The sequence below is a fragment of the Grampus griseus genome, assembly GCF_964374135.1.
Source record: "Grampus griseus genome assembly, chromosome: 11".
In the NCBI taxonomy this organism is placed as follows: Eukaryota; Metazoa; Chordata; class Mammalia; order Artiodactyla; family Delphinidae; genus Grampus; species Grampus griseus.
Window position 1 is genome coordinate 25135738 of NC_139005.1, and position 55255 is coordinate 25190992.

The 55255-nt window shown below is 37.8% G+C and overlaps 1 protein-coding gene across 12 annotated transcripts; it reads right to left on the minus strand.

The window, feature by feature from the left end:
• Nucleotides 1–1517: 1517 nt before the first annotated feature.
• CAPRIN2 (caprin family member 2) lies at nucleotides 1518–43466 on the minus strand. 12 transcript variants are annotated; one of them, XM_082665154.1, is made up of 19 exons: nucleotides 43281–43466; nucleotides 41899–42164; nucleotides 39852–39914; nucleotides 32524–32610; nucleotides 27345–27583; nucleotides 25999–26081; nucleotides 23794–23961; nucleotides 22734–22777; nucleotides 21154–21831; nucleotides 18537–18659; nucleotides 17033–17114; nucleotides 15938–15993; nucleotides 12834–12938; nucleotides 11392–11538; nucleotides 7783–7951; nucleotides 6237–6416; nucleotides 5429–5529; nucleotides 3548–3611; nucleotides 1518–2415 (listed from the first exon to the last, which is right to left on the minus strand). In XM_082665154.1, the coding sequence occupies exons 2-19, from the start codon at nucleotides 42148–42150 to the stop codon at nucleotides 1847–1849; spliced, it is 3210 nt and encodes a 1069-aa protein (XP_082521280.1). In that variant the 5' UTR covers nucleotides 42151–42164; nucleotides 43281–43466; the 3' UTR covers nucleotides 1518–1846. The 12 variants fall into 12 exon arrangements, with proteins under 12 accessions (XP_082521280.1, XP_082521279.1, XP_082521272.1 ...); XM_082665153.1 differs by having other exon boundaries at nucleotides 43220–43466; XM_082665146.1 differs by having other exon boundaries at nucleotides 1518–2412; nucleotides 43281–43405.
• Nucleotides 43467–55255: the final 11789 nt, after the last annotated feature.

The following is a 55255-nucleotide window of genomic DNA, read 5'->3' on the forward strand; positions in this document are numbered from 1 at the left end:
GGGATACCCTAGTTAATCAATCTCTTCCTGTTGGACACTTACCTTAAAAAATACAAAGAGTCATTCACAATATTTTTTCAATAAATGTCGATCATGTGCAGGACAAAAGACTAAGCTGAAGACCCTAATGCAGCAGAAAACAGTGGCTAAAAAAGACTGAGAAAGGCCTCATTGAACTTGATCAACAACTGTTCTTAAACATCAAGTTTTCCCCTCAAGCATCCAATCATATTTCTGCTTTCCTGCATACTTTTCATTTTGTGTTCTGGACATAAAAGCCATGAACTAATTTATTTAACTGGAATACTAATATCCCTAACTCACAAAGTACTTACCATGAATTGAAAAAGTTCTGTTAAATAGTGAATCACATTACATCCTCTTTCTTGAGAGCACTGTACTAACACTTAACACCACAGAATTAAACAAGGCTTAAGGATTTAATTGCTGAACCCACACCTAGCTCAAAAATATTAACCATAATAATTTAATGCTCTTACATCTTCCTGAGATTATTTAACAACACAGAGTGAGCGGAGGATCAAAACAAGAACTTTCTGCCTCAGCAAGTGACCTGCTTGGTTGCAGACTAAGAATGCCCTTTCTCCAACCCTTAATAAACTCTGGAATATTCGATCAAAATGTTTATTTTGAATTACTATTCTTTAAAGTAATTGAGAAACATATTATTAAGTTCTTAGTAGTAAGAATCATAGACAAACTTAAATTGAGACGTGAGGATGTATGTCTAGAATGGATACTAACCTCTGGCATTGCCTGCTACACTGCATACGAGACAGTATATACACACAGCACCCTAAAGTTTTCCGAATGAGAAAAACACAATTACAGCATCTAACATTTATTAAATGCTTATGTGCCAGGCACTGTGTAAAGTCTTTTGGATAAATTCTTAGTTGAACTTCACAACTGCCCTGAGGCTGATCTATCATGCCCATTTTGCATTTCGGGAAATGGTCTTTAAAAAAAATCTTTGAGGTATAATAACTTGCCCAAGATCAGTTACTAAGTGGCAAAATCCGCACTCAAATACAGCATTGCCCGACCACAGACCTTTGCTTTTTGATGACTATTTTACCTACTCAAATTAAGAATCCACTAGAAAGCATAAGCCTTACTGATGGCGGACCAGTAGTATTACCCATGTATCGCGTACTGTACCTTGTATTGTTATTCATATCATAGGTACTTGAAGATAGCTAACTAAAGGATAAAACACCCTACTGCAAAACAGCTTCAAGGAGAATATGTGATTTGGCCAGTGGAAAACATGAAATCTTTTGATGAATGATATGTATAATAACAGAGAAAAGTAACTCTAAAAGGAGCTGTTATATATAAAAGGCTTATTTTAAAATAATAGTATGAACCCATGAATAGATTCCCATTCAAGAGTTACCAGTGTGAACACTAAAAATTAAACATTTTACTTCTTAACTAAATGTTTAATCAAGTAAGAACACTGAAGGTGCATGTAACTTTTTTATTGAGGCACAACAAGGCATTATAACTTGCCTGAACTTGAGGCAGTTAGTTTAGTAAGCTGAACGTTAATACAGTTAAGGATTAAGTGCAAACAATATACATTCACAGCTTGACTAGCGAGGCTACATCACAATTTATAAAGTGCCAGATTAGTGCTAATTGTCATTCAGCTTGAAATTTTTCACCATGGGGAGGAAAACAAAAAAGTAAGGACCTCCTCCTTCCTCTAGGAATGAAAACATTTTCCTAAACCAATCTGTCAGAAGGGCAAGGACTACTTTTCCTTTATTCCCACTAATCAGAACACCATATCCTTTTATTGTCAATTCTGTACTGACTTTCAATCTTGGTAAAGAAGATAGCCTGAAAACGTAGAATATTTCCAACTACTTCCATAAATTGCTCCTCTGTGCAAACGTAACCATATCTGGTCTCCCTGGAACAGCTGAAGAATTGCATGATTGCTAGCAGTTTCATGGTCTGGAGCACCATCATTGGCATAGGCAGATACCAAGACCTCTTCATTCTTCATGAGGTTGACATACAGTGGCACATTCACTGCCAGCTTTAGCATATGAAAAATGAAAACATAAGTGCCATTCACTGGGCAATTAAATCTACCAAGCTGAAGATCAAAAGTTTCTCCCAAGTTGTTCAGAAGAAGATCAAACACAATAGGTTGGTCTAAAGTTCCAGGGGCAAGATTGGAGGTTCTGGCTGCTGAGAAGGCAACTCGCATCTGCTGAGGCAGGGGATACACGTGTACTGGCAGTATGGTGGCTGCTGGGTTTGTCACTGGCACATCCACAGGGGTCATGCTACGGGAGTCTCCTTGTCCAGAGTCACCACTGTTAAAGGTTTCGTTGTCTCTTTCTGGGCTGCTCACCTGAGAAGAATCACTCCACCCTGCTGTTTTATTAGCAACAGTGAGTTTCTCATAATGAAGCAGTTAGCTTTGAACACAATATTTAACATTAGTCGGCTACTGAAATACAGATAAAAATACATTTTATAGTAAATCTTTTTTAAAAAGCAATAAAGTATAGCTACAGTATACTCTTCTAGATTTCTCTGACAATAGGCTTTTCTACTACTATTCTAAAGCCAGAAAGGACCTGGATGATGATTTTGTCCAGTAGCCTCATTTTTTTTTAATATTAAAAAAATGAGGCCCCCAAAGGTTGGATAACTTAACAGTAGTTATGGTTAGCAGAGTCTAAAACCCAGGTGTGAACACTCTTTAATTCTTTACCTTTCTCCCATAATTCTGAGTTCTTAATTCCTCAGTGATAAATCTACTCTAAGTATCTAATGGAGAAGGACTCAAGAAAACTGAGATTACATAAAAGTAGCAACTTCTGGAACTACTAGCCTACTAGACATTCAAACATATTTTGTTATGGTACTAAGCCCCATAATAAATGCTTGTTCTTTATTTCTAAGTTAATGTGGTATCATAAAATTTTAATGTTTTCAGTATTGTACAAAAACACTGCTCAGATAGAGGGCAAAGATAACGTGAATAGTGGCTACTTTCTTAAAAGGAAAAGCTTCTCTTTTCTTGTGACAAAGTTAATCTTCAGTAATTCTTGATCTTCTCAATTACACTGAACCTTTTAATAGTACCTTCACATTTTAAGAAGTATTAAAAGTATCCTGCTTTTGTTCAAGTCATTGTGTCTTAATTGTTGTTTATTCCTATCTATCAATGTACTAAGGGGCACTAGAGTATCTAGAAGTGCCCATTATTCCAAAACCACCATCACCTGAAACTATATCAAGTTAGCACAGTGAATATGTATCTAAGGTTAAATTATGGTGTCAAGCAAATTTAAAACACATACACACGTAAATTGACAAATGATTTCCACAGCCCTTCTAGTAGTCTAATATCTCCCTCAGATCTTCAGTACAACATTTAAGCAAACTGAAAACCTCAAAAGGTAAATGCTAATATACTTTGGGGAGAATTTGACAAAGGATGAAGAAAGATCTAGAGGTATGTTTTGGGTAAATAAACTCCTCAGTTAATTATCCTTACCTCTAGAATTTGCCCGAGGACCACCAGATGTTCCTCCTCGCTTGTAACACTGCTGGAAATTATCCTAAAATGAACACATAATATTTACCTTAGCACCAAAAATGCAAAACAGTAATTAGTTATTATTGGCAGATAAATTTGTAAGACTAAGTCCTCCTAGCCCTTGGTCTAGCCTTCTCCAGCAACCAAAAGGGCTCAGATGACACCAAGAAAAACAACTAAAGCAAGAGTCACAGTAGCAATATTTGCTTCATCTGTTAATTAACCTGACAAATTAGATATGTTAATACTTGCAAAAACAAGAAAGCATTTAGAGAACACTACGTAAAAGACACAATGCTAGGTAATGAGGGAAATTCAGAAATATGTCCTGGTGCTCTGTGCCTCATCTCAATATAAAAGGAGATGATAAAGCAAAAATACAGACAATTTCAATCTTGCTCTATTTATAAACCAAAGTGTGAAGAGAATTACAAACTATGTTAGGGTTTGGTTTTGTTTTGACAGGGAAATTGATAAGAATTTAACGTATGAACATATTATTGCCTGGAATCTTTAAGAAAAAATGTTCAAGAGGCAACATTTCAAACTGACTCCCAAGTATGGTGAAAGTCAGCCCCCATGCAAGTCATGAAAAGAATAATTAATGATGCAATCAGATTAATATCAATACATGTAATAAAAAATTTGAACAGGACAAGAATGTATACAGTAAAAATAATAATTAATTTTCCTACCCCAAACTCCTAACCCTCTTCCCAACAGCACTACTATCATGGATATCTTATGTTTCCTCAGGAGGAAATTTAAAGCAGCACACAAAAATATTAGAATACTGGTATTAAGAACAGATAGCTCCATTACTGAAAGATCGCATTAATCAAAGTTTTCCCTGCACACACAGTACGTGACAATCAAGTAATAACATTTAATATTTGCATCCTTGATATATGCAAAGCACTTATGTATATGACTTCATTTAATCCTCAGAATCCCTCACAGAGTAATGCTCAACACTCCAGAGTAAGATAAGTAACTCAAACAGATGAGTCTTCACCTAAAAGATAAGGAACTAAAGCTCAGAAAGTTTATGTAACAGGCCCAAGGTCACACAAAGAGGTAACTGGTGAGATCAGGGGTCAAACCCAAGTCATTTAGGTGACCTGGTGTGTTTTCCAAGGTGTGTTCTTCAATACTGCCTCTGTATAGACATCTATCTTACCTCATGTAACCATAAGCTCCTTTGTATATTAACAACAGAGCTCAGTAAAATACCACATACATACTTAAAGGCTTGTAAAACTTCAAAACTGAAAATGCTAATGTAGTATAAATTCATATCCATATATGACCAATGACGGGGAGTTCCCAAGGGCTGTTAAGTGGAATGTCTACCATCCTCCTGTCAGTCTTTTATCATATATAGTAAAGAAAATCTGCTGAACTAGTCAATCAAGAATAAACCAAAAAAATCAAACTTACAAAAAAGAACTTTCCTATACTTGATATCTAAAAAAGTTAAACTGAAGGCAATATAGTAAAGACCATGGGCTCTGGAGTTGAGAAACTTGCATCTAATCTTAGTTCTATCATTTACTTGCTGAGTGACCTTAGATAAGTTACTTGTTTCTGAACTCCAGTTTCTCTTATAGGATGGTGGAGTAAATGAGTTAATGCAAACTTAATAAAGTCCTTAAGACCTCCTAAGTTCCATGTAACAGGCAGTTCTCATGTACCCTACTTGGGTTATTAGAAAAGCTTCCAGATCCACTCTCCATAGTTACAAGCGTGTCTTTACAAAACAAATTACGACTCTGCTATAGTTTAGTCACCAGCTCCACATCAATTGTACTATTGTTCAGTTATAACAATTATTCTTACCCTTTGGGAATAAGGTGTTCCAGGATACTCTCTAGCTTGGAACTGTAGCTGGCTATAATTTCCATTGGAAATTGAAGGAGGTCCTCTATAGGTATCAAAACCTAATAAACAAACAACTTACATAAAATTATGGGCAAAATTACACTAAACTCTTAAATAGTCTGTTCTATATCACTTGGAAAGTTAAATTGATCCTATAAAGCCATCATTACATTTATGCCTTCTTTAAGCAAACTCCATAATACTGTTTCCACAATAAAACACACATTTATAAAAATATCACAGACTTCAAACAAGCCAACTGTAGAAATTTACTATTGCTGGGATGCAGGTGGGGTTGGGAAAGGATGGTGGTTAAGGCCTTGGTCTCGAGTACTTCTGCTAATACCAGCAGTGACTAGAATACTTGGAACCATATCTAACTTAAAAGCCTATCACTATTATTGTCTCAAAGTTTTCATCTGTGGTATACTCTGATAACTAGGAAATGGGCACTGTCTTAAATATGACATGTTTTGAGCCAGCCAAGTCAATTAACAGAAGAAAGAAATTATTCAAATATGAAAACCAAAATTCATCCCTGGAAAAAAACCAAAATGCTCAACCTTTCACTTCAGTAAGTCACAGGATCGATCTGTTTTTCATTCAAAGAGTTCCTCTGTTATAGACAATAGACATATTAGAAATACCATATTTTGTAGGAATAGGGAATTCTCTACTACATTATAAATAGAAACCACAAAAAGGAACAAGGTAAAGTAAAAACAGTTTGAGTCAAGTAAACATACAAATTGTATTCAGAGCATACCTTTATAACCACCAGGGGACCGATACGAATTGGTTAGTAATCTCCCACCACGAGTACATCCTCTAACAGATCCCCGGCTATTGACAAATGGTTGAGAGGGTCTGGGAAATACATTCGTCTGTGCTGGGTAAAAGGCAAGGCTACCATTGCTTACTTGAATAGTTCCATCAGGATAACTTGCTGCTTAAGGAAACAGTTTTAGAGTCCAAGAGTTAAATGGTAATAAAAGTTTAATATTCTTTATACTTAGAAGTCAGTGTATATCAAAACCTTTAATACAACTTTCTCCCTTTTTAAAAAAAACAGATGCTATAGATATGTATGTGTATATATAGAGAGAGACACAGATATCTCTCTCTATATATATATCTCTAAGTAATAAAATATTATTCAGTCTTAGAAAGGAAGAAAACTCTGACACATTCTACAATACAACACGGATGAACCTTGAAGACATTATGGTGTTACAAAAGGACAAATACTCTATGATTCCACTTATATAAGTTAAGTATTTAGAGCAGTCAAATTCACAGAGTAGAATGCTGGTTGCCAGGGATTACAGGGAAAGGGAAATGGGGAGTTAGTGTTAAATGGGGAAGATGAAAAATTCCTAGAGATGAATGGTGGTGGTGGCTGCACAACAACCTGGATGTACTTAATGCCATAAAACCTGTACACTTAAAAATGTTTAAAATGATGAATTTTATGTTACGTATATCTTACCACAATTAAAGGAAAAAAAACAGGCTAAATATGCCAGATCGAGGAGTAAAAGAAAATGAACTCTTATTAATACTGTAATTGAAAAGGATTATGACAAAAAAGTATCCTTTATGTAAATCACCTGCCCTATGTTTTCACAGTACAGGCGAGAAGAGAATGAGGTCATCTGTGGCTAGGTCCAGGGATTTACATTTACTACCTCTTGTGATTAACCAAGCAATTCGTTTGCTCCAGCTTAAGTTTTAGAAAACCCAATAGGGGCCTGAAATACCAACAGTAAAAATCTACAAGTGCTTCTTAGATTGGGAAATAACTACAAAGTTGCTATTCTTTCATGTACGTATTAGAATAGCATGAACAATCAAAAGTGTCTCCCATCTCTAATCAAAGAGTAGAATAAGCATACTAAATTATACCTTCACATTAATCAATGCTTTATTACAAGAGGGAAGAAAAAAGGCCAGATAGCCATCTGTGCTAACACGGAGTTAACAGAACGGTTTCAAAACCTTCATAGAAGCAGCTGGATAGTGCCTTATGCACCTCTACCACTGCTGATGGTAATCAAAGCGATCAGGTTTAAAAATAAAAGCCTACTTCAAGGTTAAATCAACCATCTAAGTTCTACCTCTACAAAAGTTAAAAGTAATAAGTGAACTTAACTAAAGAGACGAAAAAGCATTAAGTGTTTCTCAATACGTGAACATGTGAAAAGATAAGGCTTACTAGTCAAGAAAGAACATCTCAAGTGTCACTACAGACTTGCTTTCCGTTTAATTAGCTCTCATCTAAGTCTTCAAAATATGATACACAAAGATCTTACCAGTCTCTTGAGAAAGGACAGTTTGTTCTACGTGTATAGCTGGCAGTTGGCACTGGGGTGGTGTCTGTGTACTTGCTGTAGTAAAACTCTGATTGTAGCCAGGTGAATAAGGGGATTCTTTTATTTCTTGTTCTTTACGTGGAGGCAGAGGTGCATTAACATTAAATACCTTAAAAGACAGGGTACACTGAGTCATTTGTGAAGTTTTATAGAAAACAATTAAAGGTGACGTTTAGCAAAACTCTGCAACATTCAAAAACTTCTATTTGATGGGCAAAGGACTTGAATAGACATTTCTTCAAAGAAGATAAATGGCCAATAAGCACATGCAAAGATGCACAACATCATTAGTCATTAGACAAATATAAATCAAAACCACAATGAGATTCCACTTCATACCCATTAGGATGGCTATTACTTAAAAAAAAAAAACCCAGAAAATCTAAGTATTGCTGAAGGTGTGGTACAGTTGCCACCCTCAGTGGCAGTGCAGTGCTGGTGGGAACGTAAAATGGTGCAGCCACTGCAGAAAACAGTACAGCGGTTCTTCAAAAAGCTAAATGCGGAATTCCCATTTACCAAGTAGAATTACCAAGTAGAATATGATCCAGCAATTCCACTTCTAGGCATATACCCAAAAGAACTGAAAGCAGAGACTCAAATATTTGTACACCAATGTTTGTGGCATTATTCATAATAGCCAAAAGATGGAAACAACCCAAGTGTCCATCAGCAGACGAATGGATAAACAGAATGTGGTACATACATACAATGGAATGTTATATCACCATAAAAAAGAATGAAATTCTGATCCATGCTACAACATGGATGAACCTTGAAAATTCTACGCTAACTGAAATAAGCCAGATACAAAAGGACAAATACCGTGATTCCACTTATATGAGGTACCTAAGAATAGGTAAATTCATAGAGACAAAGTAGAATAGAAGTTACCAGGGGCTAGGACGGGGGAGGGGACGATGAAAAAGTTTTGGAAGTAGATAGTGGTGATGGCTGTACAACACTGTGGATGTACTTAATGCCGTTGAATTATACGTTTAAATACAGTTAAAACAGTAAACTTTATGTTTATGCATATTTTACCATAGTAAAAACACCAAATTTCTATTTGATTTCTGACAGCAGTTAAAACAAGCACAAAAATTAACTCTCCTGCTATTACGTTGTAATAATGCTTACTGAGAATGAAAGCTATATAGGGGAAAAGGGTACTTTTTCAGAAACTGAAAACAAATGAAAAAATCTGCCATTTACTGAATTTCTACCATGTAGCAGGCAATGATCTGTCCAGACTCTGGTCATCATCTATAATATAGCACTTCTGTTACTCTCTAGCCCCCTTATCCTGCTCCATTTTTCCTCACAACACATAGCATCTGATATAATATATATATGAATATTTTTCTCTCTAGCTCTCCCACCTCCATAATAAAGTATAAGCTTCTTAAGCACAAAGACCTGTCTATTCTCCATTGTTACAACCCCTAAGAACAGTGCCTGGCTTCATAACTACCTGTTTATTGAATAAATGAGTAAGCAAACAAATAAGAACCAATTTATACTGGATAGAATCCAAACAGGTAGAGAAGACAGAGTGGCATGAGCAAAAAGGTATTGTGATGCAATGTGGCACCCTGCAAGGGATCCTGGAAAAGAAAAAGAACACTGGTGGAAAAACTAGGGAAATCCAGATAAAGTCTGAAGTTTCACTTAAAAAGCATAAAAATAAAGTAGGGTAAGTGCTATTAAAAATTTCCAAAATACAATGAGAAGACACACCAGGAGCAACTAATCAGGACACAAAGATTTCAAAGCAGAATAAAAATCTGGATGTAATTTTTTCACTGAAAAACCCAACGTACCTGCCTCTAGAAACAGGCAATTATTCTAAAGGTTAACGGACTTGTTTTATTGTTGCTGTTGTTATTATTATTATCATTTATCATTTTTGTCTCTCCCTTGCCACACACACACACACACACACACACACACACACACACACACACACACACACATAGAATGTAAGCTTCATGATAAAGGGGACAAATCTGTATTATTCACTTCCTTACCCCCAGTATCTAGAACAATGCCTGGCATACAGTAAAACAATGCCTGCCTCGAAAAATATATACCGTGAGTGAATGAATGAGCCATAGAATTGGAAACACCATAATTTAGTCAATCATTTCCCAGTTAACAGACGTTCAGATGGTCTCCAATTCAGATTGGTTTTGTTGCGATTGCTTTCTAGTGCCGTTATATACAACATATCTTCAGCTACTGAAGCATATCCTTAGCTACTAATCCCCTTGTTCCTGTAGTATGGATTCCTCAAGATGAAACTTCTGTCACGGCTTTATGCACCCTTTTTAAAAAATTTTAACAGGAAGTGCCTTTCCTAAAAGGTTGTGATGATTTACTGTCACATCAGCAGTGTATAAAACTTTCTTACTTCTTTCCCCACTCTAGATAATGTCAACTGTTTTAATATTTTCCAATTTGTTGAATGAATAATTGTATTTCATTCCAAATTAAAATTAAAAATCTTAAAACACACACCACACAAAAAAAGGTATTGTGACAAGAGTGTACAAGGCAAGCCCAGGGGACTAGTCTGGCAAGTTATACCAGACTTCAAAAGTTACTGAGTGTCAGGCAAAGGACTTTCAATTTCATTCTATAATGGACCAATATTTGCTTTTCATTAGGAATAAGAAAAAGTTAGTAAAACTAATGTGGCAATACTGTGTAGGATGGATTGACAGGGATAGTGGGAAAGCAAGGACACAAAGCTGTGCTACGTGGTCAAGCAGGAATTAATAAGATTAGTGAATTCAGGGGTGTGAATTCACCAGACCATCTCCCTGCATTGTGCCTGCTTTCCACTACCACTCCACTGGCCCCCTCCCACCACCATCACACGAAAGTACCTGGAGTGGGACATTAAGCACCATCAGGAAAGGTACTTATTGGCTAACACTTTTTGCTTTTTTCTAAAGAAAAGTTTTATACTTATTCTATGTTTACAGAATAAACATACAAACCTAGTTGAAATATCACCTTAAAAAGTTTTAAACTACAATTTGTAGCGGAATATGTAATTCAAAATACCATAGAAATCTGAACAATTCTCCAAAACCCAGATGAGATGAAGATGAAATCAAATGAAAGTTTCAACAGTGATAGAACACACAAGTATGTGCCCTGTATTTCAGGTTATTGATGCCATGGAACATTACTACTGTGATATTAGTAATGGTTAGTATTATTAAGCTATTTACAGAAAATTATGTTTCTCACTCACATTTCATTTATTTAATATGGGTCCTCAGCTTTGCCTGCCACTAATTTTCAGAGGGGAAAATGCCCTGATAAAATTTCCATTCAAAATTATTGAGGCTTTGGATTTAATACTCTTCCCACACAAACAATATTCCCATTGGACAAATGCAAATTCTACCAGCCCAAAAAAGAGTAATAGAAAAGGCAAATTTTTTCATATAGTACCTAATGTAAGAGATGTAAGAGAAACAATAGCTTTTTAACAGGAATAATGAACTGCAATCATCATTCACGTTTCATACTCACTGTCTGCATGGCTTGAAAGGGTGCTGTGTTAATGGTTACTGAACTACTACTTGCTGGAGGTGACTGGAAGCCCTGTTCAGAGCCCTTTGACATGGGAGGATTTGGAGAAGCTAGTGAAGACGGTTTCTTGCTTGGGGGTACTGCTGCCTAGGGAGGAGAAATGCAATATCAGCCAATCACCTGCCATACAATAAACAGTTAACTTACACTAAACCCCAGACTGGCATAAGTCAGCAAGTCCTATAGGACGACATTTGGACACAGGCATGCAGAAGAATAGCTTTTGCTTACAATTTCAAATCTCAATTGCTGAGGATGCACACTAGCATTTGCTTTGCACGGCTTGCTGACTAAGTGAGAATCTTACTATTAATCAGTCTAACAGACGAGGGGCTGAACTTTTTATGAGTACCTAGTCCTTTTCAAACCCTGTAATGGTATTTTCCAGTTCGGAATCTAGTATTATTCCAAATTTATACAGAAGAATTAGGCTTAAGAAAAATCTTGGGTTAGTTACTTAGTCAGTGTTAATTTTTCTCTATTTTAATGTCTTATTAGTGGATTCCTCGGTCAGCTGCCTAAAAAAAGAAAACCAAACCTGAGCTAATCTTAACTAAGGGAATAAGCAAGTCCTTAATATAATAGATTATAAAGCCAAATGCTTTAAAAGATATGAAAAAACCAATACCAATGAGATTTTGAAGCAGACAGCTGTGACTCACTAGGTGGCAAACACTTCCTCTTCTTAAAATAAGGAACCAAGTAATTTTAATTTAGACCAAGTCAACACCATAAAAACTAATGCTTACCTTTACTTTCTTATACAATGAACACAAATTCTCATATAATAGTTAACCAAAAAATAATAATAAAACCTAAGAATTGCTAAATTAATCCAAAAAATCATCCTATCTTGCTATATCTATCTCAAGGATTTGCTCAAACACAGCAAAAACTTTCACTTGAAAATTGAGAGGAAAAACGTAATACTGTCAAAATGCTTTGACAAAATTGGGCAAAAAGAGAATGTAACTCATTCCAATTGAGTCAGTGCTAATATTAAAACTATAAAGTTATTGAGTCTTCTGTTACATGGATAAAACGATTTTTCTCCTAAGGAGTCCTTCAATATGAATATAGTGAGAAATTTGAACTAACCCTACCCTTACGTAGAAATTTTCATTTTTTTTGACACTAGCAATTTGGACATATTTATTGTATCTGGAAAGGCAATACACTATTAAGTCCATTTATACGGTAAGGTCACAATAAAGTTAGAGTTACCTGTATAAGTTCCAGGACTACAACATCTATAGAAAGCAAACATTAGTAAGGTATAAATGTTAAATCATTAAACTGATTATGCCTGTAATTCATACAATAAACTGGTTCTGCTATTCTTTAAGACAGAAAAGAAATTAAGACAATGGGTCTCTTATTACCTCAGGAGTCTCTGAGGTCATAAACTCTGTTTCAGATCCTGAAGAGGCCTGATCGGTAGTAACCAAGCAAGCATTTGAGCTACAAGTAACTGGAGAAGAAGCAGCCTAAATACAGGAAGATATAAAACATTGTAAAAGGCACATTTTGTTCACTTTATATTTCTTGGGCCCTGGGCTTCCTAACACATTACTCTCGTTGAGCAATCACTAGTGCCAAATGGTATGCTAAACACTTTTAACACATATTAATATATTTAATCCTAACAATAACCCTGTGCAATAGGTACAACTATTCCCATTTTATTCATGATCAGGCAGAAGCAAAGAAAGTTAACTAATTTACCCAAGGTCACACTAAAATTAAGCAGAAGAGCTAAGATTCAAACCCAAGCAGTCAGCTACATTGCCTTTCCAAGCCTAGTCACCAGAGCTACACATCTAATCCCATCCTCATTTACCAAGACTCTTGGCCCTGGAAATCTGGGGTCAGATTTTCTATCAGGCTCTCAATAGCAGTTCCATGGGATGAGCCCAGGGTACATTAATGCTCTAGGCACGGGCCTGCCAGGGATCATGACAACTATGCTTTTACTCTAAGTGCTCTCAGTGTCTTAAAGAAGTCGGCAGAAGTATAAATAGTAAGGATAAGCTCTATATAAATCACAATAGCACCAATATTCTAAGAAAAATTAAAACTAATATGTATAAAATACAAATTGGGAGAAAGCACAGTAGGAACTAATGCTGTGACAACTGTAACCAATTAAAAACTAAGAGGAGCTAGGAAGGAATGCTACGGCACAACAGGTACTACAACATAACAGAGATCCATAAAATTCTAGCAATGGCAAGGTCTGAAGTGTCGGTGAATCCACTCCTTTTATCTAAATATTTCAGTGTGGTTCTCAGAAGCCCAAGTAATAAAATGGGTTAAATAGAAACTAATTAATGGTAACCAAATATCAGAACAGTTATGTTTCAGTGACCTTCTAGAAGGGTTCATCATGATATGCCACTTCTTGATAAGGAGATGGGGACCAAGTTCTAAAAAGCCTCATGGAAGACCTTTAAAAGGTCTTATGGAGAAAATTTTGAAATCCTTTAGAGCATTTAATGTACCTAAATAAATAGATATAATTTAGATCTGACCAAACTATTAGAATTATTATAAAATGGTAGTGTTTCTAAAAGTAGGCCTTTCTTCTGGTCCTCTCATTAAAACAATGAGACAACCACCCAAAATAAGTGAGACTGGCTATTGTGGGGACGTAACTAACTCTATTGCCAAAGAAAAATTCAATGATACTAAGTTAAGGCAACTTTGCCCACTTGATAGTTAAGCTTTAAAAGACTTTGAATTTTAGTTAAAACGTTAACAAAAAAGATGAAGAAACATTCTTTACATTAGTATTTATTTAGAAGTTACGGCAGTTCTTCCTTCCAAATTGTTGCTCTTTAAGAAGACTGGCTGGAGTTCGTTTTAAGTACTGCTGAGTAAGCATGATGTTTGAGCCAGTGGTTCCAAAAAATGGATGTGCAGATTCACCCAGGGAGCAGATTAAAAATACAGATGACTAGACGACACCCCTGGAAATTCTGACCCTATAGGTCTAAGGTGGTATCTAACAACACCGTCATCCCTCAGTATCCACAGGGAATTGGTTCCAAGACACACTATGGATACCAAAATTCGCAGATGCTCAGGTCCCATAGTTGACCCTTCATACCCGTGGTTCCACAACTTCGGATTAAACCAACCTCAGATCCGTAGTACTCTATGTATTTAGTGCTCACTTCGGCAGCACATATACTAAAATTGGAACGATACAGAGAAGATTAGCATGGCCCCTGCGCAAGGATGACACGCAAATTCGTGAGGCGTAGTACTCTACGAATTTGGTGGAAAAAACCCATGTGTAAGTGGACCCGAGCAGTTGAAATGCATACTGTTCAAGGGTCAACTGTATGTACTTTTATTAAAGTGACCAAGTGATTCTGATGTAGCCATCCCACAGGCATGCCCTGAGAGCTACCAGACTATTGGTTTATCAAAAAAAATCTTAGGGCTTCCCTGGTGGCGCAGTGGTTGAGAGTCCACCTGCCGATGCAGAGGACACAGATTCGTGCCCCGGTCCGGGAAGATCCCACATGCCGCGGAGCGGCTGGGCCCGTGAGCCACGGCCGCTGAGCCTGCGCGTCTGGAGCCTGTGCCCCGCAACGGGAGAGGCCACAACAGTGAGAGGCCCGCGTACCGCCAAAAAAAAAAAAAATCTTAACTTGTCACTTGAAAGCCTCATAAAGAACCTAATAGCTAGACCAGATAACATGGAATTCTTTAGTTAAAGCAGTGACTGGGGTGAGGGACCCTGCTTCACAAACACATTTTGAAAACCGAGCTACATCTTAAACTAAATATAAACCACTGTAAACAAATGGTATTTACTCATAAGTTTTTGGAAGGGAAGGCAACAACTGCTGAACCACCTGATCAAAATATTTAACCTACTGTCAAAGCAGTTGCTGTCTAGAAAATTGCCGTAAGGTTTTCAGAGGGATCCTGAGAAAAAAAATTTTTTTAAAGTAATGACCAGAAAACTAGCAAATCTTGAACTTACTATTGATGGAAATGCAATGTGGCATTTACAGATCTCAATGATCTGGTCCCTTTATAACTCTAAGTGTGTTCTGTGAAAATTAGTTCATCAGAATGTTAGATATATGTAGGCGGGTGGGACTGGCTAACCATGAGTTAAGCAAAATTAGTTTCTTTCTTTACACCCTTTACTCTGCCAATATACTAAGTGACTTAGGTAGCTCAACAGCAAAGTAAGATTCCCAAAGTACCTCCGAATTCTTCAGGCTTACTCTTTCCTTACTAACATCAGCTAACCTCCTCTATTATAACAGATGACTTCCCCATGTTTATTAGGGAATCTTTTGAGAACCAGCTGTACTTAATCTAAAAAACTAGATACCCTTAGAACATTTTCAATAATTTCATTAGGTATATTAGAATCAGCGAGTCTGATCATTCTTGCCAAAGCAAGAGTTTCCTCCCTGAATAGCAAAGAAGAGTAAATGAAAGATCAGTCTGGAAAAGTTACCTGTAATGGCTCTTGAAGAAAATCACTTTGATTGGATAGATTTTGTTCTGTAGATGCTGCAGAGAGTGAAATCAACAGTAAACTACTGAGGGAGGAGAAAAGTTTATGCATACCAACTGGGTGGAAACTAAAGTTTATACTTCATAAAACAAAGCAGTATCTGGCAGAACTAGCTCTCAAGTCCTTTCTATTGTAGTAGAGCTCTAAAAAGAGTCAGAGAGGATTACAGAAGAAAAGGATACTAGTTCCATCAATGGACAAAAGCAGCATTTCAAGGCTTCCAAAAGAAAAGAACTATGACTTTTAGAAAACTGGTAATTGTAATCTGGATGATAAAACCTGAGCTATCATGAGCAGTAATTAGCTGATACACTTTAAGTTACAAGTGCAGGGGTCATCTGGCTCTTCAGTTTTTTTTTCTCTTTGATCATGTAAAATTAAGTACACTTTTCAATTACATAGTTTCAGTTTGGTTTCTTCTTATTAATCTCTATCACTTTTGTTAAGTACTTTCTCTTCCTTCTCCTTACCCTACCCAGGAATTACTGGACCAGTCTTCTGGTTGGTGTCTACTGCTCACTGCAGCTGAACTATGGCTTTGATTATGTCATTCCACCTGAGATAAACTAGTGTAGAACAAAAAGCCTAAAGTCTGAAGCATCAGACCAGATTCAGATCTGGGCTGCATCATTAGTTACTGTGTTAACCTGTGCACTAAATACCACTGATGTAATTTCACTCATAGTTAGGATCCAAAAGCCTCCACACTAGACATACAGAGTTGAAAGAAGTCAAGCAGTTCTAGTCAGAATTCACTCCAAGAAGAATATAAAAAGTAGCAAAGACAACTAATATTGTGTACTTCCATTCACCTATCTGGAGACCTTCTCTAAAATGCAAACTGGTCAGTTAAGTACACTAACATCCTCATGGTAATTTACCTGTATGTAACTCTGATAACATATGTACACATTTAGAAAAAATTAACACACAGACATAGTTTAACCTTAAGATAATCTAGAGTAAAATTATATGTAAAAGAAGTAATTGGAAAAACAGCTGTAGGTCTAACAAGTCTTAAGAATGAGGACATACCTACTGGGCTACCTGGAGTAGCTGAAGGCGGCTGTGATGATGGAATTGCACTTGGAGGTTTGTCAAAATCCAGAATAGATTCCTAAAGACAAGAGTTTAAATAATAAGTGAAAACAAAGATTATCATTTGTTGGTAAAGCTATTACCATTAAATTATTTATGATGTCAGCTACTTATTAGCTATAGGAATCTAGCTAATAACCATCTCAAGATGTTAAGAACTTAGTCTTTATAGGAGAAGAAACAGAATTAAAAGCGAAATCTAAAGTAACTGTCAAACCTTAAAACTGTGTCAGGGGCTTCCCTGGTCGTGCAGTCATTAGGAATCTGCCAGCCAACACAGGGGACACGGGTTCAAGCCCTGGTCCAGGAAGATCCCACAAGCCATGGGGCAACTAAGCCCGTGCACCACAACTACTGAGCCTGTGCTCTAGAGCCCGCGAGCCACAACTACTGAGCCCACATGCTGCAACTACTGAAGCCCACGTGCCTAGAGCCCATGCTCCACAACAAGAGAAGCCACTGAAATGAGAAGCCTGCGCACCACAACAAAGAGTAGCCCCTGCTCGCCACAACTAGAAAGCCCATGTGCAGCAACGAAGACTCAATGCAGCCAAAAATTAATTAATTAATTAAAAAAAAAAGACTGTGTCAAGTGTTAAAACTCCAATAGTAATTCTAAGGCCAAATGAGGAAAAGAAAACTCCTGACTTGAAGTCTTAAACGTTAATCCTAGTGTAGACTGAGCCCTCATTTTTATTATAACCAATGAGAGGGTCTAATTATTTTATCTCAACCACTAAACTAACTCATGCTCTTAGAGACTTTCATGACAAGAAGGCATTCTCTTCTCCCATCTGCCTATCCTGGTTATCCTAAAAATATTTCCAATGTTTTGAGTACTTAACTTATATACTTACAGTGATCGTTTTAGGTCTTTTATTTATCAAATAATCTGAAGAGGCATGCAATTCCCTCACTTTACAAATAAGCAGAAGGTTGGAGGTTAAATAACTTGCCACAGATTACACAACTGGTAACTGGTAGAAGTGGATTTAAATGCAGGTCTAATTCCAAAGCTCAAAATCTTTTTACTATACAAAAATCTCTTATTTGCCTACTTCATCCCTCAGTAATACCATACTATTCTGAAATTCTGTAAGAGTCTGTATGACACAATTGAGCATGTGTCATAATGAATGTCTTATGATTATCTACACACAACAGCAGCAATATCATTTGAGCACTTTAAGCTTCTTACATGTTTAATTCATTTTATTACTCACAACAAACAGGAGTAGGAACTATTATCATTTTTTCAAAAAAGAAACTGAGGCAGAGAGTTAAGTAACTTGCCTAAATTCTCAGAGCTATGGCAGAACCGAGATTTGTACTCATTCTGGACACCAGAATCTATGCTCTTAACAACTTCATTTAATGCTTCACATCAGAAGCTAGCAGCCCCATGACTATCATTTAAGATTCACTTAATAATGACTCATACTTGCATAAAGTTACAAGTTCCTTGAATCTGGGTCATCAGATCCTGCAGTTTTTCTTTCCTCAATACTGGATCCTTTGGAAGGGTAGAGGAAGAACCTACAGGCTGATGCATAGGCTTAGGCACCTATAAGATAAACCCATAATGTATAAGAGTGAAATTCAAATTCAAAAGCCTAATTCAGGAAACTAAGCTTATCACTACATCTTAATGTAATCAAAACACATAGCAGTGTTCATTTATAGATTTATCTCAGGTAAAGAATTTCCACATAAATGCATTTTCTAAGTAATTTAAGCAAACTTTTCATGTTTCCTCCTTCAGAACAACTTTAATGGGAAATGTTTCTAAACATCATCTTTTTAAAGGGAAGGCCCAGAGCAACAGAACTTCCTTTGTAGAAGTTCTCTCATTATGGACATCAGTTACCCTGTGTGCTCTATGATAAGATGCCACTGACTATAATATAAAACACATCAATGATTTTTTTCCCCAGGGAAAAAAATTACTACCTCCACATTAAATATACATCCCATTTTTAACACATATCTGATTTCAGAAACAGTAAGATGTAAAAAGCACATACATATATATCCTAGAGTTGAGGAAATATACTATTATATTCTGTTATACAGTGGGTATACTTTGTGGGGGAGGGGGCTACTGATGTTTAGAAGGTGGTTCGCCCTCCTGCTAAATTTCTTATGATTGCTGAATACCCTGAAATACACCTCATGTTTATGGTTATTTCTTACAGGTATCAGCAAGCCTGTCCCTACCAGCTCCTCTTCTCCACCTTCTAATTCACTGGGGAGTCACATAGCTAAACTTGTCAACAGTGTCATAAAATAACTGTTAATAGACCCTAAGGGAATATATGAAAGGCTCTTTTAAGAGAAAAGTATGAACTTTAGTGATTTATTTCATGTTACCTAGTCTTTTGGCTTTGAACTCTATTTTGCCCTTGACAGTACTTGGTCATGTTCCAAACAGCTGAGATTTCAATACAGATAGAGGAAAATACTCTACTATACAGAGAAGCGTCCTCTCAGTCACTGAGAGACCCTGTAACTTCAATATAATGATGTCTGTGCCATAAAGCACATTAAATGAGTTTTGACCTTTCCAATTAAACACCCTTAATTTTAAATACTATTCAGCAAACAGCATGGTATCAATATTCTGGTACGGTAAAGGTTCAGCACTGCTATACCTAGTGGAATTTTTAATTGCGGTTTTTTAAACAGCTTTATTGAGGTATTAAATTGGGTTTTTAGATATAAATCTCTCAAAATAGTTGCTATATTACAATTACTGTCATATGATATCTAGTTTATGAAAAAGGCTATCAATCTTCTGCAGGGTCAGGAAGAAGCTAAAGTTATATTACCACTTAAAGAGGAAGAAAGGAAAATAAAAGGAGACAAATAATTCTAAAATTCTCTTCCCATAAGGTAGAATTGAGGCGGGGGTAACTTATAAAATGCAATGCTTTGAATTCCCTAAGCAAAATGTTTTTCTCCCCCCACCTTTTTTAATTAAAGTATAGTTGATTTACAATATCGTGTTAATTTCAGGTGTACATCACGGTGATTCAGTTTTATGTGTGTGTGTGTGTGTATTCTTTTTCAGAGTCTTTTCCCTTATAGGTTATTACAAAATATTTAGTATAGTTCCCTGTGCAATAAAGTAGGTCCTTAGCAAAATGTTTTTCAAACTGTTAGAGGACCAAAGATTTCCGGGCATGCCTTTGGCTAAAATGGTGTGGAAGTACAGCAACACTACTAGATGTATATGGAGAACACTGGGAGGGTAGCAAGTTCACATTTCTTAGCAAACAAGGTGGTAACAAGTCTTCAACAAGTCTGCAATGAAACAGTGGTAAATAACTTATGCTTTAATAAAAGACAACACTAACTAGCATCGTATCCAAGATTATTCATTATAAGGCTTCTTATCTTACTGACATGCGTTATTTATCATTAGCAGAATGAGGCCTTATATTTGAACTAAATCTCATACTCCAAAACCTAATTACAGAATATTTAATGGCTATACTTTTCATCTGCAGAAAATTCTTCTGAAACAGAAATAGATAACTAATTCAGATCCTTCCCCAACTACTGCTTCTTCTGAAACAGGACATGAAAGATTCCTGTTTCTTCTCCTGACCATCTGTACCTTCTTCAAAGAGGACAGCCTAATTTGAGTGACTATAAATGAAAGAGAAGGAAGAGAATACAGAAAAATGTAACTTGTCAGAGAAAGGTCTCCTGCCTTTTGACATGCATTTACGTTTCTCACTTCTTCAACATTATGGTTTTTTCTGAACTATCCACTATTTTGATGTTATATCATGTCATTAAAATTTGAGCACTAAAACAATATTTTCTAGTTGTGGAAATTTCACTTCAGGTTAGGCGCAAATGACAGATTAAATCTGCTTCCAATTTTCTAGGGAAAACAAATTATGCTTTAAAGAGCTAAGTGAAATACTTAATACATTAATTAAACATGGGTTTTACTGATCTTTTCCTAAAGAGAACTTTTAAATTATCACTACCACAAATCTCTATTTATGCCTACATTGATAGGAACAAACTGATACAAATCAACTCACATCTTTGGGTTCTGTATTAAACTTCCTGGGCAGCAGCTGGTCATTTGGTATGAGGCTTGCTGTAGCTACCCCCCAGGACTTTGGAGAAATCTGTGATTGTGTTGTTAAAGGGTGTTTTTGACTCTCAACATTGTTTTCCCAGGATTTTGGAGTCTCTGGCGGTCTTGAATCCTGTTCTTCACACGTGGGAGTGGTCCATGACTTGGTGATGTCCTGTTCACTCTGCACAGAAGGTGTCCAAGACTTTGGAGTTTGCTTCTTTGGATCCTGTTCTTTCTGCAGCTGAACTGGCCAAGGCTTTGGTGTCTCCTGCTTCTTCTGTTCCTCTTGAATGTATCCCACTTTGGATTTAAGAGCTTCTTGCTTCCACTGGCTAGGAGTTGCCTTGGTTTTCGAGACATCCTGCTTCTTCTGCTCTTCCTGCAGAGTGGACCTGAGTTTTGGAATCTCTTGTTTCCTCTGTTCTAAGGAAACTGCAGGCTTTGATACCTCCTGGTGCTTCACGGAAGACTCCCAGGACTTGAAGGATTCCTGTTTCTTCTCCTGACCATCTGGTTCGGTAAGCACATCCCAACATTTGGGGAGATTTGGTTTTCTAGCATAATCTGCTTCCCAAGATTGCTCTTCATCTTGTTTACTTGAATAATCTACTTCCGTCATGTAGCGTCTGTTAAGAAACTAAACCACAGGGAAAATGTGCTCAAGTCACAGTCTGTAGAAGACCTTGAAGGGAATACTGAACTCCTATGTCCACTGGTCTGAGCCATTGTGCTAACAGGAAACTTCTAACCTTATCCTACTTGAAAAGAGTATTCTACTTTTAGGTCCATTCCTTTCCCCTCAATTAACAGAAAGACAAACTTCAAAAGTATACTTCAAAAGTAGCAACCTATATTTGATTCACCTGAGACTGGTAAGCAGTGCACACCGTGGTGCCACATTTGCTTGACTCAGGCTCTTTTACCAAGGTTACTCTGCCTCTGCCAGGCTTAGGACCACCTGACCCCCTTCAAGTTAAGGCAGAGGGTAGTTCAACTACACAAAGTCCTACTCTTTACACTGAAGCCTTATGTTTCCTGAATTACCAGCCTTTTCTTTATTCCCATTATATATCAATCATACTGTGATTTTGCTTCTTCCATTCTTTTCGGCTTCCATGAATTCCGATGTCACTTCAGAAAGAGAACAAATGCCCTCTTCTATTACCAATATGAGTAAATTCTGGAAAGAGCAAAATCCCACCCATCTTCAAATTCCAATACAGGGACCAAAACCACCATCACCACTAGCTAACACTTGAGCCGTTCTGCGTGCCAGGCCAAATTGTAAGTAATTCAGATTTAACCTTCAAACCTCACAATAACCATATGAGGCAGGCATTGTTATTATCCCCATTTTATGTAGGCGGATAACAGACACAGCTGGGCTATATATCTTGCCCAAAGTCATTAAGCTAATAAGCTGCAGAGCCAGGATTCAAGCTTAAGCAGTCTAGCTCCAAAGCCTCAGCTCCTAACCACAACAATATACAAAAGTCTCAAAAAACACAATTGACTGAAAATTACCTTTCGGTACCTTACCTCTTGTGGTTGTATCTCTGGCTGTGCAAGTTCCATAAGAGACTCTGAGAAGATAAAAGGAATATTAAATAAGTACGAGGTAAACTACAAGTTTTTAGACTGATTACACTGTAATTCATTCCGGGCATATTTCAGAATAGTAACAGAAAAAGGATATTCAGAATAGTAACAAATTTCAGAATAGTAACAGAAAAAGGATAGTGCAATTAAGTACAAATTAAGGCAAATTTCAGAATAGTAACAGAAAAAGGATAGTGCAATTAAGTACATTCAGGGCAGGAGTAATTCTCACTATTGGGTGCTGGTCAAAAGCATGTGGTCTGAGGCTAGTTGAAGCTAGTAGCTCTGCTTATATAAGACACTTTTCTGAAGTCACGTTGTAGTTAAAAACTGATTTCTGACTGAAAATAGGACTATCTCCTCTTACCCACAAACACAGCTTCTTTCAAGTTGGATTTATAGCTCTGGTGCCATGGGGTAAACGAGAAATACTCGAATCTTGCTAGTGGCTACCAAAAGGCTGCTTGGACTACCTCCTTAGAAGTAATATTTCTTAAATAACTCCAGCCTCAACAATAAATAGCCAAGGTGCCATTTATTCAAAGTATTTCTTCCCCAAGAAAAGTGGAATTTTGAAAAACATTATTTCTTTTACTGATTTTGGCAATTTTTTTCCTAAATCAGTATGTTAACCTTAGATTATTTACATTCTTGTTCTATACAGTATTGGAATGTACTATAACTCACATTTTAAACAATGGTTTTAAATGGAATGATCCTAATAGTTTAACAAAGAATTCAAATTCCATAAATGCCTCATTTTAACAGTGTACTCTCTTGTAACAAAGTATAACCTAATGTTTCTATTAAGGTTGACTCTGCAAATCATGGTAGTAAAGCCTAGAGATGTGTCCTAAACCTAGGCTTATCCTGGGGCAAGTAAAGATTTCTATGCATGTAGAAAATAAAATTAAAATAATCATTTTACAATGATTTGACTCATTTTGGTTAAGTGTTAAAAATGCAACCACTATAAACAATTTCAGAGATCACAACAAACCTGACTCTTTGACAGATTCAGTCTTCGATAATTGTTTTTTCTTCTCTGATTTTATTAGCATTTCTTCCTCCAATGATACCTCTTTTTCCTTAGCATTTTTTGGAACTGGGATACTTTCAAAATAGCCTGAGTTCAACAATTTAGATAGTAGATCTTTCATGTGTTTGTCTAAGAAAGAGTGATTAAGACTTCGTTATCACATAGCCTAATAGTTCACGGAAAATTATTTGGAATAGAAATCGTAATATAATTTTATCCTAGTTGTAGTATGTCATTATAACAGTCTACACTGAGGGTATTCAAAGAACTGGTCGTACCATGAAAAGGAAATATGCAGTCCATCGTTACGTCATGCTGAATCAATATAAATTTTAAAAATCAGAATCCCAAAGTTTAGCAAGTCACTTAAGTTTCCCTGGGCCTCCATTTACACCATTTGAAAAATGGCTAAAAATCAGAGACTCCAATCAAGGACTTTATCTAGTATGTTATAAAAGCACACATCTATTCCCTGAGCTGGGAGAAAAGTGATTCCTCCCATCTGCCCCCAAGACATCACAAAAAGCAATTACTCTACCTTCTCCAAGTAATTAGGCTTTAAGAGAAATAAACAACACAGTTCCTCAAACATAAACTTTAGAAAAACCTATTTTGGACAACCTCTAAAGAATTTTTAAAGTATAAAATTCCATGATTAAGATTTTACTCTTGAGTTATGCTATATTTCACTCCTAGCACATCACCATTTGATGATCAAGAAAAATCTTAAAATGATGTTATTAAAGTCACTGTACCATAAATAGGTCTAAAGTCTATTTTAGTTTTAATATCCACTAAAAACATAATTCCCAAATTAAGCAGAGTTCTCATACTTGATTTGGGTCTACTATTCCTTTCACAGAAATACTGTGACACACAGATGACCTTTTTTTTTTTAAAGCAAATTCGAGGTATAATTTACAAAATTCACATTTTAAGTGTACATTTTTAACAGATGTTAACAGTCATGTTACTTCCACCATAACCACGATACAGAACATTTTAAACAACTCAAAAAGTTCCCTTATGCCCCTTTTATAATCAATCTCCTCCCTCTACTCCCTGGCAACCACTGACCTGCTATCGTTCTAGTTATGTCTTTTCTAGAATTTCATATAAATGGAATCATACAATATGTTCTCATTTTTTGTCTGGCTTCTTTCACTCAGCATAATTATTTTGAGATTCATACATGCTGTTTCAGTATCAATAATTCATTCCTTTTTTCATTGCTGAGTAGATTCCATTGCATGAATATATCACATTTTGTTTATTAATTATCAGTTGGTGTACATCCGGGATGTGTTCAATTTGGGACTATTAGGATAAGCTGGTATGAACATTCATGTACAAGTACTCATGTGAATGTATGTTTTCAATTCTCTCCGGTACCAGAAGTGTAACTGCTTGGTTATATAGTAAGTGCATGCTTAATTTTATAAGAAACTAACAAACTAGTTTCCAAAGTTTTTGTATCATTTTGCATTCCAGCCAAGCAATAAATTTCTGTGGTTTAAACTTTAAAGGACTTAGAAATTGAGATAGTTATTCATACTTAAATATTTTTAAAAAGGAAGCAATCACTAGTAACAAAAATGTTTACCAGCTTCCAATGAGTTTTCATTATCCTAAACTAGTACACAAAACTGTGTACTTCATGTCCAAACATTTGTACTTGGTCATTTGGCCAAAGCCTATCTAGGAAGCCAAAAGGACTCTTTCTCCCCAGATCATTTCCAGACCAATAGACAACAATATTTCAATAGACTATGTAGCCAAATCATTCTTATTTTCTTAAGCAGGTCTGATAGATAAGCCTTGATATTAACAATATGTGGATTTAAGATTTGTAAATAGAACAGGTACTACCACGCACAATAGAGAACTGAACCCCAAAATGCTCAAGCACTAGTCCCTAGCTCTTGTTCCCAAATGACAGTGACTCGTCACCTCAAAACTCTCCCTAGGCTCCATTTTAGCGAGTACAATTACACAACAGCTGCTTTTAACAGAACTAAACAAAGATATCATTCTGCCGATGAATCTAGTATTGTCAGACATGTAAGTTCTGATGGACTGACACAGTTTCGGCCCTCAATATCATACTAAACTCCTAGATGTAAAGTTTAGTATTTACTGCATAAGTCCAGAGTAGAGAAAACTCACATGTCGTTCCTACCACTGCTTTCTCACTACCTTCCAAAAGGTCCCAAAAGTACAAGGATGACTGCTCCATCTGGTCTTCAACACTGACAAGGAAAAGCAGCAGCAGAACAAAGTGGCTTTAGAGGCACATATATTTATATATGGAGCAGTACAATTTATACAATATAACCCATCAACAATTAAGACATTCAATGTTAATTTTGTGTTTTTTTACTCTTTGGAAATGAAAAATTGAAATTTTATAAAAGATGACTAAATACCCATTTATGGATTTCAAACGTTCAGCATTTTTCCTTAAAACAACTAAAATAAAGATTTTACCAAATACAGCTATTAAGGAATAGAACAAAAAGAGTTTAAAGCAATCAGTGTGGTATCCTTCATTATCAAGTATATGCCCTAGATAAAAAAAAAAAAAAAAAAAAAAAACAGTGGAATGGAAATATTAAGAGCTGCATTTGTCTTTAAAGAGAGCAGCTCATTTTTCAAATTGTTTCACTTACATTTCACATATTAAAGTAAGCCACATTCCTTGGATCTACCAAACTGAAGCAAGAGAAGGAAGCATCCAAATAGGTAATGATGATGGAACAGACTATTGGGATGGGAATAAATATATATATATGGCTATATATAAGTAATTAAGAGTTTTATCAGGTTTCTTCCTGCACTGATAGGGCTAATTTCTAAAGCAGTTGAAATCTAACTGCTTTTGCATGGCTAACAGACACAGCATTGAAACAACCTGTATCTAACAAACCAAAAGCATACAGCTTCTGCTCATTAGCTGATTTACTCCATCTAAGCAAAAACAGTAAATAGATACTGTAGGAGAAAAAAATTGGGTTGCCTCAATTTGCTGGTTTTATATTTTAAATTATCAGATTTGTTTCTCAGTATTTACTCACAGCCTAAGAAGAACACTCAATAATTCTTACTTTGACAGTTTAGTGATACTAATCAAGTTAAATTTTATTCACCTCCACTTAAGTACAGCAGTAGTAAGGAGGCAAAGACTCTCAGGTAACACAACAGCCTGATATAATTACAAAAAATTTTTAAGAATATACATAATTAGTATTATGGTTAATACCTATACAAGGTTAAAACCTGATCAGACATTTTAAAAATCAGTGTTACAATAAAGAAGCAGGTTAATGAGATCATTCAAATTCACTTTCTTAGTAGACAGCCTATCAACCTCGTGAGAGTCTGGGCAGGCCAACGTTTCCAAAGCTGAATATATATATATACACATACACACATACATATACATATATACATGCTGAAAAGCTAGACTAAAGTGTTATGTGTCCTGTTTCAGGAAAATATTTTCATTAACTTACCTCAGACTTTCATTTCTTTCAGGACAGGTCAATTTTGAAAATTTAATGAGGTAGTCAAGTTCTTTTAAAGGCAAATACACTGCACCATTCAAGCCCCCTTTGAAGTCTTTCTGTACATGTTCCTGCATCAAGTTCTGTAATACATACTGAACTTGAAGTATAGTGCGAAGCTTTTTCTTCTCAGCCTCAAGTTTTAGCATGTGCTCCCTTCTCTGGGCTTTCTTCTGCGCTTTAAGCAGCTGTTAAAACAAACGCTAATTAAGACTGACAACTCTCCACAACCCATACTAGCAATCCATTCCTCTACAAAAGTCCAATCCCAAAGAGTTGAGATTAGATGATAAATCTCAAATATATAACACTGACTGTGAAACTGACAAGGTCATTTAACCGCCTGCTTGCTTTTTGAGCTAAAGAAGTCACCGAGTACTTAGCTGGTTTGTCTCAGCTAACCAAAGCTAAAGAAGTCCAATATGTGACTCCCAACCCCAGGCTGAACCTAGTACCTCTACTATCACCATGATGAGAAGCAAAGTACCTATCGTTAATGTCTATATTAATCATAAGGTTTTACTTTTCCATATTATGTATACCAAGCCTTTTTAGGCTAAGTATCTTAAGAAAATGCTTCAGTTTAGTTTGGGGTTTTTTTTAAATCTTATGTTCCAGGGGAAGAGTATTTAAAATGGTTGATTTTCAACCAACCAAAGAAGACTGCTTAAAGCATAAGGAACTGAAAACCAAACAGAAATAAAATGTCTTACAAATGTAATGCCAAAAAAACAGCCACAGCAAACAGGGGTTTTTTTAAGCAAAACTGAGAGAGTTTTCATAATAGTTTGTCATGGAAACACACATGGAAAATTAGTGGAATGTAAGTTTTCCCTCAAATGCGTGTGTGTGTGTGTGTGTGTGTGTGTGTGCGTGTGTGTGTGTGTGCGTGCGTGCGTGTGTGTGTGTGTGTGTGTGTGTGTAGACTGAGCAGCTCCGAGTCTACTCTAAAGCTTACAACTGTAATACCTTAAAGTCTGATATAATATGTGGGTTCCAAAAGTGGCTTCTCATTTATAAAACACCAATAACACAAAGTACCATCTATTTCCACTGAGAAACCCAAAAGGTCTTTTCTCCCCATAGGTGTTTTTCTGTTTGTAATGTTTCCAACGTACTGGATATTTTCCAAGGTATGAAAATTAAGATAACAAAAAAAAAAACTTTTATATTTTTCCTATAGATGAGTTAAAGTACTTTGATTCAGCATCAACATTTAAAACTCTACAAAAGAGACATTCATAAATCCTAATCAAGATGGGGCCTTAAAAAAAAAAAACCTCAGGAAAAAGATTCATTATGGCATTATTAATTCCTCTCTACAGGGTATGAAAGCAACTTAATAAATATGACTTGTGCTACTACCAGGGACAAGAGACAATGGCTGAAGATAAAATTTTAAGAGTGAGAAATGGACTGGTTGGGGGTTACGTGGGCAAGGGTATTTTCTTCAGGACGGCAAAGGCTCAGAAAAGCTTTTTCCAAGACCTTAATATGGACTTACACCAATAACACTTACCAAACTCAGCTTCTGCTTGAGAGGAGGAAAGACGATAGAGGTGGCAATTCTAGCTCTCCAAGACAGTGGGATTCCCTTGGACACAGATTCATGATGGTATAAGAAAAGGCAGTTGGTGCTGAGGACATCTTCAGGACTATATCACATGATTACCTCAGATCTCTCTTTGGCCACCTCCCGGGGTTGGATTAGGTGTTTTTATGGGCTCAGGTCATCCTGAACTTCCCCTATCAAAGTATCTATTATATGAAATGCTTATCTTTTTCTTTAGCTGCATCCCCCTTACGCTTCAGCTCCATGATGGCAGGGACTATACCTCTGTTGTTCACCAGTACATCACTAGTACCCAGCACAGAGTCTGACACATGACAGAACCTCAAATATTTATCGATTCTATCAGGTATCAAGTAAGAAACATGCTGTCTCCTACGTCATAATCAGATGTCATGAAAACCACTGACAGCAGCCTATTCTTATTTATGTGGAAACTAAGAAATCAGGTGACTTCTCTTCTTTCAGTTGAAAACTGATTTAGAAAGAAGATATGAAGTAAACTGCTGTCAACCAATAGCACCGAACCATAAAATTTATTTTCTGAACCATGACTTAGAATGATAAATCCCCAAAGGACAAAGCTCATATCATGAAGATAAAGAGAGATGTGGTGGGCTGAAGGCTTCCAACTTTAGTTTGAAGGGAAAGAAGAAAATGCTACACAAACTGCAAAACAGGCTACCATAGAAGAGGTCTGACGAAAGAGTTAAAAAAGAAAGCCCCCCAATTCCTAGGCTGGAAGGTACTTCGCTATAAAAATTGTGAACCTTGGACTTCCCTGGTGATGCAGTGGTTAAGAATCCGCCTGCCAATGCAGGGGACATGGGTACCAACCCTGGTCCAGGAAGATCTCATATGCCACAGAGCAACTAAGCCCGTGCGCCACTACTACTGAACCTCTGCTCTATAGCCCACACGCCACAACTACTGAAGCCCAGGCACCTACAGCCCGTGCTCTGCCACAAGAGAAGGCACAATGAGTAGCCCCCCCCCCCTCACCGCAACTAGAGAAAGCCCACGCACAGCAATGAAGACCCAATGCAGCCAAAAATAAATAAATTAATTTTAAAAAAAAAGTGAACCTCCATAGGTGCCTGGCACATGGATGGTGTTTAAAAAAAGATTTAAATCTAAATATTTGCAAATGAAGCAACTGACAAAGGATTAATCTCCAAAATTTACAAGCAGCTTATGCAGCTCAATAACAAAAAAACAAACAACCCAATCCAAAAATGGGCAGAAGACCTACATAGACATTTCTCCAAAGAAGATATACAGACTGCCAACAAACACATGAAAGAATGTTCGACTTCATTAATCATTAGAGAAATGCAAATCAAAACTACAATGAGATATCATCTCACACCAGTCAGAATGGCCATCATCAAAAAATCTAGAAACAATAAATGCTGGAGAGGGTGTGGAGAAAAGGGAACCCTCTTGCACTGTTGGTGGGAATGTAAATTGATACAGCCACTGGGGAGAACAGTATGGAGGTCCCTTAAAAAACTACAAATAGAACTACCATATGACCCAGCAATCCCACTACTGGGCATATACCCTGAGAAAACCATAATTCAAAAAGAGTCATGTACCAAAATGTTCATTGCAGCTCTATTTACAATAGCCCAGAGATGGAAACAACCTAAGTGTCCATCATCGGATGAATGGATAAGGAAGATGTGGCACATATATAAGATGGAATATTACTCAGCCATAAAAAGAAACGAAATTGAGCTATTTGTAATGAGGTGGCTAGACCTAGAGTCTGTCATACAGAGTGAAGTAAGTCAGAAAGAGAAAGACAAATACCATACGCTAACACATATATATGGAATTTAAGAAAAAAAAATGTCATGAAGAACCTAGAGTAAGACAGGAATAAAGACACAGACCTACTAGAGAATGGACTTGAGGATATGGGGAGGGAGAAGGGTAAGCTGTGACAAAGCGAGAGAGTGGCATGGACATATATACACTACCAAACGTAAGGTAGATAGCTAGTGGGAAGCAGTTGCATAGCACAGGGAGATCAGCTCGGTGCTTTGTGACCGCCTGGAGGGGTGGGATAGGGAGGGTGGGAGGGAGGGAGACGCAAGAGGGAAGAGATATGGGAACATATGTATATGAATAGCTGATTCACTTTGTTATAAAGCAGAAACTAACACACCATTGTAAAGCAATTACACTCCAATTAAAGATGTAAAAAATAAATAAATAAATAAATAAAAAGAACATGATACATTGAAAAAAAAACACCTGAGTGGAAAATGAAAATTTGACAGGGTAACTCAGAAAAGAGAGTTAACAGAAATTTTTAAGTATTATAAAAATATACTTCAAACCTCCAACCAGAAGGCAGATATAAAAGATCTTTTTTTTTAGCACAATGGACCAAAACTAAATAAACTTAACATATGGGGGGTGGGGGGACGGGGAATCAATCACACAAGAAAAAAAATGACTTAGAAGTATTGTATCTAAAACAGCCTAGAAGTATTTAACAACTGTGAAACTAACAGAAAGTATTATAATTAAGTGATGAATAAGTAAACACGAGTTAAAGTGTGCCATGGATAACAAAGCTAATATCATCTTAGACTTGCATTAACAGAATTATCCAGAAAACAGAAGGAAGTGTCTCTATACTACACTATTTTAGGTTTCACAATACCTTTCAAAAGTTAATTAAGTCAGACATCCAGAAGAGAGCAACTCAGAACTATATTTTACAAGGATTAAGATGGTAGCTGTCTTCAGCTTCAGAATGATGTTTTGGGGTTTTTATTTTTTTATTGGTTCTTTTTTGATGCCACAGGAATGGAGAAGAGAATTTTAATTCGCCAAACAAGAAAATATCCCAAAAGTAGAAAAGACTATCTTATGAGGCATGCTCCCCATCTCAGAAATGAATTTACCAGATTATTTCCTCAATTGGTAGAACATGATCTTTCAAGGGCCATCTAACACTAAGATTCTAAAACAATGAAGAATACTTCATTAATGAATGCTTAAGACTTCACTATTAATTACTGATTAAATCTGTGGAAGAGAAAAGTTTGAGTTGCCAACACAGAGCAATTGAAACAAGCAGTGGGACCAGACTTAACGCTATTTAAATGTAAGATGAACCATAAATTTTCCTGGTAATAACTACCACGCTCTCAAGAAGAGTCTACCAGTAACGCTAAACTTACAAGCCTATGTAATATAAATTTTCAAGCCTATATTCTAAAACGTCTTTAATAAATGTTATCTGTCAAAATAGTTTTCATGCCCCTTCTCAATGATTTCCGTAATTCCACAGTGAAATAATACACATTAGATAACTAACACTTTATTCACAATGCCTCATATTCAGATAACATTTGTGCTGAGACTCTAGAAATCTGAAAACACTAGTTCTTCAGAAACTATACTCCTCCCCACCTCCCCCGATAAAATATCAGCAGGAATGAGATGAACAATAACCAAACACCATTATCAGACACTTGATATTTTCTTCAAGATCAGTGGTTAAGTTCGTTTTAGGAAAAGCAAAGAAAACATACTCACATCTTGGCTCAGTCCAGAAAAGGTTTTCTGAAGCTCCTTGGCAAATTCTAAGTTATGTAGCACTTCTTCATATTTCTCAACTGCTTCCTACCGAACAGGATAAAAAAAATCAATTCTGTGAACTTCTAAGTACAAATATCTCAAAATAAGTTCCTTAATAACAGCAGAGGAGATTTAAGACTTTAGGAACTAGCCATTTACTATACATACTCAAAAAAAGTATGGAGAAAGTATTTAATAGAAGTTACATAAAGTTAAATTTAAAAATTCAATTGTTTATGCTAGAAATCTGAACCATAATAATAATAAAGCTGACTATCTATAAAGTCTAAGGTCAGAGAGGCCTGTGGGTTTTAAGAGCACTGAGCCAATAGGATTCCTCTGTCAATATTCATTCACTACACAAATGTATTACACAAATAGCACAGTGAGAATCACACAGATGAAAGCAACCTCAAGAAACTTATACTATGGTAGGAAAGACTTGTAAATAATTACCTATAACAGACAAATTAAGTATTGTGACAGAAATATTGTATATATATATATATATATATTTTTTTTTTTTTTTTGGCCACACCGTGCAGCTTGTGGGATCATAGTTCCCCAACCAGGGATTGAACCCGGGCCCTCAGCAGTGAAAGTGCAGAGTCCTAACCACTGGACTTCCAGGGAATTCCCTGTAAATTTAAAGAGGAAAATTTTCTTTGAGATTTCACAGATGAACGAAGTTGATAATTAGAGAAGGGGTAGGTTGTTTTGTTTTGTTTTTTAATTGGGGTATAGTTGTTTTCCAATGTTGTGTTAGTTTCTACTGTACAGTGAAGTAGAATTCCCTGTGCTATACAGCACGTTCTCATTAGTTTTCTATTTTTTTGGTGGGACTTTACCTCAAAGGGCCATTATGAAACAGAACAAGATGGGGAACTTGTCCAATCAGACAAAGGCATATTACAAAGCCTCCATGGTTAAAATAATATAATATTCCACTTCTGGGTATCTACCCAAAAGAAATTAAAATATATGCCCACTTAAAGACCTGTAAGTAAATTTATATAGTACATTATTCATTATAGCCCAAAATAAAAACAATCCGAATATTCAGCAACTGGTAAATGGATAAGCAAAATGTGTTATAACCATACAAAGGAATTCTAGTTAGCAATGAAAATAAATGAATTACTGATACATGCTATAACATGGATGAACCTCAAAAACATAATGGTAAGTCAAAAAAGCCGGATGCAAGACTTTATTTTATATGAAATATCCAGAAAAGCCAAATTTATAGAGATAGAAAGCAAATAAGGGCACAAAAGAGAACCTGAAGGGGTTATAGAAATGTTCTAAAACTCGATTGTTGTGATAGCTGCATAACTCTACAAATTTACTATAAATTATTGAATTGTACGTTTACAATGGGTTAATGTTATAATATATTTATGATACCTCAATAAAGCTGTTTTTAAAATAATCTGATAGTACTATGTCTTTATAAAGGTACAGAACAATAGGAACTCCTGTGTACTCCTTGTCTTAGCATAAATTGGTACAATAATTTTGGAAAATAGTTTAACATTTTTACTATGAAGTTAACTATGGGTATACCCTACAACCCAATGATAGGTATACACCCTGAAGAAATCTTACACCTGTACCTCAGTAACACATATAAGACCAATCAAAGTAGAATGCCAAAAAATAAACAACTCAAACATCCATCTATTTACAGACTACTAAGTAGAGAAAAACAGATGAAATATAGCTACTTGCATCAATATAAAAATCCTAAACATAATGAATAAAAATGATAAACTGAAGAATATACAGTATAACATTTATCATAAGTTTCAAAAAAGCAACCCTAACAGATTTAAGGACAACAAATTAGTCCTGTTAAAACAAAAGGAAGGGAATGAGGGGGAAAAAGTTCAAGGTCAGGTTACAGGAAAGAGAGTTCTGCAAAGGAGCTTCAGTGTTGTTGGTAATATACTATTTGGGTTGAGCAGTGGGTTCTGACACTTGCTTTATTATGCATTGTAACTTACGTGCAATACTTTGTTTGGACTACATATTTCTTAATAAAACAGGTAGAGAGGCCTTCCAAATACAGAACCAAGAATGCACAGATAACATAACCATATCATACAGTCCTCAAAGGGATGTAAAACTAAAAAGGAATACCGCTTCATATCTACTCCCAAATGGTATTAACTTTGACTCAAGAAAAGCAAAATCAAATGGGAACTACCTCGACTTCCCATCATCAAATGTGGATCCATCCTTTCTTTCTCTCTTTCTTTATATACTGGAGGAGATGTCCTTCCACCTGTGCCCTGGATCCTATTCAATTCTGCCTTCATGGGAGATCTTACTCTGATTCTCTCTTTAACGTCTTGAGCCTCTCCCTCTCTGTTGATGCTGAAACCAGCATTTAACAAGTTCAAGTCTCCCCCAACCTAAATAAGAAAAATAAAAAGTGCCTTTCTGGCAACCACATCCTTCCAGTCTCAGACATATATCAAAAATGCCTACACAGTTTCCATTTCCTCCTCAGCCCTTATCAACCTGAATTGTTTCCACCATTCCACCAGAACTGTCCTGGCTAAAGTCAGCGATGTCAGTTCCATCCTTTAAACCTATGCATCTTGTATAGCTCTCATTTTGGTTAACTTCTCAGAAGACTTCAACATAAAGGCATCCTCCTGCTCTACTAAGATCCCTTGTTTTTTTGTAACACTAACTTCCCATTTCTCCAGCTTTTTATTTACCGGCAATTTTTCCATTAACTATTCTCACCTCAGTTTTTAAGCACTTATAAAGATAATAGGACCTACATCACAGAGATGTGCAATTTAAATGGTTTCACGTTTATAAATCACTGAGAATGATGCCTGGCCCGAAAGTAAGTTCACTATCAATATTTTTAGCCACTATCAATATTATTATCCAAACATGAAATGTCAGATTTCTTTAGCATTCTGTCTTACGCTTCTTTTCTGCTTTCTATACTCTCACCCGTGATAGTCTCATCTTTTCTCATGGCTTCAATTAGCAGCCATACAGGTGATAGATCTGTAGACTGAACTTCTCTATGCTCCAGACCTTCTCATAAATACTTACTAGATATCTCACCCTTTAATGTTTCACAGGCACATTAAAATCAATGGTCCAAAATTGAGCTCTTTATCCCATCCTCCCAAAACATTCTTCTCTCCCGGTGTTTCCAAGCCCAATAAATGGTTTTGCCATCCACCCAACTGGTCAAGCCAGAAACCTGGAAACCACTCTTGGTTCTTCTCTCTATTCCTACACAGTACCAAGCTATGTTGATTTTACCTCTCAAATCCAACTACTTTATTCAAACCCCTCTGCCACTATCTTGGTACCAGCTCCCAAAAGCTCTGACCTAGACTACAGGTATAGCAGCTGAAAGCATCAAGTACCCTTGCCTTTTGCTCAAGCACTCACTTGAGTCTCGGTTTTCCGTTTCAAATCCAGACCTGAATCAAAATAGACATTAAAGTTACAAATGGGACTCTAAAAAACTTCATTAAGACACTTTTCTTACTATTTTAAAGGAGAAATCTAAGTTTATGTTAGCAATAGTGAAATCTCAGAAGTCTATAGCTTAGTCTCAACAGGTTACTTAAGAGTTACTACCAAAAGAGGTTATATTAGCTAGGCACATATAATCACGCAGATCATAGAAAGCTTTATTTACAGTATTACAAATAACTGTTGGGTTGAAGAAGAAATACAAACTGAATTACAAAATTTCTAGCCAACAATACTGAAAACAGTATCAAATCAAATCTATAGTTCAGCCAAAGCAGTGCTTGAAGTAATAGTCACAGCTTTAAATACATATAGGTTGGTGGGGGGGTGGGGGGAGGACAAATTAACCACTCAGCTTAAAGATAGAAAATGAAGCAAATAAACCAAAGGAAAGCAAAAAGATAAAAGGCGTAGGAGAGAAAAAATAAAAGCTGGCTTTAAAGAAGAATTTTTTTAAGCTACTCACTAACTTAATTGAGTCAACGAGGAAATACAACCACACAAAGTTAGAAATAAAGTAATACAGAAATAGGCTTTTATAAATAATTACTTTGTCCCAATCTTTGCAAATAATTTTTTAAAACTGGATGAAATATTAGTGATTTTCAAGGAAAAGTTTTAAAAAGTTGACTCCAAAAACAATAAAAATCTAAACAGATCAATTTTCAAAGAAAAATGCAGAATATTTTCAAAGCACTCCCACCCAAAAAAGAACCAGGCTGACAGTTTGAGAGCATTTCAACCAAACTTTAAAGTATTATGGAAACACTGACACCACATTAATAAAGAATGAACAGGCAGAGCACAGATGTTTAGAGCAGTGAAACTATTCTGTATGTTACTATAACAGTGGATACATGCCATTACGTATTTGTCAAAACCCACAGAATGAGTTGAACCCTAATGTAAGCTATGGACTTTGATGATGATGTGTCAATGTAGGTTCAATTGTAACAAATGTACTACTCTGGTATGGAATGGTGACAGCTGAGAAGGCTGTGCGCGTGTGGTGGGGTCAAGGGGTATACAGGAATTCTCTCTACTGTCGGCTCAATTTCTAAAGCTGCCCAAAAAATAAAGTACACTAAGAAAAAAAGAAGCAAAAATAAAGGCCCCAGAAGTATCTATATTAAGCTAAACTGTATACAGGCTTCAAGAAACTATGGACAAATACAAAGTAACCTATTAGAATCATTATTTTGTAAGATGAGAAATGAACAGAGGAAGGACAGGGTGAAAGAAAAACTATCTTTTTTAATATTTCCTGATTTCTAAACTATGTAAATTACTTGCAACTTTAAAAACTAAACTTAGAGCTTTTAAATTAAGTACTATACTACTGACAACAGTTCTCTGAGGGGTCAGATTATAGATTTTTTTTCTTCTGACTCATCTGCATTTTCTAAATTTCTACCTTAAGTATATATTCCTTGTATGAGATGTTATTTCTCAAAAGTACCACTAACTATATACTTAATCACACCTAAAAACCTAACATTCAATCACTTTATATTTAGTAAATCTATATGTAATACATATTTAAATGCCTACCATATACTATAAACCATTCTAAGTACTAGGAAAACAACAGTGACAGACAAAATCTCTACTTTAATGGAACTTACAGTGTAAGAGAAGGAGAGATAAAACTTTACAGTTTGTCAGAGAAGCACTTTTATTAAGAAAATTAAAGCAAGGAAAGGAGCAAAAGAGTGTGAATGGGGGAATGGAGGTATGGTATTGTCAGGACATGCGTTACTAAGATGACCTTCAAATAAAAAGCTGAAGGAGATCGGGAATGGAGCCATTTAGACATCTGGGAAAAAAGCATCCCAGGCAGTAAGAACAGCACATGCAAAAGCCCTGAAGTAGAAGTGTGGCTGGGATGTTTGAGGACCAGCAAGAAGGCCAGTGTTGCTGGGATGAAGCCAGCAAGAGAGAGAAGTGCAGGAAATGCAATAAAGATGTAAAAGGAAGTGGGGAGCACATTCCGTAGGGCCTTATAGGACATTTTGCCACCATGATGGGAACCAATAGGGAGGGACTTTTGAGCAGAGGAATGACCATCTGACTTGTATTTGAAAAGAATTACTGAGGCTACTATGTTAAGAATAGACTTGGAGAGAGAGCAGAAATAGAAAAACCTGTGAGGAAGCTGTTACAGTAATGCAGATGAAAGGTGATGTGGTGTGGAACAGGAAGGCAGAAGCAGAATTTATGAGAAATGGTCTGTTTCTGGATTTATTTTGAAGGCAGAATTGACCAGACTTGCTGATGGGCTAGATATGAGGTATGAAGAGAAAAACGAGAAATTCTCCAAGGTTTTGGGCAACTCCATCCTTCTAATTCATCAAGCCATTAACTGACATAGTGAAGGTTAAAGGAGGAACAGGTTCTGGGAAGCAAAATGAAGTCAAAGATGTCAAAGACAACTGGACATAAGAATCTAGAGTTGAGAGGACTCATCTATTGGCAATATAAATTTGGCATTTGTCAGGATATTACTCAAGAAATCTAAATTCATACTATAGAAGCAACATGTAGTTGTGAAGGCAGTAATGAAATGCTGAGATTAAAGTTTACCTGGCTGGAGCTCTGAAATATAGCATATCCTCAACATTTCTTACAGAGCTATCATGAGAACCACCAACCTCCCCACTCCCATCCCCTATGTTTCCCCAAAGTCAAAAACACTACTGTAACAGAACATTTCCTCCAAGGGTATTTACACAAAGGGAAGTTTCATCACTTTAAAAGTTATCGAATATACCATGACTACTTAAAAACAAAGCCATGTTGAAACGCTGAAATGTCCAGCTAAGTCCTTTCACCAGCTATCTAAGCCCATCATTCTCGGAGCTCAGACAATTCAAATCTGTGCCTCAGCAAAACTGTAATTTACTACATCACAAAAATTCGAGGTCAGTGAAGAACAGCCAATATGGCAAGGGAAAAGCCCTTGAATACCAGGACCTATGATTCACAACCAAAAATTTTAGTTAAAAAAGATAAAAGACAATAGATCTACAAGCTAGATCTAATAAGTTTTAGATTAATTTTGTCCCCATCTTAGCCAGGAGATGTGATCAGGTCAAAATGGCAAACATCAATAAAGCATCTTTTAAATTTTCCATATAGCAAAAACTCTCCTTCACCATATTAGATAAAATTTGCAATTACCAGGTATATCATGGGGAGGTAAACAATATTTTTAAATGTGGTAAATAGTAAATAGTTATAGTAAGATTTTCAAAAAAAAAAAAGGCCCAACATCTATCTATCAGATAAACATGCCTCCTGCGAAGGAACATGGCAATTCAGGATAGAAAAGCAGGGAGAAACCATCAAAGGAATTAGAGGGAAGCAACTAGAGAAAACCAAGGTAAGCTGTAGTAAATATTCTTTTATATTTCAGAGCAGAGAGATGTTAGGTTTAGAAAAATAGAAAGCTAGATGATTCCCTGCTCTTCTCCTTTAGTCCACTCTAGTGAAAGGTTAATTTAAATCCATACGTTAACTCTTAGCGATAGTCTACATTTTCCCTCTTATTTGACAACACACACACCCATCCGTACACCATCTACTAGTGCAAAAGAAGTAAAGTCAAAACTATGAGATCTAATAGGTGAAGACAAAGTCTTTGAAAAATGCAGTGGATTCTCACTCTTCTTTTTTAGCCTATCAAATCTTTGGTCTCCCCCAAATTCATCTAGAGTTTTACTAAGAAAAGAAAATCAGTAGGTCTGGCCAAAGGATCATAAACCACTTACCAACTGGTCTGGATTAAGTTGCTCTCCATTTTTCAGGCGATCCTTGTAATCTTCCAGTTTGAGCTACAAAAGAGAAACTTGTATCTACTACAACCTGATATAAAATTCTGAAACAAACTAAATACCAGACTGTTCCTTATGAAAACAAAGTTCTTGAAGTTAGCTATCAATCTGTAAGAATAACATTTTACTACGAGGCAAGCAGAAATTGTAGGTGAGTTCCAGTCAGGGAAAAAAATATTACACACAATCAACATTAGTCTGGAATTACAAAAGTTAAGCAGTAATAAAACCTTTTTCTCTTAATGGCCTCTATAATTAGACTACGTGACACACAGGGATTTAATCAATCATATGCTCCTAACCCAGTGGTGCTCAATCAGGGGCAATTTTGTCCCCCAAGGTTATACGACAATGTCTGGAGACATTTTTGGTTATCACAACTTGGGGGATGGGAGGGAGGAAGAAGGTGCTACTGGCGTCTTGTGGGTAGAGGCCAGGGATGCTGCTGAACATCCTACAGTGCAAAGGACAGCCCCCCCACAACCAAGAATTATCCAGCCCAAAATGTCAATAGTGTTGAGACTGAGAAGTCCTACTCTAACCTCATACTGAAACTGTTACCTGTTGAATTATGTAGGCATTCGTTCCATAGGAAACTTCCTAATGGAAGTACAGAAATGTAAAATACTTCTTTTCTAGAATTATAGTAGCCTCAACTTGCAGCTATTTTTCATATAAAATTTGATATTTAAGTAAATAGATGACAAATTAATTGCATTTATTGTCCACATAATAATGACATGACCCTTTATGGTATTCTAAAAGCAATGTTTAGGCTCCTTCCATATTGGCTGGATAGCTTTAAAATGCTCTTCCAGAAGCTTGAAACAAATGTATAAGTACTGACCAGATTGGTATTCACAATTAAAGAGGCACTATAGTTAAACTGAAGAGCATAATTATACATATATATGTAGTTCCTCCACCTGGGGTAAGACATTAACGAGTCTCTATCAATAGATCCTGCTTTGACTAATTTCCCACAGTGGCAGGGGATTTGTGCTGACCCAGGCACACTCACCTTATCACACTTGTGTTCAACTGCATGCATTCAAAAGACAACTGGTGAGAGCTAGGGCTACAGAGAAGCTACTAGTAACTGGCTCTTCTTCACTACCTTCCTAGTGTGTGTGTTGGTGGGGGGGGGGCGCCAAGGGAGGGGAGAAGGGGGAGGAAAAAAGAGTCAACCAGACTCTTAAAAATCTCTTCACCCTCCTCCATTAAAAGCAACTTTCCTAGGGTTTAACTAGGTCTTGGCATAAAAATATTTAAGAGTTCCTAGGTCCAGATAGTTATTAACTCACCTTACTATCCCAAGCAAAAGAGAATCATGACACAACAAAGCTACGTGCAGTACTGTTTCACAGGCTACATGACTCAGGAAATGAAGAATGATTTGGATCTTTACATCAGCATTTACTGTAACGTTAGGCTGATTATAACCCTGAGTAACTTCACAAGGCTCTCTACAATGCTTTCACCTACCAATCTTAAACGATAACCTAGCAACACAAAAATTAGTGCTAAAACATTTTCTGGCTCTACCATCATTAAAGCTTCCAAAGACTGCAGCAGCTATACTGCAATATCAACTGCTGCAGAAAGTCACAAGGAAAACAAGCTAAAAAATTCAGACTATTACTCATTTATGAAAAAAAAACATTAATACTACACTCAAAGAATTAATCTGACGTAAAGTAGCCAGCTCTTCAAGTATTTCAACAGTAGCATGCATAATAATTTTACCATGAAGAATATTTTTATTCAATTATTCTGACAAATCAAACAGAAAGTGTTTAATATAGCCAATATTTAGCCCACTTGTACATTTTAGCCAGCTAAATCTCAAGGTTACTTAAATCTTTAGGAAAAAAATCTTTAGGAAGAATACCTATGAGCCCTGATAGAAAGCAAAAATGCCAGTTCCTTAACCCTTATTTAAGATGGTGCATATACAGGGCTGGGAGGAAAAAAAAAAAGTTACCTTCTTTTTCTCGATGTTTCTGATTTTGTGTTTAAGGCATATGAGTCCATTATCAATATATGTCTCATATGCTTGGGAAGGAGAGGCAGCAGAACCGAGAGCAGGCTGCAAGGGGCTCATGGCCCGCTGGCTTTCCCCATGCTGACTGTGGTTCACTTGGGGCTTGGCTGACTTCATATTCCCCTCCTTTCCCTCCTCCGAATGGCCTGAAGGTGACTGGTAACCAAATGGAGATGAAGAGAGTTGCACCATTGAAACAGATGAGTCTGAAAGAGGGAAGAAAAAAACAAAAAGTATAAAAGTCAATTACGACTAGAGGCTTTAAATTCCCTGAAAAGTCTAGACCCACGCCCTCAAAATTCTCTTCCACAGAAGTGAGCTCAAAACCTAATGATGCTTTAAATACCACACTTCCATTTCACTACCTTGAAGGCAATTAGTGCCACGCACTGGCGCCTTTACGTAGGCAAAAATCTACAATATGGGGGACGTTTCCAGAAATTCAATTTCCCACACAGGGAGGAAGAGCCGCTAAACAAGCAGTGGCTTCAGAGCTGAGGGCAATCCACATATTGAATAATTTCTATGGTCAAGTGATGACACACAAAAAATAAGCCTTCCCCATCGGGACAAGGCAGCCATTCGAAACTCTCTACATTATCCCTCACCAGCAGCCCCGACCCCAATCACTAACAACGACTTTTAAAAGAAAATCCCGAGCACACACAATTCTTTTAGAGCTCTCATTCACTAAGTGAAGAGAAACTTCTTGAACAAGAATGCTAACTTCCCTTTGATTGCTCTGGGGCCTATAAGGCAAGTCCGTCACTACTGGACATTTAGAGCGAGGTACTCTGTGAAGCTGAGACCGCCCCGAGTTGGTGTTCAGTTTTGTTTAGACTAACCACTCACATCCAACCGGTTTAAGGGCTCATCCTGGCGAGTCTTACACCGTCCCGACCGTGACCCTAGCTCCCCCTCCACCCCCGCGCATCAGCGCTATTCCCCCCACTCCCCTTGAGGAGCATCCCCAAAGCAAGGGCACAACAGGCCCCAGGCAGCCGGCGCGGATCCCAAGCCCCTGCAGGGCCCGGGCGAGAGGCGCTTCTACGCGACAGGCCCTCGGCACCCCGAAGGCAGCGACCCCCGCCCTCCCCACAGTCCTCCGGACGCCGAAGCACACGGCCGGGGCCACTTCTGCAGGTGCCTCTAGGAGACCGACCTGCAGTAAGACGCACGGGCCACCTGCCCTCCAGGGCCCCGCCCCGAGGATGCCAAGCCGCCCCTGCACTCACGGCGGCGGCCGCCCAACCCTACCCACCCACGCGGGCCGGCCACCTGACCCCGCGCCGCCGACCCAGGCCGCGGCAGCCAGGCTTCACCTCCGCAGGCCGCCGAGGCCGCTGCCGCCGCCACTGCCGCAGCACGGGCCCGCCTTCGAAAGCCGGCGGGAGCCAGGAGAGCTGCGGAGGTGGACCAGCGCCACCCCGCACTCGCGTCTCCTCCTCCAGTCTCCTCCCTCTCCCGTCCCAGGCCTCGCTGGCCGGGTCTGCGGCGCCGAACGCTCCGCCGACTTAGCCGCTCTCACCTAGGCCCGCCCTCAACCCCGCACGGGGCTTATATGGGCGCGCCCCGCCCCCAACCGCTCTCCCAGCCTCGGGCCGCCGCCGCCTCCTCCTTCCGGTTCCCAGGTCCTGCAGCCGCCGGCCTCCGCCCGGGGGGCGTTTGCGCCAGGCCCAGCTGCGGCGCGAAGTCGGTCGCGAGAGGGCGCGTTCTCCCAGCGATTGCGCAGATTGCGGGGCACCAGGTGGGCCTGCTGAGTCGCCGCCGGGAGCTGGCGGGCCGCAGACCCGGCAGCCCTACCCGACCTTGATGATTGCATCCAGTAACAATTGGATGTGCGACCTTGAACAGGTGATTTCGATCACTCGAAAAGCGCAGCGAGCCCTTTGTGGAATTGCCAGTTAAACCGAGCTTGAGCCTCTGGTGGTTGAGGTGGGCACTGTTGAAATGCAGGGATGCCTTTGACCCCCAGATTCCATCCTTCACAGTAGGACGGGGAAAAAATCAGTTTCCTCAGAAAGGACAGCATGTATGAGCAAAATGCTCCAAACCAGCGTTGCCATAAAAACGGAGTGGGTGACTCCGCAACCTTCAGTAACAAGATTTTATTTAGGCTGTGTCATTTGTTGCTTTGAAACAGATTAATTCGTTGTCACTCAGAGAAAAAGCTGATAAAAATCTTGGTAAGGTTGCATCAAATTAAGAGAAAAGGCTGGAAATACATCAGTGTTTCTGAAGGAAGTTATGGTGTTTCTCATACCAAAAGAATAAGAGGGGAAAAAAAGAAAAGAAAAACAGGAATACCTACCATGTGTCCAGCTATTACACCAAATAGAATTGTTTTAGGTCCTGTCCTTGGGGCTCTGATAAAAGTTATTTAGACTAGCAAGAGAAGAACAGAGAAAAATCAGAAGTATAATCAAGGAAACCAAAGTCCAGTTTAAAAAGTGTTGGGGAAACCTACACAAAAATTATCATGTTTTTTAACATTTCTTGATACAGTATTTTGCCAGTTTTTATCTGTGTTCTTTTCCGTCTCTGGAAACCTATTGTACCTTAATGTTTCATTTTAGCTTTGAATCTCTGAATCCCATATGTGACCTTGAGGGTCAGACAAATACTACACTGTCCATTTGTTTCGTTGTTTACAACCAGAGATAGAGCAGAAGCTGCTAAACGTGAGGGGAGGAAGCAAAAAAGTGGACAAAGTTAAAAAAAAATGTGAAGGACACACTTGGATCAACGATCAGGCTCAAAGTTACAGCACAGATTATGCCTGTTGTAGCCTGAACTAATAGTGAACCTCAGAATGGTATTTCAGACATATTAATCATTAAATGTTTGCCTTCTAATTGACCAATAATAAACTATCCCTTGGGTCATATAGATCTAGCCATAGATCCTAAATATTCCACTAAATGAAATAATTCTGAATAAATCTATACAGTTTTATTTCCCAACATATTTCAGAAAATGAATCAAGGATGCAAAAGCAAACATAATTAAATTTCAAGTCTGGTAAGGTACCATCTGTATAAGCACAGCATAACATTTGTAGGAGATTGTACCTTATAGATAATGTTGCAGTAATGTTTTCTGAAAAAAATGAAAAAGGTGATTTAGAAAAAAGCTTTCCTGCTAGAAAAGATCTTTAAAGCCAATGAATTCAGTTTATTTTGAAAGCACGTGCCCCCTCAATTTTTACTTGTTAGGGCTTGTCTATATTTTCCCCTCCCCCACTCCCTATTTTCTACACCTTGATTTGCCTTGCCAACAGTGAGGCAGTATTTATGGATAGCCACCTCTAAGCTTAGCAACAAATTACTATATTTAAATGTGATTTTAAAAGTTGTTTCAAATCAATGGGGAAAGAATACATTCATTCAACAAATATGTTTTGTTATGTTAGTTATATCTCAGTAAAGCTGGGGAGAAAACCAAATATTTATTGGGCACCAGATATGTGTTGGGTACAATGTTGAGTGAGACAAATATAGCCCCTGCCCTCATGGAGCTGAGTGGGAATTCAATAAAAGCTGCAGGAATAAATAGCAAAAACAACAAACTCAAAATAGAAAAACAAAAATACCGAAGACTTCTAATGGATCATCTCATTTCTGTAAAAACAGTCGAACTTTGCATACCTTGAAAATGTGAAGGTTTTAAATATGCATTGTCTAGCAAATGCATGGTTCCTATAGGAATGGTTATGCTGTAGTCACTTAAAATTAATGTAGCTACGTATTGTTGAAGCTGGAAAGATTAATTCACCAAAGGATGTTGAAGCTGGTAGCATATGAGTGGAGATATGAGAAATTATCTTGTATATTTTGTTACCAGTGATAGAAATCTGCTTCTCTTTGGTTCTACAAGGCTTTCTGGAGCGTTGCCACAAAAAGGTGGGGAGAGGAGAAAGAAAGAGAGAGAGAGAGGGAGGGAAGGAGGAAGGAAGAGAAGGAAGGAAGGAAGAAAAGGCTAAGAAAGATTCTCAGGGAACAGATAACATAGTAAAATTATTTAAAATATTGCACTTTCACATATTTTCAGATTCATTGAGTGTCTCTTCAAATACTTGAGGAGAGAAAGTTATGTAAGTGAAGGACTGACCAATACAGCCTTCAGTCAGAAAAAAAAATTTTGCCATAATTCTTTGAAGCATTATAACAGAATTCTTATAGTTTCTAAGGTTAATATTTTTGTGGGCTTATTATTTCATGAAATTATAGCACCACATTCCCAGAGGTTTTGTTTAAACTATTTTTATGGTATTGGAATTAATACATTAACAGTGTTTCACCGGTAAGTCCCTTTGAAATAAAAGTTCTTTGGAGAGAAACGATCAGTTTAGAACTTGTGGATGTGTGTGTGGTTAATAATATCAAGAGCAGGCCTCCCTGGTGGCGCAGTGGTTGAGAGTCCACCTGCCGATGCAGAGCACACGGGTTCATGCCCCGGTCCGGGAAGATCCCACGTGCCGCGGAGCGGCTGGGCCCGTGGGCCATGGCCGCTGAGCCTGAGCGTCCGGAGCCTGTGCTCCGCAACGGGAGAGGCCACAACAGTGAGAGGCCCGCGTACCGCAAAAATAATAATAATAATAATAATATCAAGAGCATAAAAATACTATTTGTGTCCAACTTTGAAATCACTGTAAAGGGTCAACAGCACAGACTTTGGAACCACACACACCTGGATTTGATTCTTACTAGTTCACAGTGATCTTAGGCAAGTTACCTAAATTCTCTGGGCTTCAGTTCCTTCAGCTCTAAGAGAAAGACAATAATAGCTGCTTAATGGTGTCATTAAGGACTTCATTTCATTTATGAAAAGTCATATCCTCTGCTGAGGTATTTCATGTGCTTCTTTTCCAACAGTGTGAAGCCCAGCATTTCTCCTGGTATCCTGAGGAGAACTAGAGAATCTTACGGCTGTGAAACCTCTCCCCTTATTTTAAAGATAAGGTAAATAAAGCTTCTGGACATTTGGGAGTTTTCTGAGGACCTAAAGAATCAAGGTCTCCTGCCCACTAGTGCAAAGTGCATTCCAAGCAGCTTCAACCCTTTTCCTTGCTGCTTCCATAGTGAATAAAGGGTAGAAACAGAATTACACTGACAAAACTAGAAGCACAAAGAATAAGCAATTAGTGTTACTGTATCGTCAAAGGAATTTTTTTTTATGTTCTGGCCGCACAGAGTGGCATGCAGGATTTATTTCCCCAACCAGGGATTGAACCAGTGCCCCCTTCAGTGGAAGCGCTGGGTCTTAGCCACTGGACTGCCAGGGAAGTCCCCTTCAAAGGAATTTATTGAATAAGACATTGTAAAATAGTCATATCTTTTGATCCAATAGCCCTTATATTAGGAATCTCCCCTATGGAAATAATGAGAGATGCAGACAATAATTTATTTATAAAAATGCTAATCACAGCCTTTGTTAAGTGACAAAAAATTGTAAACAAAAACCTAGGCAAAGTAGGGAAATAGCTAAATAAGGAGACTCTAATCCATGAATTATAATTCAAGCAGTACAAATCTTTTAAAATAATATTCAATGGCATGATATTATACAAAGTAAACAAAGGCAGGATAATAACATAAGACATTGAATACAGTTGTGATTTTGTAAAATATTTCATTTTAAATATGCATGGAAAGGCTAGAAGTTATTTTCCTCTTTATTTTTATAGTATATGTTTATTTTATTTATTTTTTAAATATTTTATTTTATTTTATTTTATTTTTGGCTGCACCACGTGGCTTGTGGGATCTTAGTTCCCCAACCAGGGATCAAACCTGGGCCCTCAAGCCATGAAAGTGTGGAGTCCTAACCACTGGACCACCGGGGAATTCCCACATATGTTTATTTTAGATAGCAAAGTAGACCCAAGAAATTTCCCCAAAACATGGAAAATACTACTCTTAATTTTTTGTTTACATCCTTCCAGACTTTATTTCCAAGCAAATATCTATATAATCTTTTTACAAAAATAGGAATGTACTAAACACATTTGGCAATTCAGTCATTTTCACTTAAAATGTGGTACACATCTTTTTATTAAAACAAATTTTAACTTTGAGTTAGGTTTGAGTGCTAGAATTTTGTATGATGTTACTTATCTTCTTTTTACTTTCCTGTGAACAAGTTAGAAATTAGAAAAACAATAAATAACACTTTACTTGAAGTATCACTTAGATACCTCATTATTTAACAGAAATGTTAATTGTCCAAATGGAACCACAAAAATAATATATAATAATAAATATTTGAATAAATGGTAATCTCTATAATTCTTCCCCCCATAAAAGGACAAGAATCCTAAATGAAACATGAAAAAGTTACCCTAAAAGAAAGCCTAAAATAGTACAAGTTATTTTGTCACTTGAAAAACTACTTTTTATCCACCATCATATTGTTACCTCAGAATTTCTCACATAAATTAATTACTCATCTTTAATAAGCAATACATCTTAAAAGAGTTCTATTTTTTTACATGTGACACTGAGCACAGCAAAAAAAGAAAAACATAAATAAATTAGACTTCATCAAAACTGAAAAGATTTTATGTTTTAAAGGACACCATCAAAAAAATGAAAAGACAGTTCACAGAACTGGAGAAAATATTTTCAAATCACATACCTGATAAGGTACTTATATCACCAATATATATTATATATATACAATGTTATAGTTTTTTTCTGGTTATCTCTTTTTTTTTTCCTTCATCTTTATTGGAGTTTAATTGCTTTACAATGTTGTGTTAGTTTCTGCTGTACAACAAAGTGAATCACCTGCATGTATACATATATCCCCATATCCCCTCCCTCTTGAGCCTCCCTCCCAACCTCCCTATCCCATCCCTATAGGTCGTCACAAAGCGTCGAGCTGATCTCCCTGTGCTATGCAGCTGCTTCCCACTAGCCATCCATTATACATTTGGTAGTGTATATATATCAATGCTACTCTCTCACTTTGTCCCAGCTTCCCCTTCCCCTCCATGTCCTCAAGTCCATTCTCTACGTCTGCATCTTTATTCCTTATATAAGAATATACAAAGAACTCTACAACTAAATAATTTTTTAAAAACCAATTTAAAAATGGGTAAAGAATCTGGTTTGGCATTTCTGCAAAAAAGATATACAAATAGCCAATAAGTACCTGAAAAGCTGCTCAACATCACTAGTCATCAAGGAAATGCAAATCAAAACACAGTGAGATACCACTTCACACCTACTAGAATCAAAAAGACAGATAATAACAAATGTTGTTGAGGATGTGGAGAAATTGGTTGGAATTCTCGTGCACTGCTGGCGGAAATGTAAAATAGTGTACCCTCTTTGGAAAACAGTTTGGCAGTTCCTCAAACAGTTAAACATACAGCTTCCATATGACCCAGCAATTCCAAGTATATAGTCATATATATATATATACACTCAGGACAAATGAAAACATATCCCCACTCAAAAATTTGAACACAAATTTTCACAGCAGCATTATTCAAATAACTACAAATTAGAAACAACCCAAATGTCCATCAACTGATGAGTGGATAAATAAAATGTGGTATACCCATACAAAGGAATATTATTCAAGCATAAAAAGGGATGAAGTGCTGATACATGCAAAAGCATGGATGAACCTTGAAAACATGCTACAAGAAAAGAGCCAGACATAAAAGGCCACATACTGTATTATTCCACTTATATGAAATGTCCAGGGTAGGCAGATCTATAAAGACAGAAAGTAGATTAGTTGGTCGTCTAGGGCTTGGGGGAATTTCTAGGGGGAAATGGGGAGTGACTGCTAATACATAGTTTCTTTGTGGGGATTAAAGTGCTGTAAAGTTGATAATAATGATGGTTGCACAATTCTGTGAATATACTAAAAATCATTGAATTGTACACTTTAAATGGGTGAGTGGCTTGATGCTATGGGTTGATTTATGTCCATCAAAAAGTTATGCTGGGGCTTCCCTGGTGGCGCAGTGGTTGAGAGTCCGCCTGCCGATGCAGGGGACATGGGTTCGTGCCCCGGTCCGGGAAGATCCCACATGCCGCGGAGCGGCTGGGTCCATGAGCCATGGCCGCTGAGCCTGCACGTCCAGAGCCGCCTGTGCTCCGCAACGGAAGAGGCCATAGCAGTGAGAGGCCCACTTACCGCCAAAAAAAAAAAAAAAGATATGCTGAAGTCCTAACCCTCAAAACCCATGAATGTAACCTTAGTTGGAAATAGGGTTTTTGCAGATATAATCAAGTTAAGATGAGGTCATACTGGATGAGGGTGAGCCCTAAATCCAATGACTGGGGTCTTTATAAGAGGAGAGAGATTTGAAGACACAGAGGAGAAATAAGAAAGAAGGCCAGACCATGGAAGAAGAGAGAATTGGCTACCGGAGATCATGGAATCTCCTGAGCCTGCTGCAGTCAAAAAGCTGATTAAAGCCGAAGGCTTTCAGAGCCATCAGGCCATTAGGGTGATATAAGCGTTGGAGCATCTGGTCCATTACTTTTAATAAGCCACTAGAGGGAGGAAGACCAAGACGGCTGACAGGAGGACATGGAGCTCACCTCCCCCCACAAACACATCAAAAATACATCTACAAGGCTTCCCTGGTGGCGCAGTGGTTGGGAGTCCGCCTGCCGATGAAGGAGACGCGGGTTCGTGCCCCAGTCCGGGAAGATCCCACATGCCGCGGAGCGGCTGGACCCGTGAGCCACGGCCGCTGAGCCTGCGCGTCCGGACCCTGTGCTCTGCAACGGGAGAGGCCGCAACAGTGAGAGGCCTGCGTACCACAAAAAAAACATATACATGTGGACCACTTCTCACAGAAAACCAACTGAAAGTTGGCAGAAGTGCTCCTATACAATCAAAGCTACAAGAAAGATCTCCACATAAAGAGGTAGAACGAGGGGAAAAGAGGCATCAGGACGGACTGGTGCCCCTGGGAGGATCTGTAAGAAAGAGAAGTTCCACATGGGCAGGCTCATACCCTGGGGAGCTGCCTTGCCTGCTGGGAAATCTACTTGGACAGATAGAGGGGCTGGAGAAGACTAGATTCTTCTCACAAGGAGTGCTTGCATGCAGACAATCAGGGCTGAGAGAGACTTGTGCTGGTGGCTACTGCCTCGCTGCTCTTCCCAGTCTGAAGGGCTGAATGCCCAGCCCCACTCGCTCAACACCATAGCCTAGCATGAGATCATGGCAGAGATTCAGTCTAGCTGTGCAGAGACAGGCAGGGACGCCTGGGGTGTGATCCAGGCCAAACCACAGAGACCACTGTCAGCACATGCACTGGGCAGTGCCACAAGAATGTGCAGTGGCCTGGCACTGAATCTCAGAAGAGGACTGGATGCAGCTGGGGTGTGGTCCAGGGAGAAGAGCAGAGGGAGCCCATTGTTAATGCATGCACAGCAGCAGTGGGTCCAGAATGTGCAGAGGCTGGGCACTGAGTCTTGGGCAGACAGGGCCTGGCAGGAGTACACATTGGTTTGTTTCTGTGAACTACGAGCACTCCAGCTCCTCCACTCCACACCTCAGCTTGGAGCTGAATCTGGGGTGAACAGATCCTGGGAGAAGTTTGCCACAGTGGCAGCCCAGGACCTCAGTGGCAGCACAGCCACCTCGACCTGCAGCCACAACACGCTGGTCCCCACCCCAGCATACTCCACACCACAGCCTTGCACTAGGTCTGGGAAAAACATAACAGACAAAGGGCTGCCACCTTGGGCTACTTTTGGGCAGAACTGCAGACACCTGCATGGGTAACACATAGGTTTGCTGTGACCACACAGGCCTCACATGCTTCAATGGCACCTCCTTTGGGGCAGGGCATGCACTCAAAGGCAAAAGAGCCTGATCGAACCCAATCCTCAGGGCTTCTACTCCAACAACTGGGGAGAAGATCCCACCCCAGACAGGGCAGTGACAGCTGCAAAGAGGAAGCCCTGCCGCACATCCAGCACAGGCTCTGGATACCACAACACAAATCACATCCCCTATCAAGGGGATAACAACTGGCACACTATAAAGAAAGATATGGCTGGCATCCATACCAAAGCCAGCTCTTGCACCAAAAGAGTTGGAGTCACAGAAGTCTAGACAGGGACACTCCCACATAAAAACACCGGTTCAAGACCACAGTAACTAACTGTTTCTCCTAAGTTCATAGAAACAGAGAAAGTTAAGTAAAATGAAAAAGCAGAGGAACTACTCCCAATTAAAAGAACAAGAGGAATCCCCTGAAGGAACAAATAATGAAACAGACCTCACCAGTCTACTAGACCCAGAGTTCAAAAAAGGGACAATAAAAATGCTAAAGGAATTAAGAAAGATTATCAAAAGAAATGCAGATCACAGTAACAAGGAAATAGAAACAATGAAGATGAACCAATCAAAATTAGACAATTAAATTGCTGAGATAAAAACCAACCTGGAAGCAATGAGTAGCAGACTAAATGACATAGAAGAAGGAATAAGTGATCTAGAAGACGGAATAATGGAAATCACCCAATCAGAACCGCAGTCAGAGAGATGAATGGAAAAAGAAAATGAAAGCAGCATACAAGATGTATGGGATAATGTAAAGCATGCCAACCTACACATAATAGGGGATCTAGAAGAAGAAGAAAGAGAAAAGGGGATCAAAAGTGTATTTGAAGGGCTTCCCTGGTGGCACAGTGGTTGAGAGTCCGCCTGCCGATGCAGGGGACACGGGTTCGTGCCCCAGTCTGGGAAGATCCTACATGCCACGGAGCAGCTGGGCCCGTAAGCCATGGCCACTGAGCTTGCTCATCCGGAGCCTGTGCTCCGCAACAGGAGAGGCCACAACAATGAGAGGCCCGTGTACCACAAAAAAAAAAAAAAAAAAAAAATGTATTTGAAGAAATTATGGCTGAACACATGTAAATCAATGAAGTTAAAACATACCCTCACATCATACACAAAGATAAACTCAAAATGGCTTAAAGACTTATATAAGACATGACACCACAAAACTCCTAGAAGAGAACATAGGCAAAACATTCTCTGACATAAATTGTACCAATGTTTTCTTAAGAATGATAGTACTAGATACTGTCAGTATCCCAAGACAATAGAAATAAAAGCAAAAATAAACAAATGAGACCTAATCAAACTTACAAGCTTTGTACAGCAAAGGAAGCCATAAATGAAAGAAAAAAACAACTTATGGACCGGGAGAAAATATTTGCAAAAGATGTAACCAGCAAGGGCTTAATTTCCAAAATATACAAAACAACTCATACAACTCAGTAACAAAAAAGCAAACAACCCAATTGAAAAATGAGCAGAAGACCTAAATTGACATTTCTCCAAAAAGACATACAGATGGCCAATGGGCACATGAAAAGATGCTCAACATCTCCAATAGGTAAAGAAATGCAGATCAAAACTACAGTGAGGTACCAACTCACACTGATCAGAATGGCCATTATTAAAAAGTCTAAAAATAACAAATGCTGCAGAGGGTGTGGAGAAAAGGGAACCCTCCTACACAGTTGATGGGAATGTAAATTGGTGCAGCCACTGTGGAAAACCACATGGAGGTTCCTGAAAAAACTAAAAATAGAGTTGCCATATGATCCAGCAATCCCACTCCTGGGCAAGTATTCAGACAAAACTCTAACTCAAAAAGATACATGCACTCCAATGTTCATAGCAGCACTATTCACAATTGCCAAGACGTGGAAGCAACCTAAATGTCCATCAACAGATGAATGGATAAAGAAGATGTGGTACATATATACAATGGAATGCTACTCAGCCATAAAAAAGACTGAAATAATGCCATTTGCAGCAACATGGATGGACCTAGAGATTATCATACTAAGTGAAGAAGGTCAGAAATAGAAAGACAAATACCATATTATATAACTTATACATGCAATCTAAAATATAACGCAAATGAATTTATCTACAAGACAGACTTACAGACATAGAGAACAGACTGTGGTTGCCAAGTGGGGGGGTGTGGGGGAGGGTGGGATTGGGAGTTTGGTATTAGCAGATGCAAACTATTATATACAGAATGAATAAACAACAAGGACCTACAGTATAGCACAGGGAACTATATTCAATATCCTGTGATAAATCATAATGGAAAAGAATATGAAAAAGAATGTGTATATATATATATATAATACATATATATATGTGTATATATATATGTATAACCAATCACTTTGCTATACAGCAGAAATTAAAACAACATTGTATATCAACTATACTTGAATAAAATAAATTTTTAAAAAAATTATGGGGGCTTCCCTGGTGGCGCGGTGGTTGAGAATCTGCATGCCGATGCAGGGGACATGGGTTCGAGCCCTGGTCTGGGAAGATCCCACATGCCGCGGAGCAACTAGGCCCGTGAGCCACAACTACTGAGCCTGCGCATCTGGAACCTGTGCTCCACAACAAGAAAGGCTGCGATAGTGAGAGGCCCGTGCACCACGATGAAGAGTGGCCCCCCCTCACCACAACTGGAGAAAGCCCTTGCACGGAAACGAAGGCCCAACACAGCCAAAAATAAATAAATAAATAATTAAAAATGAATATCTGCTTATAAAAAAAATTATGGCTGAAAACATCCTAAAATTAAAAAAGAAAACAGATATCCAAGTATGGGAAGCATAGAGTGGCCCAGACAAGATGAACACAAACAGACCTATACCAAGACATCTCATAATTAAAATGGCAAAAGTTAAAGAGAGGATTCTAAAGGCAGCAAGACAAAAAAAAATGAGTCAGTTACAAAGGAACCCCTATAAGGCTTTCAGCTGACTTCTCTGCAGAAATTTTGCAGGCCAGAAGTGGAGTGGCAACGAGATATTTGAAGTCCTGAAAGGAAAAATGTGCAGCCTAGCATACTCTACCCAGCAAAATTATCATTTAGAATAGAATGAGAGATAAAGTATTTCTCAGACAAACAAAAATTAAAGAATTCAGCAATACTAAACCTACCCTAAAAGAAGTATTGAAAGGAGGGAAGAGATATGGGGGTATATTTATAAGTATAGCTGATTTACTTTGTTATAAAGCAGAAACTAACACACCATTGTAAAGCAATTATACTCCAAAAAAGATGTTTAAAAATATATGTACTGAAAGGTCTTCTCTAAATAGCAAAGAAGCAAGAATTTATAGGAAAGGAAAAGTCACAATAGGAAAGGCAGATATATAAAAGGATTGAAGATCACTTAAATAAGCCAGTACCTAGATTAAAAAACAATCAAAACATTTTGTAAAAGCGATTATAACTACAAGCAATTACAACAGCAAAAGG

Excerpts from the sequence above, each read along its gene's own strand:
- CAPRIN2 (XM_082665154.1), bottom strand. The coding sequence starts at position 42,150 with ATGGTGCAACTCTCTTCATCTCCATTTGGTTACCAGTCACCTTCAGGC. Across the intron at positions 32,611-39,851 it reads AACTTAATCCAGACCAGTTG|GAAGCAGTTGAGAAATATGA; the intron begins GTAAGTGGTTTA and ends CCTGTTCGGTAG. Across the intron at positions 6,417-7,782 it reads TGTCCTTTCTCAAGAGACTG|CAAGTTATCCTGATGGAACT; the intron begins GTAAGATCTTTG and ends TTCCTTAAGCAG.